The following is a 70,658-nucleotide window of genomic DNA, read 5'->3' as shown; positions in this document are numbered from 1 at the left end:
GGTGCCCGGCCTCAGGCTGCTCGGTTTAAACATCGCCAAGGAGAAAGCCCCTTATAGCCTGACCTTCCTGTAACATACAACCTGAAGGCTTTTCTTTCTCGTTATTTTTTTCTTAGATGGCAAATATCACAGAATCACTCAAGTCACTCACTTCCACGGAAGCCCCCAGGAGAAAAACACAGGAAAGAACACAACTCATAAAAATCCTGCTGCAAAAGCTGAAATGCTAGCCACACACTCATATTGCTCTGAACTTTATTAAAAACAAAAACCAAAAAACCCGCTCCACAGCCAGGACTGCCTATCTCGGCAGTGAGCTGGGGCGGAGAAGCAGCCGTGCACCGGCGGGTCTTACCTGTAGCTCTCCCGGACGCAGCGCTCTGCGGCCACGTAGTCGTTTCTGTGCAGATGCACTAAGACTTGGGCAATTGTTTTCTAAAACAAAAGAGGTGATTAGGCCAAGATCATATCCCTGCAGAAGTCAATTTCCTGACACCTGGAATTTGACTCGGTTTGCACCTGGAGAGATTTGTGAATTCTGCAGCCACCTCCACAGGACACTGGGGGGAGAACACCCCAGAACAGCACACCTCAAACTCCAATGCGCACACCCCACCCGGGGGTCTTGCTGGAGACGGCGGAGCTGGTGGCGGGGAAGCCTGAGAGCCCACCGCTCCTCACCGGCTCCCAGGCGCTCGTGGTCCCGCCAGTCTGAGGACCACACTTGGAGACACAAAGCCCCAGACACAGCCACTGCACAATTTACAGAAAATGTCTTCTAAATGCCTATACAGGTTTCATCTTGAAAAGGGAACAAGAAGCGGGCCGCATAACTCTGCAATTCTACTTTGGAATTCTTCAAGAGATAGGAGGAAAAGATAAATGAATGGAAACTTCATGTAACGGAAATAGACACTATTTATAAGCCAACAAAAAAACTGAGGCCACAGACACAACTGATAAGATCTTATCGGCAAAACAGCTCTTCACCAAGTATTTGTCAATCTTTTTATATCTATTTTTTCAGATGACTTTTATTGATCTTTTGTCATCTCCGTTTTCAGATTAAGCCCATCCGGTATTTTATTTCAGACACTGCTTTTTCAGTTCTAAAATTCTCATTTAGTTCATTTATAGTTTCTATTAAAAAAATAAAAATCAGTCCTTTTGTCCATTATTTCACCCACGTTCACCTCTGCCACATGGAGCAGCTGTGACGGCTGCTTCCTGGTCCTGACCTGGTGACTCCAACATCCGGGTCACCTCTGTGGTCCTTTCTCCTGACAACAGTCACACTTTCCTGACTCGTTCTATGTTGAGTTCACTTGGGACTGTCCCCTGGACACTGCAGGACCCTCCCACGATCTCGGGCTCAGGCTGCACGTTCTGCTTTCTGGGCAGTGGCTCTAGTCTTAGTTCAGCCACCTGCTCCACTGCTCTGGGTGTGCCCTGCACACGCAGCTGGAGTTCCCCCCCCCCCCACACTCACAGCCGCACACACACACACACACTCGGTGGGGGGGACCCCACTTCCAGCCCTCCTCTCGGGGCTCTTCTCCTTGCTCTCTGAGCCCATCTTCCCAGCTCCTCAAGCTGGTGCAGACGGTGTTTCATCCGCCTGCACCACCGCGCCAGCTGCAACTCCATGACTGGGGCTCAGCCTCGGAGGAGCCGAGGGAGAAGGAGCAGGAAACGTGGGGCCTCTTCTCCCAGCCCCTCTGGTGAGAAAGATGGGGCGGGGGCCCCTCGGGGAGGAAAGCCGCCCTGTGCTCCCTGCCCTCCAGCCCTCTTGGCTGCTCACTTTTCAGGGTCCTAGGGGCACAGCCTTCTGTGTTTTGCCCAGCAGTGTTAGCTGTGATCAGCAGGAGAGAGGTGATAGTGGGCTTACTCCATGTTGGCCAAAAATAGAGGCCCGTAAGGTATTATTTTAAAAATAAACAAACATTCAGGGAACCCAGTCTTAGGTACACAGTTACACCAATATGAAAAATGATCTAAGGAAAAGCCAAATATAAGCACTTTCAAAGCATACCTTATAACAAGTTGGATAATTCTCAATTTCCTTATAAATATTTTTTTCTTTCTGAATAGAGAGTGCCGCCTCATCAAACCTAAAGACAAAACAAGAAATGCAGAACAAGGCGGGTCTAAGTGATCCACAGCAGAGGTCCTATAATGTACTTGATGTTACAGGTTTTAGAGAATAAAGACCACATCAGGCACTGTAACAACCGCTCCATAACCCGTGTTTCCGTAAGCTCTGCTCACCCGGCTTGCCTTCTAAATGTCAGACTCGCCCTTCTAGACACCAAGCAGACAGAGGGAAAGAACTCAAGGACAGGCCGCTTCATATGCGGAGTTTTAGGTCTGGTAAGGACCATCCATTAATGAGCACGCATCAAGTCCAACAAACTGCTCTGTGAGCGTCTGTGAGAAGTGCCGGAGCCCAGCCCTGACTCAATCACCGCGGATCCCTTTCCCTCACTGAAAGGCCGTGCAGACGCCCCAAGAGCACTGGCTCCCCGGAACCAGGACCCCCACCGGGCCCTCACACGCCCACGCGGCCTTCGTGAGCCCCAACAGCTCCTGGGGCCAGAACGCGCAGCAGGGGAGAGCAGACAGGGAGAGGCGAGAAAAAGTCCTTCTCGCCACTTTGACCCTCAGCAGTCTTCTTCCGTCTACTCTCACATATTTTCCTTTGCAGAATTTTATTAATAAGGCAGATTGTTTACTAAGCTCAAATTGAAGTAAAACACAAAAGGAAAATCCATAGGATTCTAGGTTTCTGGGGTCCGTCTATTTGTGCCATAGGTCCTAAATGTGAAGGAGAAAAAATTAGTACCCTGTCTAATGACGCTATTTGGCTGTCAAGAACCTGTCAATTTTCCTGGCTGAGCACTCAGGGCATCTTGTCACTTAGCTCAAACGGATACTTGTCCTTGAGAGGCATCACCACCCACCCAGACAACAGAACAAGACAACTGCTCCCTCCCAAGTTGCTGAGTCAGGTCTTAGCCAACAAGAGCACAATGCACGATACATTTTGGGATGACGCTTTAGAGAAGCGGCATATCTTTCAATATTTAATCAAACGTGCTGCTGTCTTGTAGCCTGGTGTGCCCATGGTTACACCAAAAATATTAATAAGCCTGTCCCTGTGGCCAGAAGGTCACAGGGACACAGGAGCACAGCTCTATGACACGTACCTGCGCCCTCGCACCAGCAGCCTGGAGGCCTTTCCTAGTAATTCAACTGCCTGTCGTAAGCGTTCTTCATTCTGCAGGAATCCAAGAGAAGAGAGTGTTGGCTGCTTTAATGTAGGAATCTTTTTCTTCCCCTAACAATTTCTGATAAAAAAGTAATGGCACTGGGGACTTCCTTGGTGGTCCAGTGGTAAAGAATCCGCCTTACAATGCAGGGGACGTGGGTTTGAACCCTGGTCAGGGAACTAAGATCCCACAAGCCGTGGGGCAACTAAGCCCACACACCATAACTACAGAGCCCACACGCCCTGGAGACTGCACGCCACAACGAGAGAGAGAAAGCCCATGTGCCACAATGAAGAGCCCGCGCTGCAACGAAAGATCCCGCACGCCGCAGCTAAGACCTGATGCAGCCAAAAATAAATAAAATAAATAATAAATAAATCTTCAAAAAAAAAAAGGTAACAGCACTGGATCGGGGCGGTGGGAAGCTGCTAATCCATCTCACTACTAACAGAAGAAAACAAGAGTTCAGCTGTGAGCACAGAAAAGTTTTCAAGGTAGCCACTGCATTTCTCTGTTTTCCTATATATCATGAACATAAAATTCTAAATATACTCAAAGAAAAAAAAAAATACAAACTTACTTCAAACACATTAGCTGTCTGCTGATATAACTGCACAGCCTTTTCTGGATCCACGTTTTCTATAAGCCTAAATTAGACAAGAAAATCTGACTTACATGAGAAATAGAAAACTTGTTTTTTGAAGGACTTTATTAAAACAAAAAGACTTCCACACAGAGACCTGTGTCCACACACTCACTTTCCGGCCCGCTCCAAGGCCATGGCCGCTGTGTCTGGGGTGCCGTTCTCCAGGTACATCATGCTGGCTTTCTCAATCAGCTGAACAGCCTCCGGGAGTTTTTGCATCTCCTTTAGGCAAACGATACGGCATGGACCAGTAAGTGCATCAACTTAAATACAGAGTTAACAATCTGAAATTCAAGAAAGCAAAGGACCCAAAACATACAATAATAAACATATTGAAAATGAAATGCGTTCACATGGTCACTCTCTGTCAAGCTTCATTTAGCTAAACCAAAAACGCATCAGTTGATTTCTGCAGAGTTCATCCCTTCACAGAGTTTCAGGTAAACTACACACATAGTAGAAACCAAAACACTTGCTCTTCAGTTTTCACGCATTTACAATTCCTGGAATACTTATGAGTTCCTACTATACACAAGGCCTGTGCCAAAGGCTGCAAACTGGCAGCCCAAGGGCTGTGTGTCATTTCCGAGGATGGCTTGCTTCAACCATCAATATCTTAAAATCAGATACTTTCACAGGAGGTCTGTTCTGCGGCTTCGTATTTTAAACATGTCACAGGCTACGGCATCCGCAGGCTTGCACCCACATGGCACTGGCGAGCGGGGCTGTGCAGGAGCCAGCCTCCTCCTGGGGTGTTTCTCCCCACTCCCTGCACGCCCAGGCCAGCCTCCACCATCTCAGCAAGCCCTGCGTTCACCTGCGCTTGCAGCCCTCTTACTCTGAGCGCCATCAACAGAGTAACCCTACGTATCTTATTAGTAAACTCCAAGTCTCAGCATCATGTGCTCCTTATGTCTAATATCTCCAATTCAAAACTTTTTTTAAAAACTGAAGAAAAATCATGTAATAGCTAGATGTAAAGATGAGGTATTATCTATTTAGGGTTGACATACTGTATTCTCCGTGCTGACCTCACATAGGTTGTTTTCAAATCTGTTCCTCACTAAGTTGACAAATTCTTTAGGATACAAAACTTGCTGGTCTTGTTCTTATGGGGACTTTAAACTGTAACTCACTTTACCTACGGAGCAGCTGTGATACAACGGTACTGACCTTCAGCATCATGCCGGCTTGTTCGTAAGCTCTGCAGAGAGAATATAAGTTCTCGGATGAGATCTTGATGAGATGGGGGAAGAGAAACTTTCTACCACAGACATGAGAAGCTCCATCAATTAAAATTGGCTCAGACAATACATACTTACTTTAGGCTCTCATTACGACACAACATAATTTTTCTTCCTTTTATTTACGTGGGCAATAATGCCTTGGAAACAGCAGACATCTGAGGTAAAGGGATTTCACTTTGCAGATGCAAAGTTAAGTAAAGGTCAGAGAGGTTAAATGACTTTCTATTGTACTTGACAAACCTAAATCCAAGTTTTGAAACAAGTAAATGTTTTTCTCCACAAAAGCAAAAGAAAGCTTCCTGCTTCTCTCCACAGGCACCATTAACTACTAAGAAAGAGGGAAAAAAAGAGATTCTAACTTGTTTTTTCATAGGTTATTGAACAAAACGGTCCTAAAAATATGATGGTGATTTAACTTAAACACTGAATTATCTTAGGAGTGACTTCATTTTTAAGGTTTAGGTGAAGACTGAAACAAATGGAAATGACTATTTTATTTAAATCAATATAAATTAATTCACTATTTCTGAATTTATAACTTAGGAAAAATTTACTGACCTAAGAGAAAGCAACATTTAAAACATAATAATCTACAAATACATGAACATACGGAGAATATATACTTACTTGGCAGCATGAAAAAGACTGAATAGATGTAACAAAGTCAAAATTAAGGAAAAAAAAAAAAAGCAAATCAATAGTTTCTAAAGATATACTATTTAAAAAACAAGGTTAACTAAATCACTGCCCCAGTTTGTTCAAAAAGACGAACCCTACAAATCAGGAAAAGAAGAAAACTTTATCGCCTGTGGCTGTCTCCTAAAAACTACGTAATTCACAAAAACACTGACAAAACACCATATTGATTTTTAAGCTACGTCCATTATGCATTAACTTGAAGTTTTACTAAAATGCAAGGTTATTATATCCATAATCTGCAAGTGAGATAAAATAAACATTTTTTAGTTGATAAGATTATAAAATACCTCAGGAAAATTTGTTTTAAACTACTTAAAAATTTTATTTCAAATACCGAGGAAGACTACATTTTTAAAATATTTATAGAGCAGTAACCATGTCTCTAATACCCCTGCCACTTCTTCCATTTTTCAGCACCTGTCTCTATATCTCCCTCACTTCATCCCAAGTAAAACCATCATCAAGCAAATCCAGAAACGATAGAAATAAACTCTCAAACGCAGCTCTGCAAAACAGTGTGGACCTTATGATCAAGTCTCTATAAATGCACTTTCAGAGTTTAGAGATGCAGTATTTTTCTAAGTGGCTTCTAATTTAATAGCACTGTACTCGACATGCAGCAAATTTCTAACAATCTCTAAAGGCTGAAAAGATACGCCCTGTTATTCTCGTGGGCGACAGCTTCTCTCAGGCAGGCGTCTTTTGCTTGTTCAAACTGTTTGGCATTTTTAAAAGCAACAGCTGAAAGAGAGAAAAAAAATATAGACTGTCTATTTCCATCATTTAAAGAAACCTCAAATGAATCCTTACCAAAATGTGCATGATGTGAAGTATCAGAAAATAAACTTAACACTTATTTTAATCAAATAGTTCAGAAATTTCATAAAACTATAACTACTATTTTTCTAAGCCACTTTCTTACAACTTTTTTGATTATCAATAACTTACAAGTATTTTCAAAAGGTTTTTTTTTTTTCTTAATTGTACACTATTGGCAATAAATCAGTGCTCCTTCCATTCAAGCCCAAGTCTTTCTAACACCACCATCTAAGCTTTGGGAAACTAAGACGGCATCAGTCAAACGAACAAACCCAAACTACAGGCACTGTCACTAAAACAGCACCTTACCTCACCCGTTTCACATTTAATAATAGAAACAGTGCTTTAGTTATGGCTTATTCTATCTTTTAAATTATTCTGAAACTGAAGTCCAATAAACACACTCAATATTTTTATAATAAATCTTCCTTCTTGGCACAATCTTTAAATATGATCTTACAGACTTTGGAAAACTTACAAAGTGTTGCTTACAAATAAATGAAAAGGATACTGCTTTAAGAAAACATTGTTAAAAACACACTCTTAAAATTACATTTAATAAAATGTAGAAAAGAAACAAATGACAAACTATTTTCATCCCTGCATTTCTACATTTTACTCTTTGAAAAATTTACTGATGAAATGTATCTTGCATAACCCCTTAAAGAAAATAAACAAAAGATGTTTTAATGGGAAAATCTGACTTGAAATATTCATTTCTGAAAGCAGCTCATGGTCACAGATACATACATAACAATTCTGTGTTAAATTTCCCTCATGGAGGATACTTGCAAAATGTTGTGCCCTCCAGTCACAAAAGTGTTCTTGTACAAGGTGTCCATAAAATCCATGTAAAATTTAAACTTCTAATAATTTTCCTTCTAAATATGAGGTATAGTAATTTGCATAATGCAACAGAATTTACTCAGGACTTAAATAAAAGTGCTAAAGATTAATCTGTTGTCATTTCTTCTATTATCTAGAAAATACATCCTACATTATGCTGATTAGTTTCAATTTATCTGACTTCTTTCTTCTTGGTGACATACTAAAACTAAAGTTTGCCAAAAGCACATTTCCTAGGTGATTTCTATGCAAGGCTAACAAATGTGATCAGGGCTACTGCTGAAACACACAGTAAAATGTGTCCAGGGGATTTCAAAATCGTATTATGCTTTATATCCAAAATAATCACGGATATGCTGAAAACTATCATTCCATAACTTAAAATGCTAAATTTTTAATAAATTCCCTTTCTGTTGCAGATTTCAGGCTGTTTTTATCTCATATGCAGATAAAGGCAATAAAACATGCATATGAGCTTAACTCCTCAGGAACACATATGAGTGCATCTCCACGGGAGGGTCATCAAGGGCAAGAGCCAAACGCGCTCGGTGCACAGAACTGCGGAAGACAAGCCTAAGGTTTTAAAAAGCCAACGAGAAAAATCTTTATTCAGTAATAGGTAGTAAAAACCATGACCAAACTCCCAGAAGTAGCATGAACTGAGTGGAGTTCAAGAACATATAAACGATGCTAAAAGCCTGCAGGGGCACCCGCCGTGCCATCTGCACTCGTGGGAGAGGGAGAGGCGGCTGGCTCTACAGCTCGGAACTCAAGACATCTGAAAATAGTAAGTGGCAAAGCACAGGGTTTAACAATGAAAATACTATATGGGAAGCATTAAGAATGAGAATTACGCCGAGATGAAGTTACCAGCCTGCTTCAAGATTGCACACTGCAGGGACAGGGCTCCAGTCACACCTACCTGCTTTTCCGTACTCAGAAGCGGCACTGTCATAATCTGGCTTCCATTTTAAAAAACCCGTTTTCAGGCTAAAATGAGAGACACATTTGACAGCAGTTACCAACCACATTCCTAAGTCAGAACGCTGCTTATAAGGATCTTGTAGGTCATTAAAAAGAGAGGGGGGGGGGGACCATCAGGTACACAGTTCCCATCTCGCCCACCTCCATCCAAACTTACTGACAATTACAAACAACCTCAGCACTTTCCCTCCCACTGTCATAGACATGGTTTCTCCCTTTCGAAATGTCTGTATAGCATCCAAGGGGAGTGGAGGTTCTCAAGGCCTGATCCGCAGATGAGCAGCATCACCCAGAAGTGTGCTAGAAATGTATTAAGTGCTGAGCCCCATCCCAGCCCTGCTGAACCAGAAACCCCGGGAGGGGCAGCAGCAGCAGCAATCCAGGGTGTAACAAGCCCTGAGACGCACTAAAGCTTGAGGTGGGCTGAAGCACAGCAATAAGCAGGTGGACTCGCGAGACTGCAGCTCAGGAGAGGCCGGAGATTACGAGAGTCATCAGCACGTGTCACACCCGCAGGGAGAAGACCCGCAGGGAGACTGGAGAAAGAGGCCAGAAAGACTACAGAACCAAACACTCAGAGAGACACAGGGAATCAGCAAAAAAGGCTGCAGTCAGCCACCAGTGAACAGGAAGGACAACCAGAGAGACAGGATGGCTGGAAAGCACGACAAACTGCTTTCCAGGACCCCAGGATCACACGGCATCTTAGACGCTGCACGAAAGGACAATCAATTGAGTCCTTATCTAATTTGCCCTTTCTGAAACACCTCTTTTTAAAATTTTATGACAATTTCACATTGTCAAACTTGGGTGTGCATAAGAACTGCTAAATAAACACCATCTTAAATTCTAAATTTAAATTCAGTTAGTGAAAGCCTGCTTACATATAACAGTATTACCTTCCAAGGAATCAGGGGAGCACCTTAACTAAGAGACAGGGAAGCCCCAGAGCCTGCAGAAGTACACCCTTCATTTTGTTCCCTTTAATTTTTTGCCAATTAAATTTATTTAACATTTGTGTTTGTGTAATACTGTTGTAAGGTTCAAATTTGTAAACAATTCTCAAGCTTACCAAAAACATTATTGTTCGGAAAAATAAAATCCTTAAATTGCAACCTGTCTACTCGAATCCACCAACTGAGGAAGTACTGCAATAAAGCAAAATTCTAATCCACCACCTCTACCCCAAAGCCCTCATTATATTCTGTATCTTAACATAATTTTTTAAAGTACCACCAAAAACAAGATACAATCTCTCAATTGTCTTATGTGCTACATACACATGGGAAAAGCTAGAAATTTTAAAATATAGTTGGGCCGGGAAGCCGCCCAACGCTCCGGGAAGCACCAGCATCCCGACTGCCGACGCGGAGAGCCCTGCCCGGGACAACGGCGGCGCCCCCACGGCCCGAGGCGAGACGACTTCCGGCGTCCAACGGCAGCGCTTCCGGGACGCGGCGGCCCCACCACGCCGGCCCGGTCCGGCCCCGCCCCAGCACCCCCCACCCGGTGCTGACTCAGACCGGCCTCGGAGGGGCCCGGTCCAGGCGCCTACTCAGGGCCGCGCTGGGCCTCTCACTCACTATTTCTCTGCTTTGGCCAGGTGCTCCAGTCCCTCGTTTATCTTCTGAGCCGCCATCTCCGCGGCGCGGCCCTGACGTGAAGGCCGAGAGCCCGCCGAATGGGCGTGGGAACGCCGAGGAGGAGGCCGGGACTGCGCTGCAGCCGCGCCACCGGGGCCCGCAGGGCTCAAACCTAGTGCAGCGAAGTGGCTCAGGAGCCGCGCAGACGCCGCGCAGACATTGCGCAGGCGCAGAGCGCCCGGGCTGGCCGTAGGCGTGGCTCAGTGCGCAGGTGCGGTGGGTAGTGAAAGGGGTTCGCGATTCCATTCGCCAGTGCAACGCAGTTTTGTTGAGCACGTGCTATGTGTCAGGCGTTGTTCTAACCACCGGCAGGTCGGCAGGGAGTGCGACAGACCGAACCCTAGCTCCGATAATTCGATAACTGTTCACCTTCAACAGAACTCCCGCCTTTTCTCGTCCCTCTTCACCCAGCGTGGGTTCCATGCTCCATCACTTTAGCTTCTCATCTGCATGTCCCCGAAACCCCCCGGGTTCTCTGTGCCTCTTTTCCCCTTGTTTAGGGAAACCCCAGCTCTGCACCGACTCCGGAACTGCTCAGAGCAGGTGAAGGGGGCTGGAGGAAAACAAAGCAGCTGCTGACGTGACTCGTTACTCGAATTAATGCTCACAAACATCCAGGAGGCCTCTGTGCTGCTGAGCGACTGTACATTTTCCCGGTCAGATAACGCGCCCACTCGCTGGGATGGCTGTCCACACCCACTTCCCTTCAGAACTCCAACACAATCTCCCTGCCTCCCCGCCTGACTGCCGACTCTTCCTGTTTAATAATAAATAGCAATTAGAAGCGATCTTCCTTTCGGGCCCACCACCCTCTCTCCCAATCTACCTGTATCTTTTGCAGATGTGCTGCGGTTCCTCTGGTGGCCTCGGCCCTTCCCCGTCCATCCTCACGTCCTTTAGGCTCTTGGGTAGAGTCAAACCCTGGCAGGAGGCCTCCCTTCGTCCTGTCCTCTGGCCACAGCAATCCTAGAGGGGCCAGTGGAAGCTGGGCCTCGGCTCCCGGGACCAAGTCCACTCCACTTCTAACCATTTTATTGGTCAAAGCAAGTCGCAAGGCAAGTCCAGATTCAAGAGGTGGGGACACAGGAGCTGTGAAATGTGGTGGCAGTGACTGCCTGTCCACTGCCACTCTGTGGTGACTGGGGAAGTACAGGAGGACCGTCTCGGATATCTTTGTCCAGAAACAGAAAACCTTACATCTTTAAGTGAAATCACGCTTTAACTAACCACCCAGTGTGGTCAACCTGTAAAACCAAGTGAAAGGGTGCAGAGTTCTTCTAAGGGATTTACACTCAGAGTCTGTAGCCTCCTCCTCGTTGGTCCTTGTTCACACATTCCTTTATTGAGTATTTCCTGTAACTACTCTGAACGGGCTCTGTTGCTACACACGCAGGACACAGTGGTGAGCATGGAACCAGATGTGCCTTCTGGTCCCCATCTCCTTATGGGACTCCCATGTCACCTGAAATGTCTATTCAATGAATCTGTATGCTTTTCTCCTGTTAATCAGTCGTTGTCTGTTTCATGTTCAGACCCAGCCAGGGATGCTAAGAGGGTCGAGGGTCGAGGAGAACGTTCTCCAGCCCTACAGGGTCTCATGAGCTGCTTTGGGGGAGAAGGGAGAAATCAGAGTGACCTTCCTGCACTGGCTGTTTCTCAAACTCCTTCAGCTTAATATCTTCAGTATGCCAAGTTGCCATATTTTGGGGTAGCGTGTTCTGAACCCCATCAGGACATAATGCCTGCCCTCGTGGAATGTGTGATCTATGAGCGGACACAAATATTAAACCTAGTTTTATTTGAGCATCAACACAGAATGAAAAAGAAATAAAAGCCATGATAGCCCCCTGGTGTTTGAGGGTTCTGGGTTCTCAGAGACCCTCGACCAGGGACTGCGTGAGCCCTATAACACACAGTCACAGGAAAGGGGGCAAGAGGAGGGAGATGGGGATAGTAAAGGGTGACACAATACCACCACTTCCTTCTTTCCCTTCCCTTCCTGCAGTAAGATGCAGTGGGGGGAATTTACACTGGGGAGGAAAGACCGAAAAGTGTAGTTCTTCAAACCAGACCTGATGGCGTAACTCAAGCACTGCTGACATCACAGCAGCTGCTACCAGAACCTAAGCCAGCCCCTCCAGACACTTACTGTCCCCTCCTCAGGCTGGCTGCTGCCCAAGTGACCCCATTCAGCCCATCTTTCCTTCTCATTCTAAAGATTCCTTCTTTGTCCTGCCTCAGTGAAAATTTACATCCCCACGTGCTCCATTGTTTTGGGACTGTGTAAAGGGATTCCCATCAGAGTCTGAACGAGGCTTAAAATAGAGCTTGCTACCGCTACTCCAAATGGCTCTCCAGGGGTGGGCTGCCGTCTGGGAGAGTTCTCAGGGTCCCCAGACTCCTTACAGCCACAAACTTGCCCCACCCCAGTCTGGTCTGATGCCTGGAAGCAAGATTCCTGGACCCACCTCACTCTGCTGATGTTCAGTGAAATGAAGGGTCTTTGTCGTCACTTGGGGAAAGAGTCTGGTTGATGAACTCTGGCTATTTCAGCCCACAGATCATAACTGGGGAAACACAGAAGCTCCTATATCAATTTGTGTGTTTTGTTTAATTCCTAGTACCTTGGTAGTGTTATCGTCTACTGTTTTGTTTTTTTCCAAGTATACTGCTACCTTATAGATGAGATACACTTCTGAGATTGGCCCAAGAGTTTAACCATGAGTCATAAAATCATTTCTCTAGGAAAATATATTCTGAGCTACAAAAAAAACCCAACCTTGCGAGTAAACTTTTAGAACAAATCCTGTTATAATTTGATGGGTCTGTCTCCTTGTAATAGGATTTTAGAAAATTATCCTTGGCTTTTTTGGGGAGAAGATGATAGATGCCATTATGATCTATATATATATATTTTTGGTAAAGTCTTAGTGATAAAAAAAATCATCTCTAAGTCTCTGTGAGATTGATATAGAGAATTACTTCTCCAGATAGTAGGTCCAGTGTGTGCTTAGAAGTCTGAAGAGTCACACATAACCTATCAGAATCTGAACTCCTTGTGTTCCCCAAACCTGGTCCTCCTCACCCACGCTGGTTGATAGCAACTCATCCTGCTTGTTGCCCAAACACGTATGAGGGGACTGAGGGGCTCAGAGAAGCTAAGAAACTTGCCTGAGGTCTCACAGCCAATCAGTGGGAACCCAGAGCCATCTGACTCCAAAATCTATACTTGAGCCACTATAACGGACTGAAAAATCTTCTCTGTTTTGTAGTAAAGTTGACCCTCGAACAATGTGGTGGTTAGGGGCCCCAGTCCCCCCAGGAAGTCAAAAATCCACATGAAACATTTGACTCCCCCCAAACTCAACCACTAATAACTCACTGTTGACTGGAGGCGTTACCAGTAACGTAAACTGTGGATTAACACATATTTTGTATGTTGTATGTACTATATATTCTATTCTTACAATAAAGTGAGCTAGAGAAAAGAAAATATTATTAAGAAAATCATAAGGAAGAGAAAATACACTTACAGTACTGTGCTGTATTTATTGATATCATAACTTTACATGGTCTGTTCACAAGATGAATCATCAGTACCTACATCAAAATTGTCTCATGTGATACAAAACACTGTAGATGTTATATGTATTACTAACACTACACGTCAAAGATTAAAAGATAATGTGAAATGTAAATTCATATTTATTTACAGGTGTAATGATTCAGGCATTGATAACAAAGAAGCAGCAATATGATTGCTTTATGGTCACCTAGTGTCATCCATACGGTTGCTTCTTGGTAGCCCAGCCTGTATACTCATGAGTGAATCAATATATAAAAATTTTATGGCGCACAGTATTATGTCATATTCATAATACAGTATTGGACTCATTGTTACACTTTTTAAAAAACACTTATCTGTTGATGATAGGCTGATAGGCAGCCTATTTCTCTAATTACAAGAGAGAGAGGTCTACTGTACAGTAATGTAATTCTTTGAAAGTAAAGTTATGAAACAGTTAGAAAACTAACATTATTAATTTTATATTACATATCACTCACCTTATGCCTATGTAAGGAGAGACCAGTATCTACATATATCTTATGCATTCATGACATACATTTAAATTTTTTTCGATATTTCTCAGCTTTGTGGTTCATCTGTGAGTTTTTCAAATTGTTGAAAATCCCCCCAAATTTTCCAATATACTTACTAAAACACCCGCATATAAGCGGACCCCCACACAGTTCAAACCAGTGTTGTTCAAGGGTCAACTGTAGTTTAATAACAACTCACACGTTACCCCTGCTAAGGTGCATGGACCAATTATAGATTTCCAAATGTTTTTAAAGAAAAACATCACAGTGCACTTTACTACATATGGTACTCATTTGAAATTTCACTAATAATTTAAAAGTTGGGGTTGAGAGTTTATTAGGTGTGACCGAAGTGAGCTGCCAGGTGACTGTTCCTCCCACGTGTGGCGCTGGGGCTCCGGAGCCCCGGGCCGGTGGGCTCTGCGTCCTGCAGTTCCGTTCGCAAACGCCAGGGGGCACCGCCTGCATGTACTTTTATAGCCACCAGGCATCCAAACAAGAGTGGTGATGACTTTGGATTACAGTCAGGTTCGGTTTTGCTTTCATACTGTACTTTCCACATAAGAGTGATGCCCTTCACTATTTTGTTGGCAAGTTAAACAGTGCCGCCCAAGGGCTCCGAGTGCAGTAGAGCTGGAAAAGTCTGCAGCATTGATGTTCAACAGCACGTGTGTTTCACATGAACTTGAACCAACACAATCGTCTTGATGAGCATCACTTTTAAGAGGACAGAGATATATGTATAGCTGAATCACTTTGTTATAAAGCAGAAGCTAACACACCATTGTAAAGCAATTATACTCCAATAAAGATGTTAAAAAAAAAAAGACAGAGAAAAAGATGTAGAACGTTGCTCATTCTCTTTGAATGAAAGATAAAACCAACCTACTGACTTGGCTTGGAGGAGTCCTACTCTGTATTTTGTTGCACTGCTTGGAGATGACCTACTTCCACCCGGCAAATGGTCTCTTTTTAAAACCATATCCCATAGATGTATTTGTAAAGAGAACTTTAGCCTTACATTGTAATAATTTAATTCTCTTGCAAGGAGAATATATTCACGTGGTTATATTTTGTGCAAACGACAATTAGGAAATTTGAAATAATACAACTTAAAATATTAAGAACGCTTGACTCTTTTCTATGAAGTTTTAAAAAATAACATGCATCTTCCAAACGAAAAATACCTCCAGAAGTGCACAATTTGAAGCTGTCGGGAAGAAGCAGGTGTGACCTGGGTTTATCTTGTTCACTCTTTAGGCATTTACTCAGCAAATCTTTGTGGAGTGGGTTCTCCATGCCAGGCACTGCTCCAGGCTGTACCCCACCCTCGGGGATGGACGGGTGTGGTCAGGGAGTAGGAGACAGGCAGGAAACACGCTAAATAAACCAGTGTAGATGGGATGCTAGATGGATCCCTACTTCGGGGAAAATAACAAGAGGAGCGGCTGGGACAGTGGGCGGTGGGGATGGGCGCAGTTACCTCCCTGGGCAGGTGATCGCAGGTGACTGTTGAGTAACGACCTGCCCGAGTGAAGGCCTGAGCCAGGGTCTGTCTGGCCCACGAGCGCTGCTGATTAAGCGATAAAGCGCGGCAGCATGTTGGTGGCGCCGGGGTGCCTGGCCCCTTCCAGGAGCCCAAGGAGCCACTGAGCCAACACACCTTCCTGAGTCAAGATCTGTCTGGAATCAGGCAAAGTTTGAAGTATGCTTGAAAATCTTCAGGAAAACCTCTCTCACTTAAATATAACTTCCTTCTGCTTGTGTGATTAGAAATTAATACATGTTAATAGAGAAGCTTAGAAAGTACTCATAGTCTATGTATGATAGGAAGTTTACTCAAATGTGAAAATTTCAAGCCCACAATTGCACTGGGATTGCAACAGCAGCTATAAGACCCTTCTTCTCGAGATTCTCGGTAGCTGAGGAGATAGAATAACAGCACTATGGTAAGGCACGTGCTAGAAAAAGAGAAAAGATCCAGAGAGGGACCGTGGCCATGTCAATCCCCCAAGCTCCCCCGCCAGCTCCCCGGGCCTGCCTTTCCCCATATGTCCGCTGAGCGGCGCTCCTGGCCTGCAGCTCCTCCCGGGAGGCCAGGAAGCAGGAAGGCCATGGATGAGCAAGGATTCAGTACTGCTAGAATGTGAAGAGTCCTCCCAGATTCGGAAAAAGGAAGAAAACCCCCATCCTTCCCAGCCCCCAATGAAATCAGAGATGAAAGAAGATGGTTTTAGCCTGGCAAATAAGAAAATAAACAAGTGCTTGAGTGGATACGTTTTTCCTTTTAAATTTGTTTTTGCAAAGGGTTTTTCTTCCCTGAAAAACAAAATACTAAAATAGCAAGTTATGTTTTCATTTACAAATCCTTCTCAAGAGGAAATGTAATAATAACAAGGGGTTCCCATTGGATCCCAGCTTGTCTCATAATGTAAATACACATCTCTCCTCTGGGGAAAGAAACCTGCCCTAGGCCAGGTAGCTCTCATCTAAATTGGTGATTTTATTCATTTGTGTTTTTTCCTCCTCTTTTACCTTGAACAACCTCTCAAACAGAACAGAAATCCTAGATTCTACGGCTGAATATCAGACGGAAGGGGCCTCTTCAGCGAGGGACACACAGTATAAAGGATGGTGGCGAAATGATTTGCTGTGCTTGCTGTGCTTTATTCCAAACCCTGTGCAAAGCTAGTTTGCCCCTCACCAAGTGTTATCTTGAACCAAATGTTCACAGGATGAGAGAGCAGGGCTGTGTCCTGGGAAGAAGAGGCTTAGGGTTCATCATCCTTTCCGACCTCAGCTCTGTTTCTTATAAGACAGAAATCATTTGGGCTCTTGAGCCTCGGTTTCCTTTCCTATAAAATGGGGATAATAATACTGTGGTGGATTGAAAGTGGTGGTCAAATCTCAGACGCCCGTCCCACTGATAGGTGGGGTCTGTGTCCCCTGCCTTGCACCCGGGTGGTTCTGTGACTGTTTGAACAATAGAACTTGGAGGAAGCGATGTTCCAGGGCCCAGGCCTTCAGGCAAGGCGACTCCCACTTCCCGGCACTCTGGGCACCCTGACCAGTCTAAGCCCAAGCTCAGGGCTTCCTTGGTGGCGCAGTGGTTGAGAGTCTGCCTGCCAATGCAGGGGACGCAGGTTCGAGTGCTGGTCTGGGAGGGTCCCACGTGCCGCGGAGCAACTGGGCCCGTGAGCCACAGTTACTGAGCCTGCGCGTCTGGGGCCTGTGCTCCGCAACAAGAGAGGCTGCGACACTGAGAGGCCCGCGCACCGCGATGAAGAGTGGCCCCCACTTGCCGCAACTGGAGAAAGCCCTCGCACAGAAACGAAGACCCAACACAGCCATAAATAAATAAATAAACCCAAAAGTAAGCCCAAGCTCACAGTGAGAGGTCCGCGTATGTGGAGGGAAGGATGCCCAGCTCTTCCAGCATCGGAGGTCCCAGCCATCATGAAGCGGACACAGGGCCCCTGACTGTGCTCCATCCAAAGTCCAGTCCACACGGTCTCAGGATACATTCATGACATTTTGTTTTCAGCCCCAAGCTTCGGGACTGTTTGCTAAGCAGCGGTAGATAAGCCCACCGAGTGCCTGTCCTGTGAGCCATTGTCGATTTCACAGGTGACTGTCCAAAGCACGTGGCTCGGAGCTCAGTACACAGCAGCCGTCATCATTCCTGTTGTTTCTAGGTTCTTTCCACGCACAGCTTTTCAGAAACGTGGGCCAAGAATCCTCTCCCAGCTCACAGAGGACGTGGAAGTCCCTCGCAGCCGAACCGCGGGGGCAGCCTCAGGCTTTGGGGCTGCAAATCCTCGGAAAACACTGAGGTTACCACGGCTTCAGCAGGTCCCCCCTGGCAGAAGAAAATGTAGCAACTCCAGGGGTTGGGAACCCACCGCCTGGTCCAGGTCCCGAGTCTGCCCCCACCTGCTCTGCTGATAGCTCGGCAGATGCTTTGCCACCCCAGAGAGGAAGGGACGTCGGGAGGAGGGGGGATGAAGGTGAGGATGGCACCTTCATCCCAGCTCACAGAGGACAAAGCAGAGGAACCCGGCCTGGAAGGGAAGGGAGGGGAGGGGTGGGTCTTTTGCTTGAGGACTTCACATTTCTCACAATCCACCTCTGGATCCTGACCTGGGAACCTCCAGAGCAGTTAAAGTCATCACGACTGGGACAAGTAACTTTAGATGATGTGCTTTCCCCATGGTTCTTTGGAACTTCTTGGAAAAGGGAGGAATAGGTAAAAGCAAAAGTAAAAAAGCAAAAAGAGGGAGGAGAGGGACTTCCAACTACGACTCCCACGATCCCCTGCAAAGCTGGGACCTGGCCCTTTAGTTCTTGTGCTGACACCTCCAAACGCCTCTGCTTCCCGGAGGTGCAGGCAGGGCCGCCACGAGCCCCGGGGCCTCCTCCATCCCCACTCAGACACCAAGCTCCCAGCTCCTGCTCTGCCCACACCCTTTTCTGGTTTTCCATGCTTCCGGTTTCCCCTGTTTCCAGCTCCTCCCTCAGGGTCACAGCCCACAGCTCCGACTCCCCATAGGCCCGACCTGGCCCTCGGTGCTGACCTGCTTCCAGGCCCAGCTCCGCTCTGTCCACTACACCCCCCCCACACCCCGCCGCTGGCCTTGTTGCCTCTGGAAGGACACTTCCTGGGTGGCCTCCTTTTGCCCTTGGTTGGCTTTCTGCCACCCACCAAGTATTGTCCTGGGGACAGAAGGACAAGTGAGCTGGCCATTCCATCCAGTGGGCTGTGCTGAGCGCCGACATGGTCAGGTGGGGCCATCGCGAGGACGGAGTGTGTTTGTGGACGGTTCTAGGAAGAGTTTCTACATTAGCAACGATTTACTCTGCCCCCATTTCCAGGGGCTGGTGCTGATCCTAGGTGAGCACAGAAAGTTCCAACCCCCAAGACGTGCTGTGACGACGCCACAGGGACGCACCTGAACAGAGAGACCCCTTGGAGCAGCCCTGACGCTTCGGTTCCAGAGCCCCTCTTCAGAAGCTGCGGCACGTACTGTCGTAGAACTTTAATTTTGTGGCTTTGACTCTTAAGTCCAAGACGGGACTTATAATTTAGTTAAGCATCGACCGGCAGGCAACGTCTAGTTTAAACTACAGGGCACAGCTTTGATATTCAAAATAGACTCTCAAATCAACCTTCTTACTGACTTATAATCTTCTGTAACTTATTTATTTAAAAATATAGCAACTTTAGCTTTTCCTTTATCAGTTTATCAACTGCTAAACTGTCCTGCCCTGTCCCGTCCCTCCTGCCCTGTCCCCAGCTTCCCCCAGCTCCACCCCTCCGCACCCCGACCCCAGGACTAGCCTCGGGTCAAGTTTGGCTGAGTGGATGCTCTCAGCTCCCAGGGCCCAGCTGTGGCCGCCCTGCTCTTCAGGCACCCACCAGAAAAGACGTAGATCTTCACACGTGTTGCTAGGACTATCTGTGTGTAATTTTTTTCCCAGACAAGATTCTCTTTTCTGCCTCCTGGGTGAAAGATTCCCTCTCTGTTTCTCAGGCAAGCACTGGATGTCTTTGTGTAGCAGGGCACTTACAGTTAACTTTGCTCCTGGCAACAGTTTTAGATCAAGAATGAGGGTAACATTCATTTTAGGGAAAAAAAAGTGTGGATGTTTTATATACAGAACCAAACATTCTGAATTGAATCAAAAGACAGATTTTTGAAGCCAGGGTTCTGCTGATTGCCAGGGCTATGATGAAATCTCTTTACTCAATGTTCAAACTTTGTAATATTCTGTAACTTTGAATTCTGTCTGGGGCAGTTTTGAATAAAGCCAGGCTTTACAGTGGGTGGGAGAAACCAGATGGCACATTCAATGTTTACTTCCTCATCCAGCACGTGTTTGCAAAGTACTGGGAACCCGGATGTGGACACAGCACGGGCTAGGAAGGCACGGACACTTCCCTCGAGGGGAGCACTTGGTAGCAGAAGTGTCAGCTATTATACAACACTTTAAAAAATTACAAATATGGGAAGTGCTACCAAGGAGATAGAACCTGCCAGGGGTGGGGTGTAGGGTGAGTTACGGGGGTGTGGGCGTGGGTGTAATGTCAAGTAGCTCGGGAAAGCGTTAGGGAGATGAGGTCCTCAGGACTAGGATACATCAATGGGTAAGGGAGCTTCTGAGACGGGGACCCCGGTGCCGTGAGCTCCACCTGTGCTTCAGGTGTGGGTGTGGACCAGGCACTCAATGTTCATCAGCTGAGCAGGTGATGCTTTGTCAGGATGGTGCAGGTTACATCTGAATCCCGAAAAGTCAGCAGAAAAGGTTGAGGAATAATAACAATATAATAATAATTAGGAGGAAAGAAACATTCAGGTAACGGGCATTTTTCCCATTTGAAGTTTGTTCTTCAGACTGGTGTTTGAATGCTGGGTGATTTGTGTGTGTACAGAGTGGTCGGCTCTTGCAAGTACGAAGATGAAGTGAGGAAACACTTTTACTGGGAGAAGGAAATGGAGGGGGGCTGGTGACTGGAAATAGAGAAAGAGGCTAATCTGGGTTAACTCTTGGATTGTATGCAATTCCAGGGAAGACCGAATGCTTCCTAATACTACAGAAAAACAAAGAGGCCCATCCTGCAGTGCCATGCCTGCCGCTAGTGATGAACTCCGCCCCAGCTCAGGCAGGTGCAGAAGGCGGGCAGGACGCGTAGGTGCTCTTTTAAATTCACTTTGAACTCATTTAGAGCCCACTGCCTTCTCCTGTCTGGGAACCGGCTGGGACCCAGCCAAGAAGGAATCTCCCAGTAAAGCCCAGGACATGGATGGACCTAGAGATTATCATACTAAGTGAAGTAAGTCAGACAGAGAAAGACAAATCTCCCCAAAAGCCCAGCTTTTTCTTTGTAAGACAAAGAAAAAGCTTTGTGATGCAAAACACAGACACACAGACACGCACACACACACACACACACACACACACAAGCACATACACATGTCTCTTAGGGAGAGCAGGGATTTCCCAGAGAAGAAATTGGCCTGCAAAAACCCTCTGCAAGAAAACAAGGAAGAATTGCAGAAAGAGGGAGAAGCTGGGAGACACAGGGTACCTCCCGGGGTCAGATCCAGGAGGCTGTCAATGACACGGTGGTACAAGGGAGTGATTTGTGACCACGTGAACTAAAAATTCTCTCCTTGGTGTTTCTGATCTTATACCATGGCTCTGAGAGCCAGCGGACTCTTCAGAAAGAAACACCACCCAGGGCTGATGTAATTGATCAGGGGTGGACTGTCCAGGTAGAAAGCATCCTGAAAAAAAGAAGATTCTCCACTGCCAACCATCTTATGAGAGAGCTGGGGTGAAGGATGCGGACTGACTTGGGTGGAGAGGGGAGACCCTCGGGGCTGGCCACATCAGACCCTCCAGTGGTGTGGAGAGTGGGGTGAACTCCCTGATCGCCACTCCACTCCACTCCCCCCTCCACAGCGCTCTAAGCAAGAACATCTTTGGATATATGAAAAAAAGCAGGGACCCTTCCCCATCGAGGTTGTATGATAAGTGGTTTTGCTCTAAAGATTTGGGATTTGAACTTGGATAAGCTTAGCAGAGCGTACTCCGCATGCAGACTGCGTGTTTGGGTGTTTATTGACATACCTGATAATAGGATCCCATAATTACGGAACCCTCTGGGGACAGATCATTAAGACTTTGATGGGAACCAACCTTGTGTTTACGACTTGAGTTACTAGGAGACAGTCTGCCTTTCATTAGCACATAATAACATCTCACTTTTATGGGCCATTCCTTCAGTCCCTTTTCTTCATTCGATTTAACTGAAGGATGAAAGTCCAATGTTGCTCCACAAAGCCCAGGAAGGAAGATCCCTGTGTTTCACGCACTAATTGAACATGAAAGCCACAGACTTCAAAGGTGCACACAAATAAGAAAATTCTGTTTTCTAAAGATACCTGGACCAGTGAAGGGTAATTTCAGATGGACCCAGGGACCCAGGGTTTCAAATTTAAGAGTAAATGTCCATACTGGGACTAGATGTGGGTGCAACACAGGCACCATTATGCATCTTCAAAAAGATGCACAAAACGGCACCCAACAGCACGCAGCTCAGCAGGTAGCGTGCAAGATTATGGAGAGTCCAAATTCCTGAATAGAAATGAGTGTGCTGGCCAAACTGAGGAATAAGTAGGTGGAGTCTTCTTTACCGAAGAAGTTTCCCAAGGAGAATCTCTCTCTGCTTTCAGAAATAGTTGTTCTTTTTCCTGAGCAATTAATTTGTTCAAGTCATATGACATTTTAAGTCATGTTACCTCTTCGGCTTCTAGAAAGCCTGACATTAACTATGGCTCCCCTCCAGGGAGGGGCTAAGGTTTACCAGCACATCCTGAGAACACCCAGGTCACAGCTGGATTGTTCTTATTTTTGTAGCCTTTGATTTGGTTTGCCCAGATGCACTCAGCTATTTTTATATTCTACTTGGTCTCTTGAATTGTAGGTATTTCCGTAAGCTGCCTTGAATCATTTTTGGAATAAAGTGGGATAAAAATAAGTAGATAAAGAAATATTGATTGCAAGTTAAAAAACTCAAACAATTTAACCATGCTAAACTACTGCAGTAAGATCTAAACTAATGCAGTAAGAGCAAAGCCAAGAATATACATTTTCAAAAGCATAAACAATAAAGAACTGATAAGCAAAATATAAGTTTAGAACCACTCCTCTATGCTAAATACAACCACTTGCTATCAGACCAAGGTGATGTTCCCCATTTGATCTTCCCCCGAAAAGATGTCAAATTCTTGAAGCTTCTTGGTTCCACATGGAAACAAAACCCAGTGGTCCTGCCAAACACGCCCTAACATCTTGCCCTGCAGACTGATCTGGTTCTTTCATTGCAATAAGTATCTTCTGTAAGTTTTGATAAGCACTGAATCTGTCAAAGGTAAAATATTTTAACAAGTATCTTCATGCAGCATCTGTTATTTTGTGGATTATATATGATGCATACCTTGGATGCCAGACACAAGGCGGGTAAAGCTGATGTTGCATCGGAATAGCTTCTAGATAGATGCAACCAATACGTACATAAATTATTTCCTTATTAAAAAATCTCTGATTCTTCTCAAGTTTCTTTTAGCAATGGTTTGTTGAGTCCTGACATTTCTATGCCATGCAACATAAAATTTTAACTTCTAAATATTTAAGGACACCAGTGCCAAAAATGAATGTCTTATTTTTAAAACTATAATTTATTGATTCCACCAGAGTTGGTCTAGAATAGGGGAAGTAGTGGTAATAATATTATTTTCATTGGCCCATCTATATCTATGATATTTTATTCAGTATTTTAAGAGAACTGTTAATTTTCCAAACTGAAGCTTAACTAAATAAGAAAGAATGGAGCAGTGATTTGCAGCACTGGATGCAAATCGTATATTAGGAAAGTGTGAAAAAACTTTACCAAAGAACAGAATTGGGGAGAACAGTTATTTGGAAGCCTGTCAAGTGGAGAAAGAGTCTAATTTTTTCTGACAGAACTAGGGTCTTGGGTGGAACGAGGGTCTAATATTCATCCCAATATTAGAAAGAATTTTTAAAGAATTACAAGTGCTCAGAAATGGAATGACATGCCTTGGAGGTTTCAGCAATGTTTCTGGAAATGTTCAAGCTGACACTGGATGTCTTCATGAGTTTCAGCACCGAGGGGGTCACTGCATTGGGTATGTGATAGAACTAGATAGATCCAAATTTCCTTTGAGTGTAAAATCCTCTATTTGTTGCAACATAATTGTTATTCCTAGATGGTGGAAGGGCATAGTCTAACAATTGGTTTACTTAATGTTGGTCATGTTAAAATAAGTGAAGAATAATCAAAATAAATATTTGAACCTTAGAATAATTTATGTAAGTCATGCCACCTAGGATTAGCTAAACTGCCTGCACCACTGTGCTGTGTAGCATGACTCCTGGTAAAAAGCAGCTGGGCTGTGTAATCGGCCTGGAGGAAGATGCTGGGACTTCACAGACTTTACAATAACAGGTTGAATAACTGTTTTTATTTTATTTTATTTTTTATTTTATATTGAAGCATAGTTGATTAACAATGTTGTGTTAGTTTCAGGTGTACAGCATGAGTAACTTTTTAAACTTGTTTGCTCATAGATGTTTGCATGTGTGGCCAAATTTTGCACAGAGCTCCTGTGAATTTTTATCACCACCACTTTCTCCAATATCCCGATGCTCTTTGAGTGAACTGTAATGGAGAAGATAACTTACTGGCTCTCTGTGGTCTGGAAAAATGATGAGACACAAGGCACCAGTGAACAAGTGGGCGAAGTACCATGGTGTTAAGGCCTCCATCACTCCTGGGGAGAAAGGTTACTCCGGAAATAGAAAGCATGGTTTGTTTTATTTCCAATCAGGCTGCTCATTTGAATTCATATTCTCTGCTTTATTATGCTGAAAATGACACACGACTTCTGTCTATCTCTGGATCAATCATCACTTTGATGTTTTATTTATTGATGCACAAAAGGACTTGCCTTTCAAGTCTGTAATCTCTCATTTCAATGGAATTTTTCAAAGTATTAACAGACTAGCTCTACAGGACTGTCTCCCAGTTGGAAATTGGCACAAGATTCTGAAGTGTTATTGGTGCCCCTGGGTGTTTCCTGCCATTTAGTTTCAAGCTAATAAGGAAATGCAGAGGTTGGCTGGAGTTTGCTATGAATACTGTAGGTAGACATGTGTGCTGGAACACACTCAAAGAAGGTTCTTTAGAGAATGCATTTTATCGTACCAGGGACTTTGTTTCCTTGGCTATTGAAATGACTCTTGTTTGGAAATCAGAGGTATTTCTCATCTTTGACCAGCTCTTTTGTGAAGTCTGCACTTCCATGTTTATACCATTCATTTATGACATCATCCAGTTGTTTCCACAGCAAAAATAGTCAGAGAAGAGAAAATAGAAAATAGAATTTTGTTTTTTGAGAAATGTCTATTCAAATCCTTTGACCATTTTTTAAAGCAAGTTATTTGGGTTTTTTTTTTGTTTTTTTGTTTTTTTTTGCTGCTGCTATTGAGTTGTAGGAGTTCCTTATGTATTTTGGAGATTAACCCTTATCAGATATATGGTTTGCCATATTTTCTCTCATTCCATGGGTTGCTTTTTCCCTCTGTTGATTTTTTTCTTTGTTGTGCAGAAGCTTTTTGGTTTGACATAATCCATTTGTTTATTTTTGCTTTTGTTGCCTATGCTTTTAGAATCATATCCATGAAATCACTGCCAAGACCAATGTCATGAAACTTTTCCCTTATGTTTTCTTCTTAGGAGTTTAACAGTTTTGGGTCTTATGTTTAAGCCTTGAATCCATTTTGACTTGGTGTTTTGTTTTGTTTTGTTTTGTTTTGTCTACGGTGTAAGGGTCCAATTTCACTCTTCTGCATGTGAATATCCAGTCTTTCCAACACCATTCGTTGAAGAGACTCTTCTTGTGTAGTCCTGGCACCCTTGTCAGAGATCAGGTGACTGTATAAGTGTGGGTTCATTTCCGGGCTCTCTGTTCTGTTCCATTGCTCTGTGTGTCTGGCTTTGTGTCAGTACCCCACAGGACTGTGGGTTTGCAATAAATTCTGAAATCAGGAAATGTGATGCCTCCAGTTTTGCTCTTTCTCAAGATAGCTTTGGCTACTCAGGGTCCTTTATGGTTCCACATACATTTTAGGGTTGTTTTTTCTATTTCTGAAAAAAATGCCATTGAGATTTTGATAGGAATTGCATTGAATCTGCAGATCTCTTCGGGTAGTATGGCCATTTTAACAATGTTATTTCTTCCAATCCATGACCATGGATGTCTTTCCATTTATTTGTGCCTCCTTTAGTTTCTTTCATCAATGTTTTGTAGTTTTCAACGTACAAGTCTTTTACTTCCTTAGTTAAGATTATTCATATAATGAAAAGATAACCTATGAATTGGAGAAAACATTTTTAAACCATGTATCTAATAAAGGGTTAATATCCAAAATATAGAAGGAACTCCTACAACCCAACAGCAAAAAAACCCACACACAGTCACCCCTCACACACAACAGACTGTACCATGTGGCTCTCTGAGCCCACGAACCCTTGCCCCTCTGAATTCCAGTGTAACAGCTACATGGGATTCCTTAAATGAAAGGGGGTGGGATTCCTTCAATGAAGGGGGATGGGATTTCTGGGTGGTGCTCTCCAGGGCGTAGGGGCCACAGAGGTGGCTGTACAACAAATGTCAGAAACTAAGAGACCCAAATGCATCCATGGAAACCATGGCCTTGCTCTTTGAATGAGCGGCACTAGTTAGACCCTGAGACTCGCTTTCCAGTGGGCAGTGAGCTTGAGTAAAGGAGATGTATTTGTCCGGCCTCACACCTGTGGCTGACAGCTAGGTGTCAGTTCAGTCTCCCCCACAGGGATGTTGCTGTATTAAGTGTCGGCTCCATCACATCTTAGCCAATGAGAAGTAGGAGGTCATGACTTTGCCAATATTCTTCCTTGTGATAGTGTTAATTCTGCCTAACGACACCAAGGAAATGGGGTTGTGATAAAACAGGGGCTCCAAATACATCAGCAATTGTCTACCCTGTGAGCCAGAAACACTCTTGGATCATCATAAGGATTTGAATAATTCAATTTGTATTTTAGGACATGTGATCCTCCTACTGGTATGAAAAGAATGCTTATGCATTTTCTCCAGAATCTAGAAATCAGTGGGAAACATTTATTATCCAGCTGCCTTTATTTGCTCTTGATGCAGTTGTATCCTAATGAAGGATATTTGGGTTCATGAACCCTCGGATGTCTCATAAAGGCCAGAAAAGTCTGTGCGGGGGAAAAAAGAGAGGACCTGCTCTCCATGTCCCACCCACCACCCTTCTCCCCCGCCCCACCTCAGGCGGTCCAGCCTCTCCCTTTGAGGACAGTGTCCTGAAATGCCTAATTACATGCTGTCTGTTGGCTTCTGTAGTCCACTGCCAGGGACCCAGTATGTGTTACAGGGACGGGATGTACCATTTAAAATAAAACATCGTGATGTTTGTGTGGACGGCTGTGAACACCATCTTTGTTTTCAAGAATATATTTAAAGAGTTGGTGGACTAGAGAACAGCGCTCTTACTATCATAAAGCTTTTCCTTCAACCAGGAACCACAAGACTCTTACACTCAAGTTGTTTCCATCAGGTGTGGGTATGAGGCCCCATCAAGGATGCCCTGGGCTGCCAGCTCCTCTAACAGGGATGCTTCGTGTTGAGCAGCGCAGAGAGTCACCCTGGCGGGCTGCACAGCACGGGAACCTGGAGACGGACTACTTAGGATGGACGGTGCCCGGCAGTTCCAGATGCTGGACGTGATGGGCGATGTTCCTCTAGGACAGACGGCCGGGCTTGTCCTGTCTGAACAAACTCCCTTCGTTCTGTACAGGAGACACTGGGACCCTAGGAAACTCCTTCCTGAGTCCAGGGTCAACTGGATTTTATAGAGTCTGAAGCCTAGATCACAACCAAATTGCATCGTTGCCCAAGGTTCAACTTTCTGACCCTGTGCCTGACCGGCCTGCTTCCGGGGATGAGAAGTCTAGTCCCCAGAGGCCAGCGACACCTAGGAGAGTTGTCCTGTATTCACTCCCTACCTCCCCCAAATCTCGCAGTTACAGGAACCACCCACTTCTAACTTAGGGGTAGACTTGCCAGGGCCCGAGTGCCTGTCATGGAGTATTTTCTGCTTCTTATGGAACATTCTAGAGTCAGCCATTCCTTCCTCAGAGATAGCATCTTGGTCTTGAGTTAAAATTTCCAACTCTCAAACCTTAAAGATTGGTCATTATGTTTCTTCAAGGTGATGGGAAACCACTTAAAATGACGATCTTCATAGGCTACACAGGCAATTTAGTTTTAGGATGTGATGTATGTAGGTGAGATGGTAAGCAACAGGCATAAATCCAATTGACAATAATTTGTGAATAAACTATACTGGTCATGCTCTGTAGTGATCTGTAGTGGATCAGAAAGTGAATTTCATGTCATCCCTAAGACACATATACATATAGTCACACACTGTATACACGTTAATGCCTATATATTTGGGTATATGTACCCATGTGTGTGTATACATATATGGAGTGTACGTTTAAACAGTGTGAATAGCTAAGTCCAGGTGAGTGGCTGTGAATTATGTGGCTATAAACCTATCATTTTTATGGTAAATCACTGAAATATTCTCTAGCAGTGAACATTGCTTTTTACATAATTTTATTATATTCTTTAAAGATAGCAGTAGTATAAATAGCCACAGGTAAAATGTGTATTGTGGGAGTATTTTTGACATCTCTGTTTATTAAACTTGGCAGACATTAAGTTAGTACTTTCATTTGAATAAACCCCCTCAACCACAATGTAAAATATCATCTAGAGATAAAGCACTGTGGTCCTCCACGCCCCACTTATAACTTAACATCACAGCATCTCGTAAAGGTAACTCTTAAATATAGGTGCGACTCTAGACCTTGACTGTGGTTTCCACGCTGGTTTTTAGTTATGTCCAGGCTTTCTGTCGGTTACTCACCATTTCCTTCCATCGGTCTCCCCTGGCAACCACCTTTGGGTCCTGAGCACACCATTCGTAATAATCCAAAGTGACATGCAGACGTGACTCACGCACCCTCACAGACTCTGTAGAAGGTGCCCTGAGACCCTCTGCAGTGACAGAGCCGGGTCGGGCCGGCCCATCCCGTGAGGAGGGTGGATGGTCTCGTGGGGCACCCGGCTAGGATCCCCCCACCGCCTTCTCTGCGCAGCCAGGCCCATGGTGCCCACGCGTGGCCTCTGAGTCTTGGTCTTTGAAATGACAGAGATGGAAGAGTGAAGCTCCAGACACGACGTGAGCCGGGATGGGGTCCCATGGAGAGGAGGTCAGACCGAATGGGCACTGCGTCACTCGGGTCACCATCACGCACTGTCACCCTACCTGCACTGCTGCCCCTGTCCGTCGGTAGCGGGACAGCCTCCATCTGACACGTACTCCACACCCTGTCCCCCGGGCAGGTAAGAGCAGCGTGCGTCCTGCAGCCACCCAGAGACCAGCACCAACATCTCCCAACAAGTTAAAACAACCAACGTTTAAATGACTCTGAAACTTTAATTACAGATACTTTTCAACATTTGAAAGTGTGGATTTGCTCTCTTTTTGCATAAAGCTGTCAAGGTGGTTCCGTTACACCAGTGTCTTTTCCTGCACCCCTGTCTCTTCTTTATTTAATCAAACGTGTCTGGATCGCAGTCCCAAACCAACTCTGCACTGCATTCCAGGGTGGAAAACTCGGAGAGTGAAACAGGCTCAAAGGAGCAGAAAGCAACCGCAGAGAAGCAGCAGGAAAAGCTGAAGCTGGATATTTGTTTCTCCTAAGTTCCCCCCCGAAATGCAATAATAATGAAGAGGAAGAAAAGAAGAAGATGGAGCTCTCACTCTGCTCCCTCTGCCAACACGCTCGCCTGAAACTCTCTGCGGTCTTAAAGTGCAATTATATGGTGAGGACGCCCAGGCCCGGGATCCGACTGGATGGAGTTCAAAGCCAAAACTTCAAACAGCTCATGACTCAGGCCGGGCGGGCGGGGGCCAGGCGGGGAGGAGGACTGTTCTCAGCCGCTCAAGTGCATCCGAGGAAGAAGTGTCTTTTCTTTTTGTAAAGAAAAATCTGTAAATTGTAAGGCATCCTGGTTTGGAAAAATCAAACTCTGTAAGCGCTTCTATCCAAGACTGTGCCAGGGCTGCAGAGCCCAAAGGCCAGCGAGCCCGGCCAGCAGCAGGGGACACGGGCCTCTCCCGGGTGCCCGGCTCCGGTGCTGATGTCCCCCGGAGTCCTCAGAGAAGTCCTCAGCCCTGGGCGCCGAGGAGGCGCACTGGACCAAGGGCATCTGGTAGGATGTGGCTCTCTTCTCGGGCCTGTCCGGGCTGGAGCCGTCGCTGGGCCTCTGGCCATTGAAGAGCAGGTAGCGGCCGCGGGCGTCCTGCTCCATCTTGAAGATCTCGTATTCCGTGTGAGGTAGTTTGATGCCCAGTGCCACACAGCCATTGGTGTGGGTCACGTCCTGCTGGACACCCACCTGCCAGGAGCCCTCGGCCCCGCACTCGTTCCCGTTGAAGACATTGAGGAGCGAGGCAGTGGCCGCGTCCATGGGGGTGACCTTCATGTGGTTCACTGCCAAGGACACAGGACAGCTCCGTGACTCAAGGATGCTGGGGGCACCAAGCCTCACAGGCTTCTGCTCTCAAACCCACCCTGCAGACCAACCCGCCAGACCACAGCCCACAGAAAAGACCCTCAGATGGAAAAGGTTCCATGTCTGGACGTGACCGGTGGTCACACCAAGCACCCTGAAGGCGCCACCAGGAAAAGTCCAGCCCATCTGGCAGTAAATGCTGAGCCCAGACTACAACTGGCCAAGCCTGTTCCTGTGAAGTCAGACTGTCCCCAAGGAGTGGTCTCTGCGGACACTGCTCTTTGGGATGGACACAGTATTCAACAAAAATTGGCATTTGTTTTTATGAGTAGGTTTTGAGGTTTTTAAATAGCTTTGGTGTCAGACACCTATATTAGTGAGCAGTCTATACTGGCCCGTAAATCAGGCAACTAAAATAAATTAGGTTGCAAGCAAGAAAAATATGCTCAAATCTCTTCAGTGGAAATCCCAGCCCTTGTAGAGGACCGCTTCTGAGGCTCTCCCAGGGGCCCATATTCTGCATACACTTGAGAGCTTTGGAGGGGACTCAGACCCAGACGGTTGGTCTCTGGGCTACAGCTACCAAAGGCCCATTGTCCCTAGAGCCAATCTAGGCTCTAGAGGTGGGGGGGGGGCAGTAAAATGCCCCAGGGCTTATCTGGGTTGGCAGAAATACTTCATATTAAATGGACTGAATGACAGCATGCTATCCTGGGAAGGGTATCTAGGCCAGCCCTCTTATTTGTCCATGACAGCGTTGACACCTTCCTAAAAAGATGCACAAGCTTAAAAACAGTCTAGAAATAGAGATCACAAGGCCCCCCCCACCCCTTGCTCACAGCCTTGCAGCCTGGAGAATGTCTCCCTTTACCTGCCTTACTTAGGTGATCACTAGGCATACCGCCCGCCCACCTGTAAGCACGTGGCATCTTCTCAAGGGCACGACGGGCACACTCTGAGCACCTGGGCGTCACTAACGCCAGCTCCGAGGCTGCAGAGAATGATGCAGGCAGGCAGTCCACTCCCCAACATCCCTAGCAGAGAAGATGCCCTTTGCCCCTGGCTCCGCCTCCACAAACACGTCCCCAAACTGCTGCCGTGACCTCGGGGTGTGGGGTGTGGGGCGTGGGGCAGGAGCCCTACCTTTGAACACAAACTCCGTGCCGCCCATGACCCTGGCGGAGTGCACGCCGCGGCTGTAGCGGCCCTTGGCGTAGATGGTGAAGGTGGGATGCTTGCACACGGGGTCGGAGTAGTGGTAGTAGTGCCCCTCCCAGGTGTGGTTGTTGTCGTGGAAGATGAAGTGGCGCGTGAGGAAGAGGACCTCAGGCCGCACCTCGCACCGCTGGCTCACCCACTCGCCGTGCAGGCCCACCGTCAGGTCCGCCTTGGGGGGCAGCAGGGGCGGCCGGTGCTCATCCGACCGGTGGATGATGCGGCAGGCGATGCAGGCGTGGTCGTGGTTCTGGAGCCAAAACACAAACACGCGGCGGGGGGGAAAGAAAAAAAAAAAAAAAATCTCCATGAGAGTAGTGCGCATGCGCTGCCTTCGACGGGGCTCACGGCACAGGCGCCGACAGCCCCTGAGGCACCGCCACCTGTAACCTGGGTACCCCAGGGGTAACTGGAGCCGCAGACCGGGTGTGTGTGCCTGCGTGTGCTCACAAGTACGTAAGTGTGTTTGGCTAACGGTAGAGCCTTGCCTAAATACTTCAGCTGTGATCTGGACCCCCTTTAGGATCCTGTCACATTTTCAGACCATGTGCCCTGGACACTTGATTTCAAAAAGAAAAGCTGGCATCACCTCACCCTAATTAGGATGGCTACTATCAGAACGAGCAAAAAATGAGAGCATTGGCGGGGCCGTGGAGAAACTGGAACTCTTGTGCACCACTGGTAGGAACGTAAAGGGGTGCAGCTGCTGTGGAAAAGGATCACCTTAGGACCCAGCAACCCCACTTCTGGTTTATACCCCAAAGAACTGAAATCAGGGTCTCAAAGAGGTATTTGTTCACCCACGTTGCACGATTTGCAATAACCTAAAAACGGAAACAACACAATGTACATCAATGGCTGAATGGATAAACAAAACGTGGTCTAGACACACAATGACTATGATTCAGCCTTAAAAAAGGACGGGAATCCTGACACACGCATGTTGTTACAAGGATGAACCGTGAGGGCATCATGCTGAGTGAAATCAGCCGGTCACAGAAGGACAAATTCTGTGCGATTCCACTTATAGGAGGGATCTCAAGTCATCAAATCCATGGAGACAGAAAGCAGAATAGAGTTACCAGGGGCTGGGGTGGGGAGTTCGTGGCCGGATGGAGATGAAGATCATATGACAATGTGAATGTCCTTGATGTCACTGAACTGACACCTAAACATGGCTAAGATGGTAAAGTTTATGTGACGCGTATTTTACAACTAGATTCTTCCATTAAAAATAATTATGAGACACACACACAAAAAAAAGGACAGCGCTCCAGTCACCGTGGGTGACACAGGGCACTGTGTAGTGAGGGCAGAGGTCCCCATGAAGGAGGCATGAAGGACACAGCCCCAAAGGAGGCAAAAGCAGAGGCCCGGAGAGGCCGTGGGCACTCCTGTCCCTACCTGCGTCTGCTGGCCTGAGGTCTGGATGGTTTACGGGCTCTGAATGCTTCCTGCTTTATAGCTTCACGCCATTTAATCAGTGCAAGAGAGTGGCCGCCCCGTCTTTCGGGAGCGCCTCTCTGGCCGGGCCTGCTTATAGCACCAACGTGGACCTGGCACAAGGGCTGTCTAGGGTTGCCACTTAGGAAACCTCCTCCGAGTAGAGTAGGGGGGCCCGAGACTGTCAGCCATGTAGATACTGTTTGCCTGAAGGGCTCAGGGCTCACACAAAAAGCCAAGGTCTGGAGACATAGGAGCCGGCTCCTTGACCAGACAGACTGCCATCCGCTGTTGGACCCAAGTCACCGGAGGCCCATGGGCCAGGGCTGCCTCCCCGGATGGGGCATCCTCTTCAGTACTCTCCCTCCCACGCAGGTCTGTAAAGCCTCCTGGGCTGCCAGACACCAGCCACGCTAAAGGCCCACGTGAATGTGCCCGGTGTTGTGGCAGGAGGGCGACACTGGCCCTGCCCCCTGCCCGGGGCCCACCGTGCAGCAGCTTCTGGTCCAGCAACTCCTGGCCTGTAGACAGGGACTGACAGGTGGCCACTTGGGCAGGCAGGCACTTGTTTTCTGGGCAGAAATCCAAACCTCCAGGCCTTTCCATCCCCGGCACTGACTCCACGCGGGGCTTGCGGTGGTTGAAGGCTGGGTTGCCTGGGAGAGTAGGTGAGAATTGCAGGGGACCAGGGCTCCCCAGCCGCCCCTTCCACACTCTCCTCCCAGGACAGCTCAGCGCCCGCTGACGGTCCCTGTGCTCATCAGCTGAGCCTGGAGTTGTCATTTACGGGAGAGGAGGTTTGCTTGGGGCCTGCGGACAATGAGATCAAACAGGCAGTGCAGAGGCCTCGCTGTCCCGGGGCCCATGCGTCTGTGGGCCTACGGTTTCCTACCAAGGCCTCTGGAACACACGGGAGAAAGTGCCCTGCAGCCTGTGGTCAGCAGTGAGCCATCTGCAAGCTACAGCAAGGAAACGGACAGGAAGGACACGTGTACACAGCCCACGAGGCCTGCACTTAGCTGCACAGAAAGAGATGGTTCCGGCCTTGGCAGGAGATCCACGGGCCAGCGACTGCAGCAGGGGACCCTGGGCAAGTTACTGATCTCTCCGTTTCAATGTCCCCATGCATAAAATGAGCACTGTTACACCTGCCTAAATGCCATAAGAAATGAGGATTAGACTAAGGTGGGTCCCACTCCGGGCTCCCAGAACCACTACGAGGAGAAGTTTCTCGGCGTGGGGTTGCATGCGTGCACGGCACTTGGTGGGAAGACCAAACAAATGGCACATCTCCTGCTATATGTGCCACTATCTTTCAAACGCATGGCAGGGTGAAAAAGACACAAATTTAGTTAAAAGAAAGCATCACTGAATTCAGTAATTTTGCCACTATGTATTTTCTTGTAAACTACTCAGAAGCGAAGGTTCCAATTTTTTTACCCCAAAAGGGGGTTTTTACTCAAAGTCTGGGATGGAAAGTTAATATGATTTCTGTAACATCATATTAACTCCCGCACCCAGGAAGTAGCCCCTTCCTTAATGGCTAACAAGCGTTATCATGATCAGCACCTTGATCAAACTGTACCTGCTGCCCCTGCTCCCGTGCCCCAGCCCCACATGGTCTGTGTGAGACCAGCCCTGTACTCAGACTCAAGCCTCTGAGATTTCACAGACAGGACAGGGGAGGGGGGGAAATCTGGTGCTAGTACCCGTTAGCCAGCACACTGAGTGGTGCAGAAGGCGGCCCTGGAAAGAGAGAGGACCCTCTGAGAACACATGCCAGGCAGCTTCCAAAACACCCACGAGGAGCGATGGCTCAGCTACTCCACTGGGAGCTCGCCAGCTGGAACCTTGCTGACCGCCCTCCCCCAATACCCGCTCACTGAGCAGATCCTATGCAGCCCACGTGCACTGCAGGTCCCTACACGCCGACCCAGCCTCCAACCCCTTCTTCCTGTTCCCCACCACTCGGTTTGCTACCTGTGATTTGGGAATTTAAAAACATCAGTTGTGACCACTTCATTTCTGGCCATTCTAGGAAGACATGAGTCTCAATCCCTGAAAAGATTTGTTTGTTTCCTCAAATACCAATATCATTCAGGAAGTGCCCAGAAAGCTTCTTAGATTGAGCAGGCGAGGCAGGAACAAGGGGTCTCAGTTCTTGCAAGAGCCACTGCTCGGACGACACCAGGGATCAACTGCTCTTCAGAAAAGGAACCGGCTAGGAGGGGAGGGGGCAGCAACGTGGGGCCCAGGATGTTCCATGCCCAACTCGCTGGCGTTTGGTGTTTTTCTTTAAGAACGACAGGGCACGGGTCCTGAGCTCCGAGATGAGTATCTGGCTGGGCTGTGGTCCTTCAGGCGAGAGATGGTCCTGGCTGAAGCGTTTCTGGTCGGCAGCAGAGAAAGGCAGGCCAGGTAGTTTCAGGGAAGCTTGTCACCCATCGGTTGGGAAGGAGTGGGAGGAAGTTGCCCCTTGGGTATTGGTCTTACCAAATTCCTGAACTAGCTACTTTACTTCATTGTGGTCAAACATACATAACATAAAACTTCCCATCTAAGTAATTCACACTGTCGTGCAACCATCCCCACCATCATCTCCAGAACTTTTTCATCTTCCCCAACTGAAACTCTGTCCGCATTAAATACAACACTCCATCCCACCCCCCATCATAGCCCTTGACAACCGCCATCCTACTTTCTGTGTCTATGGATCTGACTACTCGAGGTCCCGCATATAAGTGGGATCATACAGTATTTGTCCTTCTTATAACTGGCTTATTTCACTTAACATAACGTCCTCAAGGTTCATTCATGTTGTAGCATGTGTCAGAATTTCCTTCCTTTTTAAGGCTGAATAGTATTTCACTGTATGGATGGACCACATTTTGTTTATCCATTCATCTGTCAATGGACACCTGGGTTGCTTTCACTTTTTGGCTATTGTGAATAATGCTGCCGTGAACATGGGTGTCCAATCTATTTGAGAACATGCTTTCAATTCTTTTGGGTATATACCTAGAAGTGGAATTGCTGGATTATATGGTGATTCTACGTTCAATATTTTTTGAGAATCTGCCATATTGTTTTCCACAGCAGCTGCACCACTGTACATTCTCACCAGCAAAGCACGACGGTTCCAATTTCTCTACACCCTCACCAGCAGTTGTTATTTTCTCTCTCTTTTTTTTTTTTCGATAACAGCCATCCTAATATGTGTGATGTGCTATCTCACTGTAGTTTTGATTTGCATTTCCCTCATGGTTAGAAATGTTGAGCATCTTTTCATGTGCTTATGGGCTACTTGTACATCTTCTTTGGAGAAATGTCTATTCAAGTCCTTTGCCCATTTTTTAATCGGGTTGCTTTTTGTTGTTGTTGTTGAGTTGACTAGTTACCGTTTTAACCAACTCTTTAGCTGGCATTAAGAAACCAAAGGTGTCATAAATGAGTGTGGGAGTTTTGGCCTCTCTGTGGATGCTGTCAACAAGGGGACAGTTTCAGCCAAGGTTGGATAAAGGGAACACCTTTCTGTTTTGTGGACAGATATTTTAAAAATCTCATTTGTGCTCTTAATTACCACTATCCTTGGCTTGAATAAAATCCAAAAGACCTACAGGAACAACCATGGAGAAGCAGAAATTAAAAGGCCTAGATATTGTACCGGCTCTAAAGTTTCTCTTTTCCAAGATGCTTTTCTTAAATAGCGGCCATTCACAATGACTAAAGGGGAAGAGTTTTTCAACATGAAGAGTGATTTGTACCATGAAATCTCATTTGCTTCATGAAGTTACTCTTTGTTTGGTCCATGCTCTGATCCATGAGTCTCATCTGAGAAGCTGTCTTTCCCAGGCTCTCCCGTTAGGCTTCACATCACTCCCTCCCTCGCATCTCAGACAGGCTATTTTAACGTCAGGGTTCCTGTGCACACAGAAGCTGAGGGCTAGAGCCGAGGGACCAGAACGTGTTCCTTGCTGCTATTCTTTACACCAACTATAAAAAGCTTTCATTCCTGGGTGGGGGTGGGGGGGCATCCCTATACCATTAATCTCTTAAGAAAGAAATCAAGCTTATTCTAAAAACGAAAATGTAACATCACATTTTATCAGCGAGCAATGTCCTAGGCAGAGGGGGGTTTTCCCACTGTGCTTCCTGATACTGGCCCGGCCCTGGGAACAGTTAAATAACACAGTTTGCATGTACAGGGCGTTTGATGCCGGGGAAGTTCAAGTACATCATCTCCTTACGCTTCTCAGTCTCCCAAAGAGACCACAGTACACGTCACAGATGAGGCCATCGAAGCACAGAGAGAATGACATGGCTCGGAGGGATCTGGGACGGAACTCGGCTGTGGGGCTTGCCGAGCGCTCCCTTCTGGCCCCAGGCTGCCCCTTAGGCTGGGGTCTGCAAGGAACACACGTCTCCCTACCAAGGGCTCTGGTCCCTTGAAAAGGTCCGCTCTGGCCAATGACTGACATGGTTCTCTAGGCTTTGCCCTGTTCCCTAACAACATTTATTTCTGGAGAGCTTGTTCATCAGCATTTGCTGACGGATCCACTTGTTTCCCAGCATCTTCCCAGAATGGAAAAAGTTACTTGACGTGATCCTGTCGTGAATAAGTCAACTAGAGAAGCAGCCTGCATAGGACATTTCTTGGGCTAAATGTTTCGTTTCAGGAGGAGGAGAAATGGGGATAGATGATGAAATGCCCCCTCCTAGAGTTCTGCTCCCCCGGGTCACGTTTCTCAGGAAGAAACCTCCACGGATGGCCGAGGATGATGCTGAAAGCTGTCTTCCCGAGTGCCATTCACCACGCGTATGACTGAACTGCAGGCGCCCTACGGTGGGTCTTCCTACGCGGACATCCTTCCCGGCTCCTCTCCGTGACATGGTAGGTATTTGAGGCCAAGACCAGCGCCCTCCCGTTTTCCTATGTCCCACGACACCTAGGAGAATGCAGTAGGTGTGATACAGGTTCATGGCTCACGGGCTGATGGATGGTTAGAAAGTTGTCCTCGGATACGAAACAAGATGAACAGAGCAGCCAGCATTCCTCACAACCGTGAGCGCTGCCCGCCTTGTGGGAGGGGCCTCTTGGGGTGCCTTTCAGAGCTGGGATCCTAGGATGTTGTGGACTCGGGCTCATTCTGACCTCCCAAAGGAGCCGTGATGATTCCTCTTTCAGAAGAAAGTAGGGGAAACGGCCGTGGCCACACAGGTTGGGTCTCTGTAACTGTAGCCTTAGGGCCACACCCGGAGGCTGGCAGTCTGTCTGGCCAGGCCGGGGCAGCCAATGCCACATGCACACGGCAGCACTCGGACCCCCTCAGCCTGGTCACCGTCTGCCAGGAGCAGGTGGCAGGTGTTGAGGACAGAAGGACTTAGCCTCACAAGGACTCTGCAGAGCAACCCTGTAGCTGTGATGCAACCACCACAGAGGGGCCCGGGCTGGAAGGACGACGGAAGAGGGTAAGAGAGGCACGGCCGGTTCCTCAGGGCCTGCGTTTGGCTGCCGGGTCTTCCGTGAGCGGAACCGACAGAACACTGCGTCCTGGAGGGAAGAAGGAGCATCGGTGGGTGCCCGGGAGCAGTACTGCATTTTCTAGAAATGGGATTTCCAAGAAGTTTAGACTCTGAGATGTGAGCTCCCAAAGGCCTTTCCTGTAAATCACACAAAAGATAATTTCATCTCCACCTTGCCTGTACATACACACTTTGCACAGAGCCCAGAGCTCGATAAAAGGACCATAAGAAGATGGTTCTTCAATACAAATGACTATAAGAATGGTTTCAGAAGAAAATGCTGATTAAATTTTACTTGTTTGATTGTTTCTTCCCCTCCTATTAATTTAAACGCATTTAAAGAGTTGAAGGAGACTCATCTTCATGATCACATCGGCTGTAAAGGCAGCGGACCCCACGTTTGGCCCCCTTCTCCCCTGCCCTCTGCCCACAGTGCTCGGCCAATGCCCCGCACACAGGACTTGACCCAGACTCTCCAATGGTCGATTTCCTGAAGCCCAGGCGTTCACGCCGTCCTCTCAGCTTCCTGGACTTTTAAGGGATGAAATGTTTACCACTTGCATTGTCCCTGACAACAACGACTTCCTGGTCTGCTGACTCCTTAAATAAAAATCTTGCACTCAGGAATCAAGAAAAATAATGAACTGTTTCTGCACTCACAGTAGAGGCCAGTAGCTGTGCAGTGTGGCAATCGTGTGACTCTTCATATTTCGACCCAAATAAAATGTCCACATGAGCAAGCCTTTCGGAGGCCAGAACCCATCATCCGACCCCCATCGCTGGCTCTTTTTTCATCCTGTGGGCGGCATGTGCGGCCTGGCAGTGAACACCCGGCCCTGGGGGCAGGGTCACGGTTTTCTGTAAGGGGCATCCTGATTGAACATAAGGTGGGCTTCTGACACTGTCTCGGTCATGACTCCTTGAATGCCCTGGTCTTCTACCACCTCTTCTGACTACCATCACCTCCACAAAACCCTCTTCTCTTTGCCCTGCACTGACCGAAAGAGCAGGGGCAGTGATTCCTCCGTGAGCTTCTGGATCCTTCTACTCGTGCACCTGTGACACCCACTTACCCACCCCGCCGCGAGCCACGCCAACCACATGCCTGAGGAGAGACCCCTTCCTGCTGCAGAGCTGCCTCCTGGAGCTGGGCGGAAACTCCGATGTCCACAGCCATGCGGTCCAAAGTCCCTAGGATGTCACAGATGTCACCATAAATCTGTGTATCTCACATGCTCTGAGGAGGCTTGGGAAGACAAGCTCCCTCAAAAACAAATGACTACTCGCAGTCCAGAGGCCTGCAGGGAACTCAGGAGAGAAAGCACACGAGTACCCCTGCTTCCTCCCAGCAGTCCGGCACCCCCAAAACATTCTGCTGTGTTTCCGCCTCCGACAGGCAGCCCCACTATCAGCGTTCCAGGCAGGCTATTTCAGAAACGTGGCTTGGGGAGAGTGGTCTGGTTTGCAGGCAAGCCCTTTGATTTACAACCCTGTGGCCTCATCAGTGCAGGGTTTTGGAAAAAGACCAATTCTGCTTGCTTTGCAAGTATGATCCTGAAGCCCTGGCATTTCCAATGACCCCAGCAATCATTTGCTCTTAATTACTTCTGATTCTGCCAAGGAAAGAGGGCACCTGGCTAAGCCTCCACCACACAGGAATCCAGGCAGAGGGTAAGGGCTGTCCTGATGCTAAACTCGATTCAAGCACAGCATCTTCTTTCAGGGTTATTTTAGGGGGTCCTGTTTTTTTAATGAAGAGTAGCCCACTTCATCCTGAAAGAATCCTCCCGGCTCACCTGATTCTCTTCAAACATCATTTTTTTGCCGAAGGGCTCTGAACCTCACAGCAAAGCTGTATAAAGCTTAGAAAATCAAGTTGATTTAAAATCTCTATTTTTACATGGTGTCCCGTTTCCAGAGGGGCTGAGACTAGTGGTTTTAAACTCAACTTAGCATTTAAACTAATTTTCAGCCAGGTCTCTTCGGACCGGCGATTAGGGAAGGTGAAGGGTTCAGAGGTGGGGGGCGAGGCCTGTGGTCTGTCCGGATGTGCCCCCAGCCCTCCTCCTTCCCGGGGGGCGGGTGGGCGGGTCTGTGGGAGCCCAGCGGGCAGGCAGCACCTGGGGCTTTGGAAAGGCACCAGCGGCCAAGTCCGCTGATCTCTTCTCCTGGCCGGCCTGGGGAGGGATCTCAAAACTTCCTGACTGCTTGCTCACTGCAGGCTAGGATGCACATGCCAGGGACAACAGGAGAAGAACGGGCCCTTTCAGCTCCCAGAGCCACGCAGACCTGGGCCGGCCTTCGGGGGAGAGCGCAGGCCAGGTCCTGGACGCCGGCCTGCGTCTGCCCAGCCCCTTCACCGGCTTCATCTGTGCCCACAGCGTTCCTCCGAGCCTCAGAATCCTGCCTTTTTGGAATCTGTTTTGAGTGTGGTGATGGAGTTTGGGTAGTATAAGATCACGGCACAAATCGCATCAGGTACAAAAACGTTCACGGTGACGAGTATCTTTCCCCCCGGCCACACTGTCCCCCTCCTCTGAGGCCATCACTGTTCCACTGCAGAAACACTGGCTCCTTGATCAGCTTACCTTCTTCTTTTATTACTAGCTTTACACATGGTATCACACTGTTCATGCTATTCTGTACCTTCCTTTAAAAAAAAAAAAAAAAGCTTAACAGTGTGTCCTGGATAATCTCCAAGATCCAAGGTTCTTTCCACCCTTAATATTCCTTAAATGAGGGATTGTAGCCTAGAGTTTAAAGAATTTACTTCTTAAGAATCTGGGAGACGGTCCCACAACTGCCCCTGCAGAGGAGGGAAGACAAAATGGGAGTGAGAGGAGGGGCAGAGACGGAGGTAAGACGAGAAAGGCGGTTGTGGGTACTCCTTTCTTTTCCAGGCCTAAGGAGAGCTCAAGAGATCAAAAAGCCCACGTGGGCATCCGCAGGTGAGGAAACGGAGTCTGGACCCGACAACGTGCACCAACAGCCCAAGGTCAGGTTCAGAGTGGAAGCCGGCTGGTCCAGGCTGTCTGCTGCCTCCTCTGGGCAGGGGGCCTCCATCCAGCCTCCTCTCTCCTTCCTGGGCCCTGGCCGCCCTACTCACCAGCATCCTCGCTGGAAGGTGAGCAGGGATGAAGGCCCTGCTCCTGGGAGGATCCTCCCACAGGCTCAGGCCAGGCTGGGTCAGGGCTCTGGCTCCCAGCGGGTTTCTGGATGAGTTGCAGACCGTTTTCACTCACGACACCCTTACTCCCGGAGATAATGTGAATGTTGGCTCGACTGTGCTCAAAGAAAGCCAGATGCACGTCTGAAAATCCCGTTCCCGCTGCCACCTGACACCAGGAGTTTGGAGAGAAGCGTCGTTAAGCTGCAGCGTCTGGATAAGGCGGCCACCTGCAAAGGTCCCTCGACGGTTCCTCCGTTTCCCAGAAGCCAGGCCCTCGCCCTGGTGCCTCCTAGGCAGAGTCCTGTCCTGGTGCCTCTGCATCGGCTGTGGAGCAGGCAGAGCCCACTGCCCGCCCTCTCCCTGCAAGGACACCTGGGGTCCCCGGGGCAGGAGGGCCGCCCTCTCCCTCGCAGCCCCGCCTCACCTGGCGCCTCTAGAACTCGCAGGGCACAGCACAGCGGAACTGGCCGGGGTCTGCGCGGAGCCCAGGGTCCCCTCGGCACGGGGAGGGGATGTCCCCGAGATGTGCATCCAGAGGAAGCCGCCCCACCCGCTCGGCCTCCTGGCAGACCCTCCACAGTCATCATAAAGGTGACTTTCATGACACAAGCTCGCGGTAACAGACAGAAAGAAGACAACCGAGTGGCCCGGTAGGGGCAGTACCAGCAGTACCCTCACTAGGCATGAGCGCGCTCCAAGGACTGAGAAGAAAACAGATGCTTTAAAAACAAATAAACCACCAAACAAAAGTTGGACAAGCCCTGCAACTGGAGAGTTGCTGTTCTAGAAAGGATTCCAGAAAAGCCGGTCTGATGGCGGGGGCCACTGGGGAGAAAGCCGCTGCCCCCCAGGCCCCCTTCCTGCCTCCCCAGCTTCTGCGGTGGAAATGACCCTGTTACATGCAGACACGGACACTGAGCCCGTGGGAAGGAAATGCCTGGTGAATTCCAAGTGTAATTACGGGGACTATCATTTAAGAAAAGAACATTAGAAGGTTTTAATTGTTTCCTGCCCCCTCCATCCTCCCCTCGGGTCACTGTGATTTCTCACTTAGTCCAATGGGAAGAGTGTGGGATCTGGGGAACAAGTCCAGTGGGGTCTGGGGAAAGGTTTGGGTGCAAGTTCCAGCCCTGAAACTCACCAACCGGTGACCTTGGGCAGGAGACCACCCCTCACGCCTCAGCTGCCCCCTCTTCTAAGAGGGTGGTCCTCACTGCCTCACAGGGTCGTCGTGGAGACGGAACAGGAGGTTCTAAGAGTCCACAGCCCCAGGCCAGCAGCACTGTCCCTGCCCCCGCCCCAGGGCCAGGATCCCTGCTGGGCTGGGCATCTTCCCAGGTAGGGTTAGAACATCTCCACGTTTCCTGCAAGCTTTCCTCTTAGACTCACAGAAGAAGTTCCCAGAGGGTCAGAGCAGAAGGGAGCCTTAGGAATTTTCGAGGACGACCACCAAGGCTGTTCTGCACCACCAGTCCCAGGACCACCACCTTCATCAAATAGGAAAACCGAGGCCCCATCACAGAGCAAGGTGGTGGCCCACCGGGCCTCCTGACTGGGCTACGTGTCCCCCCACCCAACCTGCAGCCCTCCCGTCCCCCATCCCCCCCAGCAGCCCCCCCATGATGCAGAGCCCCACCCCTCCCAGGGGCTATGCAGGGTGGTGCGGGGTACCTTCGCGTTCTGCAGCGGGGGCTGGTAGCTGGACGGCCTGTAGAACATCCTCTGGGAGGCGTCAGTGTGGATGTCACCCAGGAAGAGCTCCTCCACCAGGCGGTCCAGGTTGTGCTGCAGGTACTGCTTCTCCACGCGGACCAGCTGCAGCTCGTGCATGGCAAAGTTCACGGCCCGGGTGCACTCGCGGCCGCCCTCCTCCCGCCACAGGTCGTAGGGCACGTCCTGCACCCAGGGACCCCTGGCGGGCACAAAGCCAGGGCACGTGCGGTTGACCAGCTGGCCGAGCCGCTCCGCCACGGCCTCTGAGTGGCACACGACCTGCACGCGGTGCAGCTGGTAGTCAGCCTCGGTGCCACCGCGGATGATCCAGGAGGCCTGGCGCAGGCGGATCTTGCCGCGGACCACCAGCGTGTAGATGGGGCTGGTGCAGCGGTTGCCGCCATAGTAGAACTGGTAGGCCTTGAACGTGTTGTTGTGGTAGAACCGGTAGGACCTGGTGATGAACTCAGGGCCCGACCGCACCTCACAGCTGCAGAAAAGGGGGAGGAAGACGCTTGTGAGCCCAAAGCCACGAGGAGGCGGCACATCACAGTGCGAGGAGATCACGGTAATGATAACAGGATGGTACTCCGGGCAGTTCACGGAATCCGCACAGCAACCTATGAGCTGGGGGGTGGGGGGTATTATTATTATTTTTATTTACATCCCAAGGATCATTTTATTCTTTATTTATTTATTTTTTTTGTTGAAGTATAGTTGATTTGCAATGTTTCAGGTATATAGCAGAGTGATTCAGTTTTGTTCTTTTTCAGATTCTTTTCCATTATAGGTTATTACAAGATACTGAGTATAGTTCCCTGTGCTATAAGGGTGGGTATTATTACTGTCCTGTTTTACAGATGGGGAAACTGAGGCACAAGAGCTGAGGAAATGTGTCCAAGGTCCCCTCACCAGCCAGCATCAGAGCCAGATGTGAGCCCGGGGAAGCCTGGCCCAGCACCTGTGCTCCCGCTCGCTCTACGCCGGGGTTGTCCTCCTTTCACTTTATGGACAAGACAGAAGGGCAGGAACCTGCCGTCCTCAGCGCCCCGCTCGGCCTCACTCCCAGGCGGGAAGGAGGAAGGAGGGTGCGGGGCTGGCCTAGGAAAGATGCTCCCTGTGTTGTTAGAGATGTTGATTTCCTGACCACTTCCGTCATCTAGACTGTGTCCACAGCAGCCAGGTGCCAGGTGTCTGTCGTCCTGGAACGGAATCTAGTCTCAGGGAGGCACCCCTTGGAGGCCATTGAAAATTCATCCCTTACCCCGTCCAGTCAAAATTAGTTTTCCCTCTAGCAGAAAATAAAGAGGCAGGTAGGGCTCCTTCGGTTGTGCTGCCAACAGTGGCAGAATGTTTTCTCTTTTTTTTAATATTAATATCTTTTAAAAATATAATTACTTAATTTATTTATTTAGTTTTGGTTGCATCTTCGTTGTTGCACGCGGGCTTTCTCTAGTTGCGGCAAGTGGGGGCTACTCTTTGTTGCGGTGCGCGGGCTTCTCATTGCGGTGGCTTCTCTTGTTGCGGAGCACGGGCTCTAGGCGCGCGGGCTTCAGTAGTTGTGGCACGTGGGCTCAGCAGTTGTGGCTTGCGGGCTCTAGAGCGCAGGCTCAGTAGTTGTGGCGCACGGGCTTAGTTGCTCCGCGACATGTGGGATCTTCCCGGACCAGGGATCGAACCCGTGTTCCCTGCATTGGCAGGCGGATTCTGAACCACTGTGCCACCAGGGAAGTCTGCAAAATGTTTTCTACTGTGGCATCGGGTAAAGGCTGGATGCCTAGGCCAGAAACACCTGGATGGGACCTTCCTCATCTGGTCTAACTGTAATCAATTTTTACACCTGCAGCACGGCCCACACCAGGAAACGAGGGGGTTTCCTTCCTTGCATTGGGCAAAGAATCTGTCCACTCATCACCTTTAGCCAGCTCCTAGTCTCAGTGACATTGAGACTTCAGTCTTATCAGTCTTGGTCTTTTTACCCTGCTTGTGTCTATTATTTATATATAAACTTATTAGATACAATAGTTCTGGTTTGAGCTGAGTGGTGAAATCAAGCGGTGGGGCTGAAATCCCAAAGGCCAGTGGTTCTCAAAACTACTATTAGTTTACAAACTGATGAATGGGCCACTTAGAAGTGGGTCCCATTAGCTTAGTAGAGACTGTCACCTGCCGCAGATACCGCCAGACAGCAGCCAGTGGTGCTCTGAGCATCCATCTCTGTGACACAGGAGGGACAGGAAGCCCATGTTCCTTCCCAGGGACAGAGGAGTCCTTCCGTGTGAGCAGCGATTCACGTCTGTTGTAGTTCAGACAGGAGGATCGCCGACTTCTAACACTTCATCTCAGCTTGAGAATCTGTTGATTTGGTCCCAAGCTCAAGCCCACTCACTTCTCCATCGCCCCACCCCCGACGCCCCTCACCCAGGCCTTGGTCATCTCCAGCTGGAATTGTTGAGTCTTTTAACTGGTCATCCCCAAGTTGAAACAATTTGGGACCTGGGACCCTTTTGCTGCAGTGCTTGCACCTGGACACACGTCTCCTCGGGCAACAAAATACAAAGAAACTATAAGAGACTAAAAATAACTGCGTGCATGCGCAGTTGGGGCAAATTATGGATAACAAGATACGAAAAGACCAAAAAGCCAACTGCCACTTCTAAAGAGTCAGGAGCAAAGCAGGGTACTGCACCTGTCCCCTGCACTCAACACCACCAAGGGGTGGGCAGATCGCCTAAGCCACGCCTCCGGCCCCACCCCTGGACCTGCCCCTACCCTCACCCCATACAAGGAACCAGCTCACCCTTCCTTGGGAAGCAAGCAAGGGAACCTGTTGTTTGTTCTTGCTCCCCCTTGCTGCAGCAGGGGCCCCAATAAAGCCTGGCCTGAATTCCTTGTCTGGCCTCTTATCAATTTCTATTGATTAAGGAGGCCAAGAACCCTGGTTGTCCCCAAGTCACTCTTCCCACCACCCACTTGCAGCCAGAGCGCCCTTCAGTCAAGCTGAATCAGGTTTGAGCACAGCCCTTGCTGAAATCTCTTCAATGACGTCCCAGTTCTCTTAGATTAAAAGCCAGGGCTTCCCTGGTGGCGCAGTGGTTGAGAGTCTTCCTGCCAATGCAGGGGACACGGGTTCGAGCCCTGGTCTGGGAAGATCCCACATGCCACGGAGCAACTAGGCCCGTGAGCCACAACTACTGAGCCTGTGCGTTTGGAGCTTGTGCTCCGCAACAAGAGAGGCCGCGACAGTGAGAGGCCCGCACACCGCGATGAAGAGTGGCCCCAGCTCGCCGCAACTAGAGAAAGCCCTCGCACAGAAACGAAGACCCAACACAGACAAAAATAAATAAATTAATTAATTAAATTTAAAAAAAAAGAAATTAGCCTTTAAAAAAAAAAAAGCCAAACTCACAGAGACATGGTGTGCAGGGGGGGCCCTGGGGGCTGGCCCCGCCTCCTTCTTGACCTCCCTGGGGCTGTTCCCCACCCACGGAACAAGGGCTCCTGTCCGTGCTTCTCCGGTCCAGCCTCTGCCACTCCTACCACAGGGAAAGCTCTTCCCTGGTCTTGCACAGCCAAGGACATCTCAGCTCAAGTGTCCTCTTCTTGGTAGCCCTTCCTACCCCACCCTGTCCTAAAATAGGGGCCCTGGTATTCTCCTTGACCACCTGTTTCTTCCCTCTTCGTACCACTTCTTTGTGTATTTGTAGAATTCCTGAAGACAGGGGCCATGTCTGTCTGGTTCACTGCTATACACACAAAATCTAGAACAGTGCTCGTGTGCAGTAAATATTTGTGAGCTCCAGAAATATTTGTTGAACGAAATGATAAATTATTTAAAAGTACGTCGCGTTAAGATTGTTTGTGCCAATACTGACCATGCGGTTATTTTGAGAAACCCCATTTTTAGGAAAAAAACAAAAACCAAAAACCTCTGGGTCTTCCTCATAAGATTTCTTTTTTCTCTTCTCTGGATGCCTGTGATCCCTCCCCAAGGTACCTGGAGGAGTGGTCTGCACAGAAGTGATCAGATCCCACCGTTAGCCTTGTGAATTTGCAACAATTTAATGCGCAGGGAAGAGATTGCAGGTCTGCCTCTAGGCTATTTTTAAAAGCTCTAATGGAAGATAAGCCAGAGCTCAAACTGGGATAAATCTCAGCTCCACAGCCTGGAAAAGAAGCCAAGAGCTGCACCCTGGCTGGTTGAGGTAGCATGGGTACCTTTTAACTTACTCTCAGACCATGAAGCTGTATATTAAATTACCAGAATATGGCTAGAATATTCAGACCATCAGAAGCTTGCAAGTCGTGTTTCAGGGTTGGTGAAACACAGACTCCTAATTTCACTTGCTAATGGTTTCTTTTTATACAGGAGTGGTCCTACGGGGTTCAATAAACAAGGACATATTCACTCCCATGTGGGTTCACAGCGGTACCGTATCACCGCTGCTGAGGCTAAGATTTCAACAGGACTGAGCTCTGTTTCTTCACCAACCCGAGTTTCAAAGCGTCGCTTGGCTGTGAGTTAGAACTCAGACAACCCCAGAATCACTGTAGATTCTAGAAAGTCTCTGTGCACCTGAGAAACCCTAAGAAGGCTCTCCATAGCAGCGCGCTCTCCAGGACCTCCCGGGACCCCCGCCCCAGCCTCTTACCCGGTGGACACCCAGTGGCCCTCGATGGCAGGCGGCATCTGCACAGTGATCCTGGCACCATTGTGGAGATGTTTGAGCATGTGGTGACACTGGGATTCCTTGAAAGCCCTCCAGGCACTTTTCTCCAAGGACCTGGGGTGCGACCTGCTGTCCGGATGAAGGAGGGCAGAGCCCTCTCCCAGCCCTGAAACAGATACATGCAAGGCAGGTGTCAGGGGAGCCGCAGAGACGTCCCCGAGGCGGGGACATCCCACAGGTGGGAAACGCCAGGTTTTATCACTGTCTTTGCTCTCCTAGAATTCACATTCTACAGTGTCCCAGGAGATCCTCTCCCAGGTGAGAAAACTGGGGTCTGTGGAGATAACGAACGTGACTTGCATGAGGTCGCTTGGCGAGTTTCCTGGCAAAGCCTGAACTCAAACCCAGGTCCACGAAACTGCAAACAGGGCCGTGCATCCCACGAGCAGCTGTGCAAGGCTGCAGGGGACAGAACTGCGTGCTCCAGAGTCATCAAGGCTGGAGATGGGGCTGAGGGGACAGGTAGAAAAGGTAGTCAGGAAGGGTGGACAGGTGCAGCGACACACAGACGGGAAGGCAGAGAGCCGGCAGCTTCAGTGAAGGGTGAACGGAGACGGGAGAAAGGCGCAGGGAACAGCTAGGAGGCGCCCCACAGTGGGGACTCCCTTCTGCCCGCACCACCTCATGCACCTCGGGGTCTCTCAATCCCCAAACGGACGCCCTCTAGAGGGGGTGCAAGTCCTAGGCCCGCCCTATAAGGGCTCAGGTGTGGCATTTCCCCCAGTGATCTTCCAAGGCTGCCCCTCGGAGTTGGTGACAAACAAACATATGTTACAGGGTTTTGATTGCACATCTGTATTTTCCATGGGTAAAGGGACACTAAGACTAAGTTTATCTTCACGTCGTCCAGGTTGGCCAAAATTTACACATGCAAAAGTACCACCAGCCTCGTGTTCAGAAAAAGGCAAGGAAAACAGATGGAGTTATCATCTGAGAGCCCACTGTTTCCTCTGAGATTCACTCCTGAAGTGACTCACAATCTGAGAGGTCTTTATTGTGGACCTACTAGGAATTCAGCACTGTGGTAGCAAAAAAAAAAAAACAAAAAACGACACTAGTTAGACAAATGTACAACAATAAAAAAAGGATGTTAATGAAACTGTGGTAATCGTTTTGCAATGAATGTTAAATGCAACCTCACCAGCAACCCCATTCAGCCAAACCAGGTGAGTCACACCTGAGCTAGAACAAGGGCGACACTAAAACTCAGAAATCTGTGTCAGGTGGAGTAAACATTAATGCTCAGGACTGTTAAGCGAGGACCCCCTCCGTGGCCTCGAGCTCCCATCCCAGGGAAGGCACTTCCACTGAAACGATGGTCCTGGGTGCTCTGTCCCTGACCCTCCCCAGAGAGAAGAAGGAAACAAGCCTGCTAACTGGTCTATTTTTCTCTGTTTCTTTGCAAAACCAGCCTGTTTTCAAAATACATAAAATACATGCATTTTGATCAGCCCCCTCCCACCCCCATAGTAAGGACCCTTCAGTGGTTGGGCTGTGGCACTGAGCCAGGTGGAAAGTCTGGAAAATTCAGGGGTGACCTGTTGGCAATCCTACATGGACATCCACCTGTACTGTGACTTCTGATGGGGTATTTATCCCAATTCCAGCATTTTAATCCCCATTTGTCTGTCACCTGTGCTGATCTCTCTCAGTTAGCTTTGAACCAGAGGATGGGGGGGTACCTCCACCAGCCCCAAGAGTTGTGGTCATCTTGTTGATAGGAAGCACTTCCTGAATTCCCCGTCAGGAATGAAATCAAACAGTACAACTTGCCATTTGGTGGGTCAACTGGATGATAAATTGTAACGTGGCAAAAATACATATTTTAGCTCAAGTCACAAAGCACTGGGGTTGTGGAAGAGTCTTCTTTAAATATGACACCCAGCATTCAGTAAAGATGTCATGCTCTCACGATCAACAAAGCTATGTTCTAAAAATTGATTTATAAACCCCTTTACACCCTACAAATGTTTTCCCGTAAAGCTAAGGAAAGCCGGGAGGGGAGTGGATATCGGTGAAATTCTGGAGCTGGGCTGCTTGGGTTTGAAACTAGATCAGCCACTTAAAGGATTTCGTCAAATCCAAGACTTCAATGATTAAGATGCATCATTATTTTATAACCAGCGACAAAAACACTTGCATTTAAACGATGACACCTGCCTTAGCAGCAGTCCCAACACCCTTGGAGCATGCAACAGGGCCTCCGACCACTTTATCTCTCCAAAGAGATCTGGCACCATGTCTGGCCTTCAGCTGCAACGCTTCACTCAGGACAGGTAATCGGTTTGCTCTGCACGAATCTTGACAACAAGGCTCAAACACAGCCTTATCTTTTTGTGGCATCTTCCTTTCCAAATAACTGTTTCTCGGTGAGAAAATATGTAAGTGCAGTTACTACCCCCCTCACCGTGATAAATTCTCGCCCCACTGATGTTACACGGACACCCCTGGCTCTGTCACTGGGCTGCCTGATTTCCACACTGTTTTTCTTTTCAGCGCTGAGAGTAGAATTTACAAGTGAATTCTAACACTTGGCTGCAGTGTTTACTCTATTTCCAAAACCAACCTATTGGCAACTAAACCATAGATGGAGAGCAACAAGGACACACACAGAGGAAGTGACATGGGGACAGTATGGGTCCAGGTTCACACAGGCGATGACAGGTTTGCCGCATGACTGCCACCTGCAGGCTCACAGGGGCCAGAGGCCCCACCCACCGAAGATGCACACCCACTGCCCAGCCCTTATACATGAAAAACTGTAAATCCTACAATCGGTGAAACACATGATCAGCACTGTGACCATAAACAAGTCACTTAACTCCCCCAAGCCTCAGTGTGCTCATCTGTACGGAGGGGGTGACAGCACTGCCGTCACTCGGAGTGGGTCTCAGGATTCACTGAGATCATTTCCTTTAGCACGTGGTTCAAGGTTCTTGTTAGGCGTTAGTTGCTATTATTTTAAATGATGAATAGGCTCTTGGGGGTCCTGAGAAAGGCCTTCCTAACTAACAGAATGGCTGGAATAATGCTAAGAGTCTCCTGGAGCCCAGCTCACTCTGCGCTCTGGAGGGACAGTGTGCCGAGAGCGAGGCCCGGGCTCCTGGCAGCCAACTAACTGGTGACCCGGATGGAGAGCAGGGGTGGTGACAAGCTCTACTCAGTTTAACAAATAACTACACGCTGCCACTCTGTGTAGCTTAGGGGCTGGAAGCATAAAGAAGATTGAAGATAGGTTTTTCTGACCCGGAGGCTCTTAAGGTCTCATTTGGACTGCACGTCCAAGGACAAGGGTGGGATGGTGGGGTCTGGGCAGGAGGTGGGTTCAGAGGCAAAGGGAGGGGCCGTGATGCTCAGGACCTGCGCGGTTGTGCAGGAGGCTGGAGCCAACAGTCAGCTTTTTAACCAGGGGGCGGGGAAGACATAAAATCCCAGAACCACCAATTTGCACATCATTAGAAAGCAGGCAGAAGATTAAGTCCCTCAGGGTTTCCAGAGACCAAGCTCCGTCTTGCTACTGCTCCTGTCAGACAGGAGCCAACGTCAGGGACCTGGCAAGGCTGTCGGCCCACGAGGTCAGATGGAGGACTCGACAGCCAGCCCCTCCCCAGGACACAGTGGCTGAGGGCTCACTCGCAAGGGTGGGACTGAATTTTTAGGATGGGAAAATAGGCTTGGAATTTATTCCCTTTTTATCTTTTTCCTTTGAAATACCCACCACCTCGATGACCCTTAGGGAGCAAAATTAAAAGGGTCAAGTGACAGCAGGCATTGCTGTCAGGCAGGAGAAGCCGTCTCTTAGGGTCAGGCATGGACAGGGGTCACCAACACTTACTTGGCTCGTTGGGTGTGGGACGTGGATTACCTTCCCCCCCCCGCCCCGCCCCCATGTGAGGCCTCCTTCTAGTAAATGGCTGGGAATGAAAAGGCCACTTGAAGCATCTAGTTCAGCCACAGGCGAGGCCATGTGGAACGCTCTCACCTTACATCCCATGACTTCCTTCTCAGCATCAGCCATGGGTGCCCTCCAAGGAGACCAGCCTTAGACTTCTGGTCAACCCAGGGACCCCCGTGTTCCTGCATTGCCAGAACTATGTCAGCTCCAAATCTGACACTGAAACTAGCAACTCACTCATTCAAACAATCAGAAAGGACTCTCTGCAGGGCCAGGCACTGTGTAGGCACAGAAGCTACAAACATTATGCCCCAAAGAATCCTCAGTTGGGGAAGAAATCAGAACCCCAATGGACTTATAAAGGAACTCAGAAAGACGGAGGGAGCAGGCAGCTATGCCTTGAAGACTGAACAGAAGTGGTCCAGGCAGAGTTTATAGCACATGCCCAACATAAGGAGGGGACGGGAGATTCGTGCAGGGGGGATGGAGAGGCCTTAGGGAGGGGAGATTGCAGGGTGGCCCAGGAGGGAACAGTGGCAAAACAGAGGCCGGGCTGTGATCAAGAGCTGTGAGTGCGTCATCCTGAGCGTGGACTCGGCTGAAACAGGGAAGAGGAAACACCCAAAGCCCGTACGCAATGTAACGCAGGATTCCATTTTGAAAAGACTGCTTTTCCCTTTTTTTGGAGGGCTAAGAAGCAGGAAGATCAATTGTGAAGCTTCTGCCATGGTTCAGTGCATCATTTTTGCCTGAATAAATGAGAAAGATAAGAGAAGGGAATTGCTTTCAACAAAGCAGTAAATCTTTTTGGTGGTCCCAGAGAGGCACTGACCATCTTTGGCATGTTGTGGGAAAAGGTATTACCAAAAAGTTATTTGAAAAGAGAGGAAAGGAGGAAGGGAGGGAGGGAAAGACGGAGAGAGGAAAGTAAGAGTCTGTACTAATTTAGCACTACATCTGGAAAAAAACTTTTGCAAAATACTTATGTGTCCACTTTCATACATCTTCAATTGTATAAATCAACATCCAACTTAAGGGTGGTGACTAGCTGTAATAATAGTTCCTGCCTGAGTGTACTTATTAGCTATAATAATAAATGTGCTTATCATATATAATAACTTTAAAACCTCCACTTGATTGGATTATCTGTGTAATGAGAAGTGTTGACTAAGCACAATATTTGGTTGTTGATAATTCTGCCATTGAACGTTGAGTGCAGTTGACATGATCTTTCAGGCTCTTAAGGCAGATCACAGTGAGGTCATCGTTAGGGACATCAGTGCCTGTGGGATGTTGCTTTGGATACAGAGGTAGTGGGATGGACAGGTGACAACCCTATTTAGTCCAAGAGAGGGTTTTTCCCCTTGTGTTTCTCATACGAGTGAGGAAGCACACGTGTAGGAGGGCACACACAAATAACATCAAGACTTTGATGAACTGAGGATTCTAGATATTTTGGTCAGTTGCGAAGACTAGTTCATTGGGCTCCAGTCATTAAGATTTTTGCTGTAAATGAATCCAAGGAAAAGAGCATCTCGAAGGGTTAAACAACATCAGTAAGAAAGGGACTGAGTTTTCAGGCTTCAAGGTGACTTTGGCTAACTCATCGGATAGGTGCCTTTCGTTCCCCTGTACAAAGTGAAAATTACAGTAATGGGGATAATAACTAATGTTTGTAAAACACTCGAAGACTCACTTCACGCCTATATTATCTCATTCATCAAATTCCAGTTACTACACGGGAACAGAAAGGAGTGGGTGGAGAGCCAGCCTTCAATGTCAAGGGTTCTACGAACAGCCAGGCCCTGATACCAGCGCCAGTGGGAGCCACCACAGCACCGCCCCGACCAGTGGCGTTCTGATGAAGCAGGTTATCAAAGTGACTTCACTACAAAATGGTCTCCAACATCTGGGGTCCCATGGCCTGGGCCCAGATCAAATGATTATGACAAGGGGGCAGCTTCTTTCAAGTACGGGTGGGAGAAAAATGTAGACCCTGGAAGGAAACTGTTCTCCTGTTGAAAACAAATTAATTCCCGAAGGCTTTAGGGGACAATTTTATAGATGACCATTTGCAGAGAACTACATGAGCTCCTTGGGCTCTGGAGGGTGCATCACATGCATGGGTGTGTGTGTATGTAAGGGTTTTCCACTTCCACGGATGAAATCACTCACAACAGAAATCCTAAATGACTCCAGGATGACCTTTACTACTACCATGATTGCCAGTCTACTGTTCAGAGTGAAAACTCCCAGAGATAGCAAATAAAAAACCACATTTCCCCAAACAGAGGGAGCACAGGATTAACCATTTACATGGGCATCTGTACCCTAAGTTCAAGGCCCGTGAGGCCAGGTGACTGTTGGCATCACCCAAGTCACCAGACTCTGCACACAGAAAGCAGCCCTGAGCACAGGCTTCAAAGGGAACAAATGCAGTATTTCTCTGTCGCCTGCAGCAACTATTATTCCTGAGCCCGTGTTGTTCTCCGTGTTGTTCTCCAAGAGCGAGCCAGGCCACCCACCGACAGGGACCAGGCAGAGGGCAAAGGGCATGGGGCAGGGGATGGAGCAGAGACCCTGAGTCGTCCCTTCAGCAGGTGGCTAAGGGCCTACTGCATGCGAGGTTGTCTCCAAGGCCTGCCCCGTCGCTGACACGTGAAGGGAAAAGTGAGGGAGGAACGCGGCGTGTGGCCAAGTCCCCGGGAGAATCCTCTTGATATACTCAGCAGCTTTTCACCTGTCTATCTAGATCGAGAACCCAAAGCACCAAACCACTTTACACACAATAAAATGTGAAATGAATTGGGAAGGAGACACTTTTCAGGCACACTTGGGACTGAACTCATCTTTGATTTGGTTAGTCACTGCATAGGTACTTTAATGCTTAAAAAAATAAAATCAAAACGGCCAAATAAATATAACGTCAAGACACTCACAATGGTGGTCTCTGAGAGGGTCTCTGAAAGGCCCTTTTCTGTCCCTGATACAACGTGACCTGCGTCACTCCCACACCAGAGTGAGGAAGCATCTCACGGTGGAACTGGTGCGATGCAGAAAAACACACAGCAGAGAAAACGGGAGCGATGAGGGAAAATGCAGGTGATTACTTTGCCGTGAAATCGCCCAGCCCCAGTAAAAGAGCCATCATCACTGTAATGTGGGCTGTGAAGTCGAGGCGGTTACATGACCGCCTGCACAGCTTCCATGTTTTGGAACAAAAGTTGCCGTTCACTCCCAGGTGGGCACCTACACTCACCAAGCGCTTGTTTTTATTTCCATGATGTTGGAGGTCAAAGCTGAGAGAGCTGCTTTTGCCAATCTTTAAACCTTATCTAAAAGCATTTTCCCTTTATGAGAAACATAGTAAAGTCAAGATTTCAAATTCCTGGTTTCATTTAACTTTTGATGAAAATGAGGTAATTTTCTAAGTCGATTTCTTCTAAGGCCATGGTCCCCGGGCCAGACACTGGGGTCCAACCACAGACAGCATGGCTTTCCTGCTGGGCCTGGAGCTGACGGCTGCCACCACAGCCGTGCTCTTCATACAGTCGTATGTGTGTGTGTGTGTGTATGTGTATGTGTGTGTGCATGGTGTGTGTGTCTGTGTGTGGGGTGTCTGGTGTGTGCATGATGTGTGTGGTGTGTGTGTGGGTGTGTGTGGGGTGTGTGTGTGTGTGTGGAGTGCTGGGATTCCCAGCAGGGAAAAACACCGCAGTCAAGGGCAGTATGCCAGTCTCCCACCTCTGGGCTCTCCAGTAAGCTCTTCTCATCCTGCCAGGTATTCTCAGGACTCTTCAGGAAGGGCGGCTGCCCCCCCTCACAGCCCTGTCCCCAGTCGGCAGTGACACAGGCACGCAGGAGGCCCTCTTAATGTACCTGTTGACCGAATGGTTGGCTGAAGGAATGAAGCTACAAAACCCTTCGAGAACAGATGAGCCTCAGTAACTACAGGGTGACACCACATCCTTACTCTAGCCTAGATCCCTATCACATGACATTCCAAAATATCTTTATTCCCAATATGAACCCAAATTGAAAAGAACTAAATGGCCTGTGCACGTAACATCTGGACACAGCAAGAGCTCATGCTCGGATGGTGGCAGGTTTTTCCTGAGCTTTTCCTTGGGATCACTTCAATGCCGCGCAGAGGCCACGTGCTGCCATGTAAGCTTTCCACAGGTGTACAAGATCACTAACGAGTCCTTTCATATTTCCAGTCCTAAATGTTTTATGCTTCCCTTTAATTGATTCTATCAAATTGTCATCAGTCTGTCCCTAAATGGTAGGTATTTACACAGTCCTATCATCCGCTGGTGTTGAGTTCTTTACTCATTTAGGGAGAAAAAGAAGGACCACGGCTATGATGGGACGGCTCAGCCACGTGCTTGAAGATAAGTCAGTTTCTCTCAAAAGAGAATATTTACCATCTGTCTAAGACCCTTGCTCCCTGCTATGAGCAGATGAGTAATATTTCTTTTCAAGATTACATTTTATGACTAAGGGGGAAAAGGTGCAGGAAAGGCAATGTTTTCTTGGTCACAAAAACTGTCTCCAGTAAAATGATATTTCAAAGATTCTATTTTACCCTATTGTAATGTTTCCTCACATTTTGTTGGTTAGGCTGTCATTCGGTAATCCACACAGTTTTGGGGTTTTTCTTTTTTCAGTTTTAATAGAATACACTCAAATGAAAGGTAATAGCTTAAAAGTGTCTTCCCATTTCAGAAAAGTCGATGAATTCTACAAAAGTAAATGGCGATGGAAGAAGAACATCTCCCCAACAACGGCTCCAAAACTTAAAGTCAAATGTTTCCATTAATAAGGAGAATGAGCACTTTGGGGCACATTAAAGCACTGCTTTTTCTGAAATATCTCGTGTTAATCTGGTTTCTGGAACTGAATGATTTTCGTGGCTTTTCATCTAAGCAAATAAAACAGTGACAAGGGACATACCCCAGCTGCATACCTTCATGACATTCAATAGGTTTTACTTGGATTAAGAAATGCAATTGTTCTCAGATGTTGGAGGACAGGAAAGTAAGACCAACATGTATACTTTTATGCCGTCACATTTTGAACTTGGGTCTCCCACTACATTTACAGTTTTAAAACACAGCAAAAAATAAACAATGGACTCCAGTCTTTCCAGACCCTAATTTACTCACCAATAGGACCTATAGGTGATTTATAACTTGCCTGAGTTGAAATAAAAGTAACCAAAAAAACTGAACAAAGATCGGATGCCAAACACAATAAAGAGTTTCTACAGCATCTTCACCCAGAATCTTCCTGAAGGCCTTGTGCACTTGTTAATCTTATTAATGAGACTTGTTGGTGTAACAAATAATCTATAAATGATGTCTGGAATTAAATTTCGTAAAGTTGGTCCCAAGTACATTCATAACCATAGAAAATATGTTTTTACCTACCTAACTGCTGTCATAAATACACAAGTAGCAAAATAAAAATGCCTCTGTATCAGGAAAAAAATCATTAAGCCATTCTAAAAGAGTACAGGTAATTTCCTTCAGACTGATGACTTCTATTAAGATACATAATCAAGCTCCACCTGTTACTACAGAATTTTTAAATACTTGCAAAACCCCTAACTACAGAGTAGGACACACTCTCAAGCCATTCCCTTGGGTTAGGTTGATTAATACCCATTTCCCATTAAAACTGCTTCAATCAAGTAAAAATCAGGCAGAAAAGGGGGAAACGGAGAATACCCAATTTTTTCTTGGTGCTTCACATTATCCTAAGGAATCGTGACAAGCCTCTCTCAAATCGCAGAGATTTATACCCAGAAGGACCACTCCCTCGGTTTCTCCTCTGTGCTGGAGTTCCAGGCGCCCTGCACGAGCGCAGTTGCTCTGTGGGCAACATCAGCGTGAATAACTCTGCCACTGCAGGTTCATTTTGAAATGGGATGACTTTTTGTAGGGTTATCCCCGTCATCCCATTAAACTTGGCAAACCTCCTTTTTTATTTTACATACTCTTCGTCATATGCACATGTGCACACACACGTGCACACATGCACAGGGTCTGGCCCCGCTGGCTTATTCCCCCCTTCCTTACTCCCTCCCTGCATACTGTGGATCTGGGTGAACCCCTGACCGCAAGGAGCTCAGGCTGACTCCAGCTGGAATTTGGAGATCTGGGGCTATACTTGAACCTCACTGAGGATATACTTGGGCTCCCCTTACCAGCCGTTACCACACTGTGGTGCAGGAAGTGTGGTTACAACTTCCAGCTCTCAAAACAAGGAGGAAAAGTTCAGGATGGGTTGGCCCAGGCTGTGTTTCTGAGCATGGCTTTTGTAGTCCAAAAGGCAAATGGCTTTATGAAAAAAAAATTCTGTTCACGCCCAATTGTCAAGTACTTTTTCATTTTAAAGGCATTTGCCCATATGACCATTTTCCTGCACAGATACGACAAGAGTTTTTTAGGGGACACTCTCCCCTGTGTCCTCTCTCTCTCTGCCTCTTGTTTCTGGTGTGGGTGGCAGCTGCTGTTTGATCTGCCCATTGGCTCTGATGTGTTTCATGTTTCAGCCAAAGAGGAAAACGGCTCTGTAATTCTAAGCAGATGGGCCTAGGAGTACAACCCTGTAATTACACCTTCTCTTTCTGGCCCTCGAACTGCCAGCCTTCCATCCTGACTGTGAAAGTCTGGGATCACTGGGGCTCCGGGCACACCTTGGCAATCAGGCAGGTCTGGCCCAGCCCAACTTGTTCGCAGGGCCTGTGGACCTGCACTGCCCATACTGCCGGCCCCAGCAGGGTGACAAAGAATACAGCAGCGCAGGGCTCCCGGGTTGCTGTCTCCTCCCCTTCCTAGATGGTCTGGGAGTCACCCCTGACCTTCAGCGCCGGCCAAATGCCTTCTGAAGCTGGACTGGAAACCTAGAGGCCATGAGGGTGCTGACCTGATGACCCAGTGTGCAGAGGTTTGGGGTGCCCGTGGTGGGTGTGGAGGCAGGAGAGCCCTGCTCCTGGTGGACACTCTGCTGGACAGTCAGGTGTCCACCGTTAGGAAAAGCTGGCCCAGGACATCTGGATCAGCACGTGTTCTGCAGCCACCTGTCCCCACGATCGCCACGGATCTCGCACAAAATCTGCCTTCCCACCCCCGGTGCAGTGCTATCTTCTTTTCCTCAGTGCAATTCCTGGAACTCTTTTAAAGCCTGCTGTTCTCTGGCTGAGGGTTTACTAGAGCTGCTGACGACATGTGACACATGAAACAGAAACAAAACGACCCAGAAGAGCGGGAGGAAACAAGCTCAGGTCCCGGAGAACTTAGGGGACTGGTTTTAATTACTGCACCTTGGCTACGAGGAGGCCCCTGCTCCCTGAAAGTCCGTCCAGAGAACCTACCGGTCCACCTGGGAGAGACCCCTCCCCAGCCCCTCAGCACACTCGTCCTCCGAGGGGCGAACACAAACACCCCGAGCTGCTTTTTCCCTGAAATGGTCACAGTTCTCTGCACAGTGCCCCCAAAGCTAGGACCCCAGCAAGAGCCTTGCCTGCGCTCTGACACTCTGTAAAGGGTCGCATAGCCTGCGGTTCCATGACCGCCTGTAGTCTGAAACCCTGCAGAGTGGACACAAGTGTCCCGGGACTTGGACATAAAGTCTGTGTGCGCGCCCTTCCAGAGAGAGCGCGGCCGGCGCCCGGGAAGGCGAGCCTCTTCCAGGGCGCCCAGGAGGGGGCTGCGCCCGGCCGCGCGGTCCCCTCGGTTCCGGGGTGTCCACTCGGGTCCCGGCCCCCCCGGACTCACCGTGAAGCAGGAGGGCCGGGAACAGGGATGTGAGCAGGAGGCGGCGCACACAGGACATCTCCAGGCCTCCTCCGGGGCCGCCCGCGCGCGCCGCACCGCCCGCCGTCCGGGGACCCAGCTTCCCGGGACCCGCCTGCAGCCCGGGCGGCGCGGCCCGGCCGCGCGGGGACAGGGCCAGGCCCGCGCTTCAGGCGGCCGCGGCGCGCCCCATACCCGGCCCGGCCCCTCCGCTCCCGGCCTCCCGTCCCGCGCCCGGCCCTGCGCGCCCGGCCGCCCCGTGCTCGCTCGGCCGCCGCCGCCGCTCCGCGCTGCACTGGCCGCCGCCGCCGTCGCAGCCGCCGCAGCTCCTCTTCATATTTCCAGGGCGCCGCCGCGGGAAAGGGGCGGGCGGGGGCGGGGCCTGGACGGGGCGGAGCGATGTGGGGCGGGCCGGGCCGTGGCCTGGACTGGGGCGGGACAGGGCCTGGATGGTGGGCGGGGCGATGTGGGGGGGCGCGGCCTGGATCGGGCGGGGCGAGACCTGGATGGGGGCGGGGAGGGCGGGGCGATATGGGCGTGGGCGGGGCCTGGGCCGGGTAGGGGATCCTCCCGGGACCCGGCGCAGGACTCGAAGGGCGCTGGGCACCGCCGCCCCTGCTCCGCCGCCCTCTCCACTTCTTCGCCCCCTGGCCCTCCCCTCCCCCTCCGGTGCCTCCGCTCTCTTCTCCTTCCACTCCCCTCGCTGCCCTGCCCCGCCCTCCCCAAGCCTCATCCCCTCTTAGCCTCCGGCTCCCCGGCCTCCTTCCTCCCCTCCTCCTCGGCCGCTCACTCTAGGACAGCTCCTCCTGCGAGGGGCTCACAGACCTAGGCCCGGGCCCCCCCCCGCCAAAGGAGGAAAAAGTGCCCCTCACCCTCCCTGCGCCCAGCCGGGGCAGCTCTGGACCCCTGTCTTCCCTCCACTCACAGGGGAGGATTCCCCACTTGTGAAAGGCGTTCCAAAAGGGTTGGGGACGCTGCAAGGCCCAGGTCTCTAGCGGGTCGGAGAGAGGTCCGCGTGCCAAGCTTGGGGCGTGTGTGTGGCCCGCGCGCACGTGAGAACGAGGGAAAGGAGAGGAGAGAAGAGATGGCAGAAAAGAGAAGAGGTTTCCACCGCACGGGTGGGGATGCTGAGCGCCGCGTCCTGACGCCAGGGTCCCGAGCGCAGGAGGAGCCCGGCCGCAGGGCCCAGCTGACCCGGCAAGGGACGCAGGGCCCCCTCCACCCTCCCCTTCCAGGAGGCAGGACTCGTTGGGACACGGAAGAAATCTCAGAGGTCCCCTTCCCCGATCCCTCCTCCCTCCCAGCCCGAAGCTTGGTTCTGTTTAAGGTTTGTGGGTCTTGGGGAGTTCAGTTTTACATGGACTTTGAAGACCCAAAGGCAGGGACAGTCTCCTTCAGTCCATTCCAGGCGCTGGTTTCAGTCAAGGCGCCTCCCCTGCTGACGGACGTGCCCGGCGCGCTCTGATGCTGGAGGGCTCTCCTCCAGGAGGGTTTGTCAGTAGGGGAGGCTGAATGTCACCTCCTCACGCTGGCTGAGGAGCAGCCAGGGACCACATGGAATCGGGAGAACATTTCTGTACTCTGCTGGTGTTTTTCATAAATAAAATACTTGAAAAAGAATGCCGAATTTCCAAGAGAGTTTTCTGCCCCTTTGAACAATGTAGTAATTCAACTCTTTGTGCTGTAGACTTTCAAAACTAGCTGGACATTAGCATCTGTGTAAAACAGTAAAATGGATGAGGATACATGTGACAGTTTCCCTTTTTTTTTTTTTCCTGAGAAAGCCACAGGTCTTTTGATGTGATGGTGCTGATACTGTTCGATGTGCTTTAGTTTTTATCACCATCAGTATCATCTTTCCATCTTTAATATGAGGGATTGCAACATGCACCACCTGCCTACCTCACAAGGATGTTGTGAGGATTACGTGCTGATGTTTGCAAATCTGGAAGATGAAAGACTCTGTGTGTGAAAGACGGGACGGTTGGTGTCATAAAACCTGGGAGCAGGAGAGTATCTGAGTTGGGCTTGCTGTGCAGCATCTCTCTGGACCAACTGTTCCCAATCACATGCTTGCCTCTGTTACTAGGTTTGGGTATCAGATTATGACCTGTGGGATTTGAATGTTGCCCAAGGGTCAGTTGGGTTTAAAGCAGGAGCTTGATTTCCTCGTGAATGCTGGGCAGTTGGGAATGATGTAAACAGCATATTTGGCTGCTTAAACAGAACTTAGCCTTGTCACCAAGAACACATAGTGGGCGATGTCTACTTTTCTATGCGTTTCGTCATTGGATGCCTTTTAGTCTATCAGGGAATAATTGAAACAAGCAAATGACGAGAGAGTGTTAGGGGTGGTGTGTTTATGTGCAAGCAACTGGGCCGATCGTCACTGAAATGTGAAGGTCATTCATCACATGTTAGCAGAACAATTAGGTAATACACTTACATAAACAATTATTTGATCTTGTTATTTAAAAGAAGAAGAAAACCAACAGGCCCGCCATAATTTGCTGTCAGCTTGACAATTAAGTTGATTCCGTTTTTGTTTTTCCAACTGGTTTTACTGGTGTGGTAGAAACAGAGCCAGAATGATGTCACCAGTTTGAAATTTGTTTTGCCAGTTTATTTTCCACACGTGGTGTCATAGCTTTAAATGCTCGACCCTCAACATCCAGCCAGAGTTGCTGCTCCCAGAAATACCCTCACTGCCTTGTGCCTGTCTGGAAGGGGAGACTTGTCCTCGATATAGGTTTCACTTTCTGCATTACTTTTTATGTTTGCTGTTAGTGTACTCACTTCTGGAAGAGAATAGCGAAAAACAAAAAAAACTGTTTAAGTTTGTCTTAGAGTGATTACATGTGGATACATGCTTAGAGTAGCAGAATTGGGAGGAGGGCATTCCCAGGCAGGAAGTAAGGTGGTTATGAGCTGCAACTCAGAATCTGGCCCCCTGAAACCAGCACAAGGAACTTCCCTGGGCCACTTGTAAGGACCAAGCCTTGAGCAGGTCCTGGTGATGATGGGAGAGTCCCAGGCAGGGACAGCTGGATAAGATGCTCTTAGCAGCATCAGCAAGCATGCTAGACTATTTGGAGCTACTTGTAAACAACTTTTGTCATGTTGATGGGGAAGGAGAAACACAAAGTGGCTGATTCCCAGCCACAAAGCAAATCAGAGGCACACTTGGAACCCCATGATTGTTCAGTCACCAGCTCATAAGGCTGCTCACATGGTTACCAAGTTGTCTTTTCCCATGAACACTGCAGATCCTAAGAGCCTCTATAATTGGCTCAGTCTTTAAGAACCAGTCCTTTGCTCTCCCCCAGTAACTCTGGATCATGAGGAAATTTTCTGGGATGTACTGTGCTGGGCACAGAGCTTGGGTGGTCACCTTGGCTTGATTTTCTTGGAAGGGTGTCTTGATTTTTAGAGAGCACAGAGCAGTAGACAGCTCGATTTCACCATTATCTTGAGAGACACAAGGACCAAAGTCCTTTAAAACCTGTGCTGCAATTTGGTTTCCTAATGCAGCCTGTGAAATTGATCTAAAGGCGTGCAATCCTGCAAGCCATTTGGAATTTCAGAGATCCCAGGCCTTTTGGTTCGTAAACAAAATGATAGTTTTAAGAAGGATCAGAGGAATTAAAACATCAATTCCAAAATGTGTCCAACTGTGAATATAGTTGAAAGCATTATCCTGCCTCTGTGTCCTCAGAGGATGGGCAATGGCACCAGGAGTAGACTTTTCTCAAAACTTGGTAGATGTCAGCTCCAAGCCCGTGACACCATGGTGATTCCTTGGGATGGTAAGTGTCTGCAGGACAGGAATGGTGCTGGGTCACCTCTCTACTGCTTTCAGCACCTGACCCAGTGCTTCCAGTATTTTGCTCACAGCAGGGCTTAAGTAAATGATAAAGACATTAAATTTGAAAAATCCTATACAGCTTCCTCAGAGGCAGAGCTAATAAAATTATCCTGAGGCGTCCTTAGAAAGGGATGTCCTTCTGGGTTATATTTTTAAAATACGTTAATTAGAACAAACTCTATTTTGAAAATAACATGCAGTTTAGATGCATCTGGGAGTGGCACGGTCTTCTGAGCTTAAGAAATTAAAGGTTACATTCCATTTTATACTCATGGTGGTTATCAGAGAAAACCAGTCAAATGTTTGTGAGCTTAGTGTCTGTTCATTGCTCCATCCATCCATCCATCCATCCATCAACATGTACTAACCAACTGCCAAGTGGATACTTATGTACAATGTCTGAAAATAGGGACAGATGTGGATGAGGGTGATTCAGTCTAACCATCCCTTCATCCTGTGTCACAAGTTTGTTTGGGGAGCTGGTGACAAGACTGAGAGCCCTTCCCACTGAAAGAAAATACGAGCTCACCCAGGGGCAGGAGACAATAAATGACTTCAGTCGTGTTTTTGTCTGTACTTTTATGTCCTCTTATAATATTCTTTCCTGTAGGGCTGCTTGCCTTGTATGTCCAACTGCTTTATCTGCTTCACTAGATCATTTGGCTCTTTGAGGGCAGGAAGAAAATTGGGTATTATGTTACATCTCCTCCCCCGGCCCCTTCACAAGTCTTTCCATAAAGGGCATTTGTTGGGCTGGTCCATGAGGCAGGATAAGATCAGAGCATCAAGAAAGAGTCTCTATGAGGCTGACACCACCCTCCGCCACCGCAGCACACAACGACAGAAACAGGAGGACACAGAAGGGCTGGCATTCAACCCCGGCACGCCTGAGGTTGTCAGTGTGCTTGTAGCAATGCTCAGACACGCTTGACAAATGAGAGACAGGATGGTGCTCTGGTCAAATCCCTACAGGAACTTGGGCGAGCTACTTAACACGGCTGTGAGATGGGAGTAATAGGAGCATGAACCCGCACACAGTCCAGCGCTGTGTAAGCGTGCCCCAAAAATAACCCTCCGACACCGAGCACTGTGGGCTGGACCACCCGGCACAACTGCCCCCCAAAATCTGTTTTTGGTGGGGGAGGGTGTGAAAAAGACTCAGCTACTACAATGGCTTGTGGCCCTCCAAAGAGTGAAATGTGTATCACAGGTGAACTGTATATCCTCATTACCTACAACTTAATGGGGGAGGTGGGGGCAATTAGGAATAAATGTCTAAGAAAGCCCCTGGGAGGCAACAATGAGAAGAAGCTTGAGAAACACTGTGTGAAAACAATAAATTATAAGATGACTCCTATTATAATTAATCATATATCAAACATGTACAATAACTTCATTTCTTTAATTCACTGGGTATGTTTTGATTATATGAACCAAATATACTTCATTTCAACTGGCCATCTGGAGTGGTCTTTTCCCATCTGATTACATCATCATAACATCATATTCAATGTTGTTTATCTTTGATTTAAATACTTCAGCTATTATTAATCTCTTTTTACAGAGGGGAAAACTAAGGCCAAAGAAATTCAGTCGTTTGCCTAAAAGTCACACAACTTTATAGGGGTAGAGTCAGTAAGTTTTCTAATTCCCAGGAAGGTGCTGTTTTCAGCTCTAAGCCTGTGCCATAAATAAATAAATAAATACATACATACATACATACATACATTTTACCTCTCAGAAGTAGAAGAATTATTTCTATGAGTTCTGAGACATTCAAGCTCAAAGGTAAGGCTAGACAGGCTATCTGGACATTTATTGCAGTTGGTATCTGGGTGCTTGGGTCTGCGGTTTACTGTTTTATGTGTAAAATATCCAAACAGCGTAGTTTTTAGAACAGATTGTTGCGATGTGGAAAACAGGCGGGTTGACCAGATGGTCACTGAAATGCTGCCCGCCACTATGAGTCTCCAAATGTAGAAGGCGTATGTCTGTGTTGTCATGGCTTTGGTTGTGTGTGTCAGAGTGACGAGCTGTGTAGGCCTGGCCACATGCAATCACATTCCATCTACCTGAAACTCAGCTCTCCAAGGCAGGGCTGAGCTGAAACAAAACAGTCCTGTGGCCCCCAAGTTCAGCATTGCCAAGTCCACGGTGATGCTTAATCTCCACATTTGTGTAACACGTTGTAATTCTCAAAAGACTTTCAAAGGCAGTCTCCTTTTGATCTTCATGCAGTTTTGTGAAGGCCAGAGGACAGCCAGGACTGTTCTGGCTTAGACACATGAACTGGAAATTGGAGAGGTTTACCATGTCTGTGCTAATATCTCCCACTGACACTCAACACTCAGCAATGTTACCTCTCTGCACATGGACACTGTGTATTTTATTCATGTTGGAGCACATCAGGCCCTAACTTCGAGTCTGTTTTCTTTTCTTGTATAGATTTTAGTGTCTTTGCTGCCTCTATCCTTACAAAGACAGCAGGGGGGAAACTTTTATAAACAGACACAAGCGTTCACAAAGCCCCAGAGTTCAGTCGAAAATAAATTAACCATATCCACCTAGGAAAACTACCTGTGTATATAGTTTGTTTTCTCAGATTTTGTCTCTAGATTTTTCATCTGCTTCAGCCCAGTTAGTAGCTCTTCACTGACTCCCAATTGATGGGATGAAACAAAATGTTCTACTGTAAAGGACTCCTAGAGTTCCGTGAAGATCCTCCAATACTCTGGCAAGTCAGGGTGGAAAACAGACAGAGTCAAGTGTACCAACTAGGCTCACAGAACAAGAAGCCAATGTGATGACAAGCTCACCCAGAACAAAGGGGCAGGCATGTTTAGGACGATTCTCTGGGTGTAAGAGCCTGACGCCAACAGGTTGGCTGACCCTTCAGCAGTGGGGGTGGCCTTAGGGCTGCGGGGCAGAATTGCGGCACCTCGAGGACAGCTGCAAGGTCACCGTGACACGAGCATCTGCAGGTGCTCCCGAGATGAAGCAGGGGGTCGGGCGTGTGGTGGGGCTGTCAGCATCTAGGCCAGACCTCGCTTCTCTCATCTTGGAACACAAGCAGGGCGGACAACTCCAAAGCTGTCAGAAGTGAAACGAATGACCATAAAGCGGGTGGGAGAAATGCCAGGCGGGTCCTCTTACCCTCGGGGGGGTGGCGTCTACCCCTGATGGGTTCAGAGCTATGAGGAGACCAAGGTCCCTTGAAGTCAGACTTTCCCAAGTTCCCAAGAGCTGGGGACAAGACCCCAGGTCCCCCACCTCATTTCAGAGTATCCTCACTTCCACTCTGTGCTTCAGAACCGTGCTTCCTCTCTCGGGGTGATTCAAAACTCGGAAAGCAGGACTTACAAGGCATTATGTTTGTTAAATTAATTGTAGTTTGGCTTTCCTCTTAAATTTATATTCTGCATCACTACTTTCCTTCATTGCATCACTTCTGCCCTTGCTGCTTCTGGAGATACGTTAGGTTCTCCTGCCCTTGTATCCAAATATTTTCTACTTGACAGCAGGCTCCTGGTTTACAATCACTTTATTAGTTTTCCCCTCCTTTGGCACGAGGGAATGACATCTTAATTCAGCCTCTTTCAGTTCAGAATCAAGGACGTCCACAGCTAGGGCATGCCCATGAGCTATGGAAAATGTATAACCCAAGACGACAGTGGTTGGTTGCTTGTTTAATGCCCATCTTGCTTTTGATTTGGCTTCAGCAACCTTTTATTTGGGGTGGAAATTTGACCAGCCCAAACACCCCACTTCCCAGTGTCCTGGCAGAGAGGAGGGCGGGGAGACTTCAGTCGACATCAGGCTAAGGTCTGGGACCCCCCTCTGTCCCTGTCCTTCTCGTTCCTCTGAGTGCTGAGCTCCAGCTGCACTGAATTAACTCACCCACGTCTTATAACTGGTGAGCGGCGAGCTGTTAAGCATCCCCACCTGCCCCGCAAGGAAACTGAGTACCACGGGTGTTAACTGGCCAGGCTGGGAGGCGGCAGAGAGGCTGACCCAGGATCCGGATCCAGGCGTTCCTGATTCCAGATCCTATGCTCCCGACTGTGCCCTGTGCTGGGCTCAACTAGTGATGCAGAGAATAAGCGGGGAGAGGGGAGAGCCTCGTCACGGGGGTGTGAGAGGGGCGGGGCCTCGGAGGACAGGAGCCTTTGACAGGTGTGCTCTTCCAGGAGATGCGGTACATACACACCTGCTAGCAGGGCAGCAAGGACCAGCAGCGCCCACGGGAGATGAGGTGTGTGGAAACAGGTGGCCACTACCGGACACCCGGGAGAACAGTGGTCACGCTGTGGGTTGGCCCCCAGCGCCCCGAGATTCTCCCACGTGTTGTGAACGCACAGTGCAAGGGAGGGGAGTCACAGGTGAGACATGCGTGGTCCCAAAGGCACGGGGCCTTGGCTCTTTCTGCTGCCCTCCTCACACACAGACAGCCACACACATGCCTCACACACGCACACACACACTCCAAGTATATGCAGCTTTGAGAATATTTCTGAAAATTAAAATCTCTACAGTTACAAGTATAATCAAACGTGTATAGGAGTGATGGCTGGCAGATACCCTCCTGATTTCCTAAAATTTCCCAGGAGGGTCCACTCAGCTCTATCCAGGACCCTTCTAAACGAGCGTGGTGAGAGGAGAAAGACCCACAGGGATCACTGCTAGTGATTTTCACTTTCTCAGCAATGACAGAGGCAGCGTGGCCTTGTGTTTGGAGCAAAAGCCTCAGGTTCCGTCGGAGCAGATTTAACTTCTGACTCCACCACCTACTGTCTGTGAGTCCTGGGGCAGCCCCAGCCTCAGGCTTCTCATCTGTGAATTGGTCATAATAGTGAAATTGTTACCTCCTGGGGCTGGAGGGTGGATTAGGGGTGTGAATTAGGTGAAGCACGAGCCCTGGGAGGACCTTCATGGATAAGGGCTAGGAAGCTGGAGGGGGCCTGAGGGGTTGCAGCTTGGGTTTCCTCCTTTACGTCCCCCGAGTTCTGGGCCTCCTGCTATGACTATTGCTGGGAACAGAACCCACAGGCCAAGGGACAGCCTTCGTGTCCACTTTAAGTCATTTATTCATTAATATGCATTTATTTAGAACCCACGGTGTTTCAGGCGCTGTCTACACAAGTGCACCACTATTTTCACCAGAAAAACACAGACGAGCACCAGCTTAGATGAGCGATCCTCATGAAGATTCATTTCCCGCCTCCCTCTCCCCGGGGCTGCCCTGCTCAGCTCCCATCTGACTGGGCTTCCTTCTTTCACCCCCTCCTCGAAGACCCTCCTGTCCTCTGCCCTTCGTCCTTACCAAACAAGACTTGATCTCACAAAAGCATTCATACTAGACCATAAATAACAAGGCTAAAGAGCTAGCATTTAAGGTGCAGTTGACACCCAGCGCTGGATGGAAACGGGAAAGGCAGAATTTCTGGGCTGGGTTGGAAGCAACCACCCAGAGCCCAGGGCACCTCGTGAGCCTCTGTGCTTGTGTGGACGGGGCCGCTCGCTCCCCACGGGGTTGTGGGCGACGGGGTGGCGGGACTTGGCTTTGCTGTGTTTATTTTGAAATCTGGGGAAGCCAGATTTCTCTTTCATTTATGTTATGGCTCCGGTTGTTTTATTTAGGATTTTTAGCTGGGGGTGGAGAATTTGGTAACACCAACGGGAGTGTCGTCTTTGGGTTCTGGTCTGACTTGTCAAGGTTATGTAGTTCTGTTCTGTTCTCCATCTTATGTAATAGAAATTCAGCACCTGAATTATCTGAGCCATGAATCAGGTTGCAAAACCCTCCCCTTTCCCACATGAAAGCAGAGGAAGAGAGGGACATGGCTCAGGTCTTTAGATTCGTGGGATGGTGACTTCTCACACGAGCTGCCACTTTATCTTCTACGAGGTCCCGCTGGGGAACAGACCTGATGGACAGGGCAGCCACCAAAAGCTCTGCCTGCTTTTCATTCCGGGCTTTGGCCTCTTGTCGTAACTTCCATTTCCTGGTGGCAATTTCTCCATCGTCAGCAAGCTGGGGACCTGGGACTCCTGGTCTCTCTTCGCTACTGGTCAGTGGCCTCACCCATGAGGCCTCCTATAATACATGGGAAGTTGATGCATTTCAAGAGCTGGTCCATGATCCCATAATTGAATGCACTGACGGCCTTTGTGTTGTCCAAGGACACTCCATGAAGTGGGAAAATGCTGATGCCACTTAGCAGTGGCACTTTGGGTCAAGATGGACTTGGCAGGCGGTTCTCAAGGTGGGGCAACCACACTGCATGTGGGTATGGTGGCCCAAGACTGAAGAAAATTACTCTGCTTCAGTACTACCTAAGGAAAATAGGAGTCTATTTCTACATCTGGGACTTGGTATGATGTGTCAGCTATCACAAACTTATTTATAGCTCATTATGAAAATCAGTATACCTGGCTTAAATAAATACACAAATAGGACAGAGTCTAACAGACACCTTACGATAGCTTCATTCCCTGATGGGAAGAGGTTTGCTGTTGGCAGGTGAAAGCAGAGGCATTTTCTCACCAGAGTTCCAAAGCGATCTTTCCCAATTTCTATTCCTTTTGGATACAAAACTCTTTGAAGCTAAAATAAATAGAAATAAAAGGACAGAAAACAAACTGTAAAACTAAAAACATTTCCCTGGGCTGCAGTAAGCTTTGTGACTCCTTAAGAAATAGGAAATGCGAAGAAAAGTTTAGTCCTACCAAGAGGTAGTCTAATCCATGTTTATTTAAGATATTCCCTTTGTTTATCTTCTTCTTTCAAAGTAGAACAACTTCCTCT

At 48.4% G+C, this 70,658-nt stretch overlaps 2 protein-coding genes and 1 long non-coding RNA gene across 9 annotated transcripts in view; all 3 read right to left on the bottom strand.

The window, feature by feature from the left end:
• The window catches only part of NAPG (NSF attachment protein gamma), a 13,695-nt gene extending 3,435 nt beyond the window's left edge, over positions 1-10,260 (bottom strand). For 2 of the 6 annotated variants that reach the window (XM_082416452.1, XM_082416453.1), the window contains exons 1-10: positions 9,791-9,919; positions 8,449-8,516; positions 6,518-6,602; positions 5,790-5,807; positions 5,089-5,119; positions 4,028-4,137; positions 3,850-3,916; positions 3,207-3,277; positions 2,033-2,111; positions 356-435 (exon numbers count right to left, since the gene is read on the bottom strand). In XM_082416452.1, coding sequence (XP_082272578.1) covers positions 356-435; positions 2,033-2,111; positions 3,207-3,277; positions 3,850-3,916; positions 4,028-4,137; positions 5,089-5,119; positions 5,790-5,807; positions 6,518-6,602; positions 8,449-8,516; positions 9,791-9,864 — 683 coding nt within the window. In that variant the 5' untranslated portion in view covers positions 9,865-9,919. Of the gene's footprint in view, positions 1-355; positions 436-2,032; positions 2,112-3,206; positions 3,278-3,849; positions 3,917-4,027; positions 4,138-5,088; positions 5,120-5,789; positions 5,808-6,517; positions 6,603-8,448; positions 8,517-9,582; positions 9,765-9,790; positions 9,920-10,093 lie in introns of those variants that run through there. The other 4 variants (XR_014251612.1, XM_082416451.1, XM_082416450.1 and 1 more) reach the window with 4 other exon arrangements.
• Positions 10,261-29,396: 19,136 nt separating this feature from the next.
• On the bottom strand, positions 29,397-60,173 carry APCDD1 (APC down-regulated 1). The gene is made up of 5 exons (XM_082416418.1): positions 59,971-60,173; positions 48,214-48,397; positions 43,520-44,051; positions 31,642-31,963; positions 29,397-30,476 (listed from the first exon to the last, which is right to left on the bottom strand). Exons 1-5 carry the CDS (start codon positions 60,026-60,028, stop codon positions 30,025-30,027), a joined length of 1,548 nt encoding a protein of 515 aa, XP_082272544.1. The 5' UTR covers positions 60,029-60,173; the 3' UTR covers positions 29,397-30,024.
• Positions 37,240-39,871, bottom strand: LOC309639358. Of its 2 annotated transcripts, none has more exons than XR_014251617.1 (2): positions 39,785-39,871; positions 37,240-38,758 (listed from the first exon to the last, which is right to left on the bottom strand). It is a non-coding gene; the product is annotated as an uncharacterized lncRNA (long non-coding RNA). The 2 variants fall into 2 exon arrangements; XR_014251618.1 differs by lacking the exon at positions 39,785-39,871 and adding an exon at positions 39,340-39,774.
• Positions 60,174-70,658: the final 10,485 nt, after the last annotated feature.

The sequence above is a fragment of the Balaenoptera physalus genome, assembly GCF_965194825.1.
Source record: "Balaenoptera physalus genome assembly, chromosome: 12".
NCBI classification, from domain to species: Eukaryota; Metazoa; Chordata; class Mammalia; order Artiodactyla; family Balaenopteridae; genus Balaenoptera; species Balaenoptera physalus.
Note: the sequence above shows the minus strand (reverse complement) of the source record. Positions and strands in the feature narration are given on the sequence as shown.

Excerpts from the sequence above, each read along its gene's own strand:
- APCDD1 (XM_082416418.1), bottom strand. The coding sequence starts at position 60,028 with ATGTCCTGTGTGCGCCGCCTCCTGCTCACATCCCTGTTCCCGGCCCTC. Across the intron at positions 48,398-59,970 it reads CCCGGCCCTCCTGCTTCACG|GGCTGGGAGAGGGCTCTGCC; the intron begins GTGAGTCCGGGG and ends TATCTGTTTCAG. Across the intron at positions 44,052-48,213 it reads GGCCACTGGGTGTCCACCGG|CTGTGAGGTGCGGTCGGGCC; the intron begins GTAAGAGGCTGG and ends CCTTTTCTGCAG.